At 39.7% G+C, this 72,089-nt stretch overlaps 1 protein-coding gene across 2 annotated transcripts; it reads left to right on the forward strand.

The window, feature by feature from the left end:
• Window positions 1-626: 626 nt before the first annotated feature.
• On the forward strand, window positions 627-53,203 carry SLC12A4 (solute carrier family 12 member 4). Of its 2 annotated transcripts, none has more exons than XM_005152228.3 (24): window positions 627-849; window positions 22,650-22,744; window positions 24,971-25,102; window positions 31,549-31,695; window positions 32,238-32,292; window positions 32,619-32,749; window positions 33,287-33,528; window positions 35,476-35,690; window positions 36,638-36,802; window positions 36,886-36,984; window positions 39,021-39,078; window positions 39,533-39,707; window positions 40,108-40,226; window positions 40,670-40,768; window positions 41,129-41,248; window positions 41,946-42,050; window positions 43,677-43,845; window positions 44,886-45,081; window positions 45,789-45,958; window positions 46,126-46,257; window positions 46,353-46,460; window positions 47,188-47,372; window positions 49,975-50,108; window positions 51,208-53,203. In XM_005152228.3, exons 1-24 carry the CDS (start codon window positions 708-710, stop codon window positions 51,297-51,299), a joined length of 3,285 nt encoding a protein of 1,094 aa, XP_005152285.1. In that variant the 5' UTR covers window positions 627-707; the 3' UTR covers window positions 51,300-53,203. The 2 variants fall into 2 exon arrangements, with proteins under 2 accessions (XP_005152285.1, XP_005152284.1); XM_005152227.3 differs by lacking the exon at window positions 627-849 and adding an exon at window positions 18,470-18,729.
• Window positions 53,204-72,089: the final 18,886 nt, after the last annotated feature.

Below are 72,089 nucleotides of genomic sequence, written 5' to 3' on the forward strand. Positions count from 1 at the left end.
CCCGCTCCCTCTCGACCCCGCGGGAGGGTTCCTCTTGCCCATGCTCTCCTCACACCACCCCTCCAAGGGCTCCATGACCACCCGGCCGCTGACAGGAAGCGCACAGGGTACCCTCCAGCAGCAAACGCCAGCAGAAACGACTTCACCCGACGCAGCCTCTCTCGGCCTCCCTGGGGATTACCCCCACTCAGCTCCCAGGGCCATAGCTCTCTCCGCACCTCTCCGGCTCAGCAAATGGCCGTGTCTCGGCGAAGGGAAATTTCCGCCCTAAGGCGGCAAGGCAGTGCCGGCAAGGGAGCCCACCCCTCCGCTTCCCGCCCTGCTCCCGCCGCCCCCGGGCCCGGTTCCTGTCACGATGACTGTGGGAGTAATGCTCGCCCTTCGCCGCACCGCCTCCGGCCCCTCCTCTGCGCCCCCCCTGCTGAGCGCGCCCGCCCGCAGAAGCGACCCCCTTCCCCCCCTTTTCCCTGTGCCCAGCCCTCGCTGTGGGGCGGCTCCGGTCCTGGCCTGCCCGCCCGCCGGCCCTGGGGGCGGCCGCCGTTGCAGCGCCTCGCCGCCGCGCCGCTCGGAGGGAAATGGGTGGAGTTGAGGAGCGCGGTTTCCTGAGAGGAAGTGACCGCACGGGGCAGGAATGCGCTGCCGGCTCCGCGACGCATCCAGCCTGCCTCGCTGCGGTGCCGCGGGGAGCCTTCGCCGCCCCTCCAGCCATGCCGCACTTCACCGTAGTGCCGGTGGAGGACAAGCACCGCGCTGAATACGACAGCGTAGAAGGGCTCAGCTGGGTGGACTACCGGGAGCCGGCCGCGGCTCCCGCCCCTGGGGACTCCTACGACACTGTCAGCTCTGACGGTGAGCGAGCACGGCCGGGGCTGGGGGCGGCGGTACCCGCCCTCGGGGAGGGGAGCCCAGGACGAGCCCGGCTGCTCCGTGCTGCTCCGCTCCCGCTGGCCGCGGCAGACAAAGGCGGGGGCTCTCGTAGCGGCTCTCGGGGACCGTAACTGTCGGCCCGGCCCGAGCGGCGGCGGCGCAGCCCTCGGGATGCAGAGGAGCCGAATCCGGCCCGCTCGAGACGCGCCCTGGGATTCCCTCTGCCCCGCAGCACTTGTTGATGATAGCTCGGGGTGCGGCGGGCAGCGGAGCCGGGAGGGGAGTGGACGGGCGTTATCGTTGCTCCTACAAACTGCAGCCTGTGGAGCTGATAAGAGAGCAGGGAGATACGCTCTAATAGTTCCAGGGCTCCGCTACAAAAATAAACTGGTGATAGAGAATTCTGTTAAATTAGACGAATCGCAGGTGGCTGATTTTCTTTCTTATGTCATCTTAAAAAACGCCTGCGTAGCTAGGGCTCTACCTCAGACCGTGCCCTCCAATTTTACAGCATGCCTCTTGTGTCTGTGTGTCTCTCACAACCGCTCCTGCTAGGCAGAGCTGCTTTTTGTTAGCGGTTAATTTATTCCAACTACAGAAGAGGATCACGTAAGTAGGAGGGGATTGGGATGGTGAGAAGTGCGTTCTTTAATTAGGCAGCTAATATCAATGCAGTGCTCAGACTGTCTTAGTGTTTTGCTGTGTCTTTTAAGTATAAATCAGTTTAAATACAGCAACTGTTTCTAGAGAGAAAATGAAGGACACATAGATTTGGAAGGCAGAGTAGCTCTGATAAAGGGTTGTTTTAGTTCTTCATGGGGATCTGTGTCTCTTTTCTGCCTTGGTTGTGTCTAGTTCTGTAACCTTTAGGAAGAAGATCTTCCCATGGGCTCAGTTGATGAATCTAGGTTGCCCTCTGTGAATCATGTGTGACTCTAGGCAACAAAAGAAAAAGCAGTAAACACCTGACCTGTTCTTCCTTGCCTGTGCAGTCAAACTTTTCTGACTGCAAATAATCCCTGCACAGTAATCCCTGAAGGCAGCCTGCGTTGCTCAGGCCTGCCTTAAGGAAGACAGCAGTGTTATTTTTCTGAGTAATACTCAACTGTCATGAGATCAAGGTCCAGTTCCTGCCTTCCCATCCTGTTCAGTTCTCTGTTAATCTGTGCTTCAATCTCCAATATACCACTTCCCCCCAACCCCCCTTCCTTTGCATAGTTTTCAAAGGAATTTTAGATTTCATATACCAAACGGCTTACATAAGCCTAATGCTCATTATGACAATTCATTCCAGTTCTAGCATGGGCATTTTGGAATGATGAGAGGTAGGTGCTTTCCCCAATTGGTCTGTCATCACAGACAATTTGAGGTTCTAGCCCTGAAGTCTGTGCAGGACCTTGATTTTAGGAAAGGTTCTACTCTCAGGTTACTTAAGGCATAGTTCATGTGTATGAAAGTAACCAGGTGTTTTTCACCCATCTAAGCAGATTGAGGTGGAGACCTCGTGGAGTACTTTTCCATTAACTAGCTTTGGCAGTGGGTTGGTACTTAGGGTTCAAGATACTCTGCTCCCTGTCACAGTTTGCCAGTAGCTGGCAAGCTGTGGTCCCTAAGTACTGCTGAATAGCATAGAAACCTGCTGCTGGAAGTTAACGTAGTCTCTTTATTTTTGAACTGATATATATCTAGTAACTTCTCTATTAATATATGGTAGTTCTGTTTCTGTTTGAACTATAACTGCCTTCTATTTTTTAATTTACTTTCACAGTAATTAAGTAGTGTTTCATATCCTCAGGGTGTACCTATAAAGGTAGGGTGTCTTGCCTACCTGTACTGACAAGCATGTTCTTCCTCATGACCCATTTTTGCCTCTCCCTAGGTTTCTTGGGTTTTATGGCTCTGTAGAGGGGAATTTGAACTCCAGTGTGTTAAGCCTTTTGTTTTTGGTGCTTTTTTTCTACATCCTGTGCAGAGTACCATAACCTCTCATGCTGAGGAATGTTGATAACATGACATGGTGGAGATGGAAGCTTCTTCTGAAAACAGTATCTGGCAGCTGTTTAACACTGGCTGGAGCCTTCAGACTGGAGGAAGAAGTGATCCTCCAGAGTCTTCTGTGGCAGCTAATTACGGGGCTCATGGAGAAATTTGTTGGTGTTGGTGATCCCCTGGTTGCAGATAATGTGAGCTTTGTTTGACTTGAGTGCACAGTTCTAGAGTTCTAGGCTGTGGCTCTGTCAAAGTAGATACAATTCTTATTGGCAGTACATGAATGCACCCAGAGCTGCCTGAGCAGTGCCATTTGTGCAGGCTTTCTGTTCAATCGAGTGGTACCTCCATAGTCAGGATAAGGGATTGGTTGCAGTTGTTCTGGTCAGTCTTCTCCAGGGAAGATTTTATTGTATCAGCTTGCCATTCAGAATCTTATTTAAAGACCTCTTCAGTTAAACCAGTTTGATTTGAGATTGTTTAAAGTGACTCAGTAATGGTCTCTAGAGTATGGTCTGTCATGCTAGGGTAATTGTTTGTAGCTGCTCTGTAAAAGTGTACATAGTAGTGGATTTGTTGTCCAGTGCTCCTTGCGCAGTCTCTTAGATTGTTGCTTATGATTCTGACAGATTCTTATTTCACTGACCTTTTCTCTCCAAACTTTGTCTTAGCCTGTTTTTTTAATGTTTTCCTCTTAATTTTGCTTTATTTAAGGTGTCAGATGTCAGGTGATATGGTGTCTTATAAACACTACAGACATAAAACCATTCTGTAGTAGAATTTGGCAACCATTTCCATAAAACATTACTGAGTGTGCAATAATTTAGCCTTCCCAGATAGCTCCAGTGCTTGTTTGTGAAAAAATCAGCCTTATTTTCTAAGCAGGTTCCACTGACTGCCACTGCTTGTAATAGATTTTGACATCTTCCATTTACAAAAAGAAGTACAAAGAATTATCCTGTGATCCTATGATAAACATGTGAGCCCTGCTTTGTGGATCAGCAGGGATGAGAAATGTGAATTTGGCATCACTTCAGTCTTTGCAATAATGCCAGCATGTTAGGTTGGGTACACAGGGTAAGAAGAGGGACAGTGGGGCCTGAATAGAGCTTAAGAAAACTGAGCTTTGCTTTAATAGGAATCTCAGCTCCACAGTGATGGTGCACTCTGTTAACCAAAGTATGGTGATGTCATGTGTCCTGTGGGAAGTTATCTTCCTTTGACTGTTGTTTGTGGAAATGAGACTCTAATCAGCTTGGTGTCACTAACCAGCTTTGGTCAGCAGCTGCCCTTGGTTTTTGCCAAGGAATTGCTTTGTTTGTGTTCCAGTTGTCATATGGCTTCCTTTCAGCCCAGAGTTTTCTAACTAGACATGAAGACCTTTTCCTCATGCTTACAGTTTGTGTCAGCACCTTCAGAGCCCTTGTGCAGCAACAGATTATGCTGGTCATTTAAAGTAAGCTATTTAGAAGAAGATGTAATGGCATCTGGTGTGATGGCAGTGTACTTTAATCATCTTCCTGGTTCACTGCTTTTTAATTTGTAGTAACTTACCAGTAGAGGTTTTAAGTCTTTTGCAAGACTTGAAATAAAGGTCACATAAAACTTGTCTGATGATATGTTCAATGGGGATAAATAAATAACACAAAAATGCATTTTTAAAGCACTTAATTGTTACATGTAGGTGTTTTGGCAAAGTCCAGAGATAAAACAAAATGAGTTACATATTTGAATTAGGTACTCCAGCTAAATAGGGGTGACAGAAACATGTGTGCAGATATATTTTAGACTATCTTAAGGACTTCTAGCAGCAGTGTGCGTAAATGATGCTGTTACAGTAGTCATAGCAGGATATTTTTGCATAACATCTGTAGCATCTACGTCTTTCTGCATTTTTCATGTTGCCTCAAAACTGCAGAAGGAAGTCCTGGAAGAGTGAGCCTGGGAAGAAAGAAAGTAACCTGAGAATAGAAACCAGCTGATGTTAGTGAACTGTCTTTTGTGGTGGTTTGTTTATTATTGTCTTGTTGAAAATGGTGTGGAGACTGCACCTTCTTCAGTTTAGTTGAATTTTGAATGAGGAAAGGGTTTTTTTTTTTCCCTGTTCTGTTAAGCTTGGCATCTGTTTTTCCTCTCTGTAAAGCTTAATATGTAGATTTGGAGATATTAAAGGTATCCTGTCAGTACTAAATATGTCAATATCTGTTCCTGTTCCATAAAGGATACTTGTGAGATACTTGTAGGATACACAGCAATGGTTATAACTCAAAATGAAAGGGGCCTCAACAGCAGAGATATCCTTGGGAAGTCCTGTATTTTTTTTTCCCCCCATTTGTGCACTTGGCAATTGATAACTTGGCTTCGCGAGCGAAGATTTTGGGAAGGGCTTTAACCACACTTACTTCAATCAAGCACAATGACCAAGGGCAAGTGGGATATGCAAATCTGGTTTGAAAAGGGTGCTTAGGCAATCAGGGAGTGTTCGACCAGGACTGTCATCTCCTGAGTAATCTTGAGCTACCCATGCACTGGTCCACCTGCATGCAAGGACGGATCTGCAGCTACCCATGCACCTTGTCACCTACTGATTCGACCATCACCTGTCCATACCGACAAGTGAGAGCAAGCTATTCCAGCCTGCGCAGTGGATTTTTTAGGTGAGGCGCAGCTTGCGCAGAGCTGGCCCCACCCTTTACACCTGAGGTTTAACTGCCACAGCCTAGCTAAACTCCAGAATGCTTTTTCAATACTACAGGTGCATAGATAAGTGCACCCTAGCTGAAGATAAGGAGAGGTAAGAGTCTGGTATGTGAAAATGAGAGTGGAGAAGTGTTTTGTGACATAACTTGGTGTTTGTGACTCTTGAGAAGAGGTGATGCATACTTTGTAGCCTGTAAGCAAAGTAATTCTCCGAGAAGGTCATTTTAGTGGAGCCCATGGTGGATACCTGAAGTTTCTTTTTAGCAGCATGCAGTGTTACAAGGTTCAGTCCTTCTATTAAAATGCTTGTCTAGGAAAATAAATAAGTTCATGTTACTGCATAAACTTACTTTTGCTAAGCATGTCTCTCATACCTCTTCTAAGTTGTGCAGTGATTAAGACAGAGCTGGAGAGGCTGCAGCTGTCTGGTACCAAGATAGTGGTGCCAGCTGCTGGCAGCCAGGAGACTCAACTAAATACAGAACACAGGGCTTTTTGTGGATTCTGTGGTAATTCAGTTTACTTGGGAGAGCTCTGGGAAGAAACTTTGTGATATGTGTAAGTGATCTGAAAGCAATTCCTGTAACTATGTATCTGTGGGTTTTTGTTTTGTAAAAAAACTAAGATAAGATAAAAAACAGCCATGCAAACAGCCCTCTGCTGGTGGTTTGTGTTTCAGAGAGCACCTGTATAGAAGGCTAAGGTATTGCACATGAAAAGAAGGGGATTTTCCTTCTAATTCTACCTGTAAATGCTTGTTCATTTTGCTAAGTGCAATTTCAAACTTTTGTTGAGACTAAGTTTGGGATTTTTTTTACATGCTGAAGTTTTATCTTTTAGTCAATCTCTGCATTTTTCCTAAAGAAATTAAAATAAATTCTGGGGCTTCTTATACCGTGTTTGAAATGTATGTGGCTGTCACATATAAAATTGTGTGTTATTCAATATTCCTTTACAAATTTCTTCAGTGTTTCACTTCCTTGAATAAAATAATGACATTTCATTTTCCCCACTGCAACAAAAATCGAAGAATACGTTTTGAATGCTCTTCAATGTAAAGTTTAAATTTGGCTTTTGCTCTGAAGTACTCTGTAGAATGGAGATTAAGGTACTTTGCAGCCTCATTGACTAGGAAATGTAGCCAAACATAATAAATGTGGTTCACTGAAGTTAAAGGACAACAGCCACCTTGAGGAACATCAGAGTTAGGGACCACTGCTTTCTTCTTAAGTGCATATAACAGAATGGGGAGGGACACCCAGTACTACAGGAAGGTAAAAGCTGTGTATGGTGAGTTTCCCCTTCCAAGACCAAGTTATGCATTTATACTAATTCTTGACTGTGATGTAACAAAGAATTTGTTGTGCAGACTGATGTATATTACAGAAAAATTGCTATTGGCACCAGTATATGGGAGCAGGAGTTTTTTGATCAAAACGTTGTGTCTTCAGCCTGGTGGTTGAGGGTTTTCCTTTAAATATTTTGATCTGAACTATGAAGAAAAAAATGCATAATTTTAAAACATAGTCTGAAGCCCATTGGAATTACATTTTAGGGGTGGTTCATTGTCTTCAGTAACCTTTGAATCAGAAATTTTTAATCTCTTAGTTGCACTGACTTTTGTTCTCTCAGATAAGAGAGTTCAGTATTTTTTATTTAGTAAGACCTCTTTAATTATTAGTTTTCAATAGGCGTCTGTTTAAATGATGCCAAGTGATCCTTTAGCAATGAGTAGTGCTGTTCTGCTTTCATTTGAGCTTCTTTTCAGTATACTTGCATTTTGTTGTGCATAGAGAATTGTGGATCTTTCACAGTGGGTGCTGTAGTAAATGCTAAGCAAACAATACCTTCTTTTTAAGCAAGCAAAATAAAAAAATACCATACATAAAAAAACATTAGTTTTCTAGCAAAATCAAATACTTGACAAACATTTAATATCTTCTGTTGCTGACTATAAAAAGTCTATGTGACCAAGAAAAATACAGCTCTTATAATGTATGTAGGGTTAAAGTTCTCTGGATTTTGGATGTGATAGAATTTTGTATACTGCTGTGTGATAGAGGTCTACTTCTGCCAGCCTTTGCACACCTACCCAGGGGTTATTTGTAGGCTCTCTACTGCCTATTTGTCCTCATGGCTCTTATTTCAAGCATTGTTTTCTGAGGCAAACTTCTGAACCATAAAAAGAAGTTACTGGAGTTAAAGGAGTAGTATGTTTTCCTCACAGGTCATGTGATAGGACTGTAGATTTTGTGGTAGGTATTTGGTTTGGCCTGGAAAAGAAGACAAGATGACTTTTTTACTTACCAGCAGTGTTAAATTCATGTCTAAGCAACAGAGGTATCAGTTAAAATGGTTCTGTTTTTTTGGAGTTTTTTGTTTTGTTTTTTTTTTTAACACTTTCATTGCTATTAAATGAACTTGCTGGATATTTTTTTACTCATCTTTTGAGCTTCATTCTGCTATGTAGGACATAGTGGCGCAGTTCGATGTGCAGAATAAAGTGGTAATTGCTCAGAAAGAGCTTGGACTCAGTTAGCTTATGGATGACTGTGGAAGGTTGATAACTTGGATGTATTGCCAAGTTAGCTATCCTTTGCTGGCTGGAGGCAGCCTAAGACCTGTTGGAAATGTAAATTAAATGGCATTTGTTGAGAAGAGGATGAGAAGCCAGGGCCAGGCTGGGGTGGGCAGCTGGAGGCCAGGGGCAAAGAATTACAGAATCACAGAATCCCAAGTCTTGGAAGGGACCTCGAAAGATCATCTAGTCCAACCCCCCTGCAAGAGCAGGGTAACCTAGAGTACATCACACAGGAACTTGTCCAGGTGGGGCTTGAATATCTCCAATGTAGGAGACTCCACAACCCCCCTGGGCAACCTGTTCCAGTGCTCTGTCACTCTTACAGTAAAGAAGTTCTTCCTGATGTTCACATGGAACCTCCGATGCTCCAGTTTACACCCATTGCCCCTTGTCCTACCACTGGATATCACTGAAAAAAGCCTAGCTCCATCATCCTGACACCCACCCTTTACACATTTGTAAATACTGATGAGGTCACCCCTCAGTCTTCTCCAAGCTAAAGAGACCCAGCTCCCTCAACCTCTCCTCACAAGGGAGATGTTCCACTCCCTTCATCATCTTTGTGGCTCTGTGCTGGACTCTTTCAAGCAATTCCCTGTCCTTCTTGAACTGAGGGGCCCAGAACTGGACGCAATATTCCAGATGCGGCCTCACCAAGGCAGAGTAGAGGGGGAGGAGAACCTCTCTTGCCCTACTAACCACACCCTTTCTAATGCACCCTAGGATGCCATTGGTGTTCTTGGCCACAAGGGCACATTGCTGGCTCATGGTCATCCTCCTATCTAGCAGGACCCCCAGGTCCCTTTCCCCTTCACTACTTTCCAGCAGGTCAACCCCCAACCTGTACTGGTACATGGGGTTATTCTTCCCCAGATACAAGACTCTACACTTGCCCTTGTTGAATTTCATCAAGTTTCTCCCTGCCCAACTCTCCAGCCTGTCCAGGTCTCGCTGAATGGCAACGCAGCCTTCTGGTGTGTCAGCCACTCCTCCCAGTTTAGTGTCATCAGTGAACTTGGTGAGGGTACACTCGGTTCCCTCATCCAGGTCATTGATGAAAATATTAAACAGCACTGGTCCCAGCACCAACCCCTGAGGGACTCCACTAGTCACAGACCTCCAGCTAGATTCTGCCCCATTGACCACAACTCTCTGCCTTCTTCCTTTCAACCAGTTCTTGATCCACCTCACCACCTGATCGTCAAGCCCACACTTCCTTAGCTTATCTATGAGAATGCTGTGAGAGACAGTATCAAATGCCTTACTGAAATCAAGAAAAACCACATCTACCGCTCTACCATCATCCCTCCACCTAGTCACTTCCTCATAGAAGGCTATAAGGTTTGTCAAACATGACTTCCCCCTGGTAAAACCGTGTTGCCTGTTCTTAATGACTCCCTCATCCTTGATATGCCTAGAGATAGAGTCAAGAATAAGTTGTTCCATCACCTTTCCAGGGACGGAGGTAAGGCTGACCGGTCTATAATTACCCGGGTCCTCCTTCTTGCCTTTCTTATAGACTGGTGTGACATTTGCCATCCTCCAAACCTCAAGCACCTCTCCCGTTTCCCACGACTTACCAAAGATGATGGAGAGTTGCCTAGCATTGACCTCCACCAGCTCCCTCAGCACCCGTGGGTGTTGCTGGTACTGGTGAGGGGATGGTCATCATTCCACCCTTTTATTGGTGATCACAGTGCTCTGACAGGCAACCAGAAAGCTCATTTGCAAGGCTTTCCAAAGGTATTCAGATTCTGGGTTTGCTTCATGTCCCCTGCAAGCTTCAAGGTGCATCCCCTTGAATCCAGAGTGCTGAATTTGCCTCCTTCTCACCGTTCCACCTAAGTGACCTGCATTGTCTTAGAAGCCCAACTCTTCCATTGATTGGCACATGGTCTATAATATTATTAGAATGTAATTCATCAGTTACTTTGAAAATGAGAATCAAAGCTGGAAGCTGGTGTTGGAAGCTGTTTTTCAGGGAACTGTAGCAGAGATTGTATAACAAGATCCTGGGAGAGGAGAGATGATGCAGAGCTGTGTTTAGGCAGAGGCATGCTGTACTATGTATAGGTTCAAGCTAATTATGCCTGAACAAAACTGTATGTGTAGTTGTTTTTTTTTTCTACAGTCTAACTGCCAGCCTTGATTTTCATCTCTGACCAGTAGCCACCAATTCCTTGAGTTTCTCGTCTAAGGGATTCAGAACACTGTTCAATGATTAGAGATACCTCCTGATCATGAAATAGGTTAGACATCCAAACTTTTGCCTCTCACTTGTATGTCAAAGGGGAAAAAAAGATTTTTATGGTATGCCATTAGAAGCTGCCCATTTGCTGAGTTAGAGTAACTCCTAAGGGGGGGCAAACTTGTTTAAGCTTGCACTTGCATACTTTAAATTGCTGATTGCTGCAGTAAAACATAATTTTAATGCCCTGGAGTATAATTACTTTTCATAAAATTATCTGTAGCAATACTACTTTGTGTTATGACCCTGTCTCTGCTTGCAAGCTGAACAGCCCTGAACTTAGTTACTGTGTGCAAAGTCCACTTCTGGATTTCCATGTAGCAGGTCAGACCTGAGTCAGGACTTTGAGTAATTCAAGAAGACGCTGTAGCTGCTACTATCTCTGATGGATGACAGCATCTCTGTTTCTTGTATGCCTTCTATCATTGCATTCAGTAGCTTTGCCTTCCTGATCCACTTCTATGTAATATAACTGACATAATTTTTGCTGCTACTTGCTATTGTATATATCTGTATTCAGAACTGATGCAAAGGGCAGAGGTAGAAGTACTTTAGTGGTTGCAGATCTGATTTAAAAACCTACTACTCTTGAGTATTTTCATCTGTCTTCTGCTAAGGTTTTCACTGTCTAGTCTGTGATTTTACAATATGAAGTGTTCAGCAGCAGTACCACTTTTCTGTTTGTCCTCCAGCAGGATCCCCTCTCCCTCGGTTCATATTGATAGGACAAAGGCAAATGACAAAAGTCATTTCCTGAAAGAGGGGAGATTTAGATTAGATATTAGGAATAAATTCTTCCCTTTGAGGCACTGGCACAGGTTGCCCAGAGAAGCTATGGCTGTCCCATCACTGGCAGTGCTCAAGAGCAGCTTGGTCAGGGCTTGCAGCAACCTGGTCTAGTGGAAGATAACCCTGCTCATGGCAGGTGGTTGGAACTGGATGAGCTTTAAGGTCCCTTCCAACCCAGATCAGTCTGTGATTCTATGATATTTGTGTTCTGCACCCTGTGCTGGGGCATAATCTCCAGGGTGTATCTGGTTTGAGAGCATCACAAGCCAACCCTTGCCAAGTTTATCCAAACTCAGTTCCCCCATGGGTATAACATATCTTGGCTGCTTTGTGTAAGCAAACACAAACCAATCACTTTTTGATGTTCCAGAGAATGTGATGGAAATGCCAGGGGTTTATTTCAGGAATATTGCAGCAGGTCCCTGAAATTAACATGAAGGCATGTATAGCTGAGCCATGTTTGATAAATCCCAATACTGAGTAACTAGACAGTGGGATGATTATCTGCGTTGTGTCAAGATGTCTTCTAGCATACATGCAGGGAGCTTTAAAGCTGTAACTCAAGGAAACGCACAGAGAATAATTTAATTGCAATATTTTTCCTTTGCCATTTTAAGAGACTGTATTCTGGCCTTTGTGGTAGAAGCATATGTTAATCAGGAGTAAACTCATTGTTATATGTCACTGAGTTTCTTCTGACTTAGATTCTGTTTCATGGGCTTGATTTAACTCCTAACTGGTGGAGCAGAAGACAAGGGATCTAATGTTGCCCATTGCTCCTCAAAGAATTTGTGTAAGCTAATGTGCTGTATTAATTTTGCTCTCATGCTCTTGCAAACTGCTGATCTTTTTTCAAAATTATGATAAAAGCTACTGTGGCTTCTCCAGATGTCTGACTCTTCTGGTCTGTGCCATGTATTGCACAGGGTTAAATATTTTGTGCTGTTTTCGAGAGTTCTTTATAACTGTGTGTTTGAATAAATGTATTTTACAAGTAATGTGGTTTGTTGCTTATCGTGCAATGTCAGAGTGCTCTCCACCCTCTCAGATGTTCAGTGAGATGGACTTACTTCCTTTGCTTGGAGAAGTCTCATGCTGAGAATTGTACTTTCTTTAAGTGTTATGACCAAAGTTACAGTGAGTTTTGGCTGTTTGAGCACTTCACACTGGAAGATCAGTTTTTCATCCTTGGAGCATATGCAAGCCTAGCTCTTTTTTGTCTTTCTCTTTTTATTTTCTTCCCCCTTTTCCACTAGTTCAATAAAAAGTCTCACACACTTTGTTTTCACATGGATCAAAATACTTCTCAAATGTAAGAAAAACCTAATATTCAGCATTTTCTGTATGAGTTAACTGAAAACTGAGAAAACATTCAGGGCTTCACAGTAAGCTGTAACTGATTGCAAGTGTCTTTCCACTGTCTTCCAGGACTGGATAATTGATGTCCGTTAATGTCCATTGTATAGTATGTAATGCATAGAATGTACACACATTGACATTTTCAAAGTAATTAACCTCTGTTTTTTTTTCTTCTTTGTAATTTTATATATGTTTGGAGATATTTAGCACCCTGGCTCGTATCTCCTCTATTTCCACTTGTTCCCTATAGGAAGTGTTTTGAGCTGGTGATAATATTAACTTAATGGTCATAGTTCCCATCTGCTTTTTCTCACTTCATGGTTTGAACATATAGAATTGTTTCTTTAGCATGTGTTGAGTTGGAGAAGGGACCAGATATGTCTCAAATTGTGGTGTGTGTTGTGGGTTTTTTTTTTAATTTGGATTTTTTGTTGCTGTTCTCTCATTTTAATTATTGTGCAGCCATGGTCAGCTGAACAGGTAGGGAGATGAAAACAAGGTTCAATATTTGGTACTGGGGGAAAAGATGAATGAATACTGTGTGGAATCTGCATGCTGGCCTCACAGATGTATCTTGCTGTCTCAGAGCAAGTGAGAACATTTTACAGCAAGGTAAGAGGGCTTTCCTGAGGTAGGGAAAATGCTGGAATGCTTCTCCCTATATTTTGATACACGGTGTACTGTATCTGAGGTGCTTTCGTGCGTGTGAAAGGACAGAGTTTCAGGGAGGATAGTCATGAGAAATGATTTGTAGGCGTTCCACATGAAAGAACCTCTGAAGTGGGTTATGGTGAAGTACAAAAGTTGTTTTCATACTGCTTTTTTTCAGCTGGCAGTGACAAGCTGTATTATGGAAGATCCTAAGTGATGTACATTCCTAAATCAAATTTCTCCGTAGTGACTTGGCATCTTTGATTACATAGACATTCTTGATCATGGCATCTACTGTATGATATAGGTAAATCCTAATATGGTGTGTGCTGGTATTCAGAGGAGCTCCTTGTGACTGAGCAGAGTGGAGGGGTGCTTAGAATCTGTAAGTTAGTATTTACTTATGTATCTTTTATAAACCCCCATTTCATCATGCTGATGCTTTTTTTTTCAATGATCTCGCATATGATTCGTCCATTAACAGATAATCATATCAGTATTGAAGATGGAAAGAAATACATCACTATTTTAACTGTAAAGCTGAAATGCCTGGAGGGCTAAAGGCACAGAGCCATACTTTTCATGGCATTAGCAGGTTTAAAGCACTCAGCAAGCAGCAGATTTGTGGCACACACTTTTTTGAATAAGTGTGCAAAGAACTGGCAGTGTGCCTCATAAATGTGGCTGGTTTGAATTTTACAAAGAGCATTTTCAGTAAGATCCTGACATTTGTGTATTTTCTTCATGTTGAGGATCCATTGATAATTATAATGCCAAGATTATAGCAGTGGTGGCTTAGCTTTCTGTAAGAAACCCTTTTGCTTCCTGAAAGAGATGGGTCACATTCATTATTGAAGACAGTTTATCAGAGGACATAAAAAAAGTTCTTTTGGGAAGACAGTATTATTAAACTTGTCCGATTCTCAGGATTTCACGGAGAAGGCATTTGCTAGAGCATGTACTAAGAGCAGAAAGAAGAATAATGGTAAACCAAATTACTGAAAATGGCAAAGAGCTGTTGCTACAGGGTAAGTACTTCATGTTGATATTAATATCTGCAAAGGATTATAGTGTTCTGAGTCAGTTTATCTTAAGTGAAGAATAAATCATTGCGCTTCCTGAAACACAATATTGTTAAATTGCTAAATCCTTTGAGTTGTGTAGTGTCAGTCAACTTAATTGGTAAAGCTGTTCTCTAATCTACTTCTGCAAAATGCAGTAAAAGTCTGATAGTATCTTCATACATGTTTATGTAGGGATAAATCAAAGATCGTGCTTAATTGTACACTTAGGCTGTACCAGAGTACAGAATTAACTGTTGCATAGGTTGTTGTCTGAGAAAGTTTTGACTGGGATTTTTCATGCAGAGCACAAACAAATGTGGTCTTTAGAACTCAGAAGAACTGTTTCAGAGGAATTAATATATTGCCAACTATGCAGCTTTTTAATTTAGTTTTTGGTAAAACTGTGTCTTGCATCACTTTTGTAGATACCAAAGCTGTTGGTGATGATAAATATGTACATGGTATCTGCAGTGTAGTGTGTAGTGAATTTTAAGAAGCACTCCTTTACTTGTTGGATAAAATTCAGTAAGCGCAAAACATTAATGACAGTCTCAACAGTGAAGTAAATAATGCTATGTGTTAGTTTTAAAATATTATATCATGTACACTGTATTTAAGAATATAATGTGAATGAGCACATTATATTCTTAAAGTACCCATGAATGTCTGTAGTTTTGCCTTTAAGCTGCAGTTTCTGATAGAAGCAGGTGTCTTGTTCTTGCGTGTGAGAGTTTGGTATCCTTAGTGTAATTAATAGCTTGAGCCTGTACTTAAAGTACAGAGGATCTCTTTGCTACCTAAAAGCTGTCAAGGTAAAGATCTGTTTTTTCATTTTGCCGTTTTTTCCTCTCATACAGTCTTATTGTTGCATGAATTGTTATCTGGTGCAGCTTTGGCCTTTATTTTCATAAAATACTGGGTCAGCCTGGGATTCACAGCTCATGCTTTCTGCCACTTTCAGTGAAAACAAACTTGGTAGCCTAAGGGCTTAAGTGGATGGGCAATAACAGATTTCAGTTAGTTCCATTACTGCTTCCTAGTTTGTAGTGTGGATGAGCTTTAGCTAAGTAGATGCAGTGCTATCTATTTCCTGCTTCTCCTATTTCTGATGTAAACATAATACTCCTAATAAGAAACAAAACAAATCAAAATAACACCAGAAAAAAAACAAATTCCAAAAAACCCTAACACATAGAACACCCCAACCCCAGGAACTTAATAAAGTTTTCAAAATATTTGAGAACTGATGTTCATACAGCTTGGAATGTCACTATCAATCTTTTGCTACTGCAGAATAACAAAATTATCATTTTTGATTCTGAAAAACCTGAAAGTTAAGTTTTAAATTGTGATTTTCTGGTTTTGCATGAGAAGTATTTTGGATAATATTAACTAATTTGTAGCTAAAGTGAAAATAAATGTTCTTCATTATCAGCTGGCTGCTCTGCTGCCATAAGTGAGTTTGTAGTCAGAATTTTTATTTTACAAATGCTCTTGTTTCTGGCTAGCTGTGTGTTGTCCATGGAGAAAAAAAAATTTAATAGGTGGTGGTGGTTGTTGTTATTTTTATTTCTGCTTTGGACTGTTACTGCCATTGGATTACGATTTTTTTCTGTGCAGGTGGAAGTGAGTAATTTAACAAAAGAGACAATACTCTATTTCTGTTTATGAAACTTATAGTTAATGTAAATAAATATAATAATACATTTAATAATTTGTTATAGTCTCCCAAATGAACCAAAAAGGAGGTTTCATAACAATTCTGAGAGTGAGTAAGAGCCCAGCCACCTGTGATGAAACACATAAATAAAGTATACAAGCAGATTTAGGATGTATTTGAATCAAATTGACATCTACGTATGTCTTCGGTCATCTTAATATATCAGTCTTTTAATATACTGCAGCAATACCCTTGGATGCTGCTGAAATGTGAAGATATTTAGGGTCTTGAGCTATTAGCAAAGGCCAAGAAGCTTGATTTCTGTTCTTTAGTAATACTCAGTTCTGCAAAACTTTACTGCTGGTGAGTAATGAGAAGAACGCTGTCTGAGCATAGAACTTTGGACAACCTTTTGGAGGGAACCAAGTTTTATCTTGCAATGCAAGTGCCTGGGAAAGTAGTATCATGGTTAACATCCGGAAAGTATGTTCTCAAGAACTGTGTTAAAACAGTTTCTTTTGTAGAAACAAACAAACCAAAACCCCCTATTGTAATAAAACTTTTTCAATATTAAAACTTTATCCTTAAAGCTGTGAACAGATTTTTAAAAAAAATAATGTTGTGGATTATAAAATTACCTGATTATGTAAGGAAGAAATGTTCTTCCTGCCTATTTTGGGTGTATTCATTTGCTCCTAGCTCTTGAGAGAACAGTTAAGTATAGTAAACCTGGTTTGGTTTTGTAGTCAAAACATCAAACTGAATTCTGGTTTAATTACCAGTTTTGTAGAAATTTGCAGAAGGTCTTGGCACATGAACATCTAGAAAAGCAGAAATAAAGTGGAACAGAACTAACATGCATTCCAAAATGGGATAAATTTTGCATACCTTAAGCTATCTCTTTTTATTTACATTAGGCTCTCTTTAGAGGTAATTTGCAGCATGCCAAGATTAGGTACTGGAAAGGTACTCCAGGGTCAGCTAATTGAGCCATCGCTTTCTGGGGAAAAAGTAAGCCTATATTATTAGTTGTATATAACTGCCTGCTGTTTAGATAAGTGCAATTAGGTTAAAGGAAGCCCACACCAACTGCTTGGGTATCAACTCTTAATTTCTAATCTTAGATTCCAGTGTTACTTGTAAATGGAATAATAAAAGACAAGTGATTTCTGTCCCACCCACCAAAGAGGATGAAGTTTGGATAATGTACCCTGTCCATGAAAATGGCTTAGTTTGTGTCCCTGTGCAGTCTATTTAATTTTATTTATTTATTTATTTATTTATTCATTTACTGTTGTATGCACAAAGGTGTCTGTACCTGCTTTGGAACATTTTTTTTAAGCTTCACTGCAGCTCAGTTAGCATTGCTCTCTTTTTTACCTTTTCTGCTATCTATGTTGGCTACACTAAAGCTAGGCAGACTGTGTGCCTTCAGCATGCCTTGTCAGGTGGATAGAGCTGCCATAAGAATTAGGTGGGTTTATCATGGCCAGATAGAAGGATCTGAAGTTGGTATAAGATATACTAATTTCTACTTATTTAACTGAACATAATGAATTAAGGGAGTGTTTTTTTTCTTTAAGGGAGTTCATAAACTGACAGTAGAGAAGAATAAAACCTTGGCAGTTTTGTCATGCAACCATTCCTGCCACCAGCTCACAAGGATGATTGTTCTTTTAGTAGTCTGACTGAGTAGACTTATTACTGTGAAGCTTCCTGTCTTTGTGATAGTCTGATTGTGCCTAATTGCTCAGCTTTCATTTATTCTCACTAATCTTTCTCTTAGTTAATTTCATGTGTGTTTTGTCTGTAATTCTCTCTAAATTGTGATTCTGAATCCCTCAGTTACTGAAGAAAACACAATGGCTTGCATGAAAGACTTGTGTTTGGCATGCTCAGGCACTTAAATTGTCTCTTGCTGGTCTAATTGCCTTCCAGAGGACATAAATACTGTCCTCTGTGTTCTTGATATTTTATTTTATTTTTAAGTAAAGACAATAGAAGTCTTCTGGAGAAGAACAAAGTAAAACCACTCAGTAGAATACCTGCTGCAGTTATGCTGCAGTGTTTTCTCATGGCAATGAGACAAAAGCTTGAACATCCATTTATTGATTTTATTCTCTCCTGAGCTTGTGTGTTTGCATGTATGGCAGTATGCATGTTTAGGACTTGTAGGTTTTGTTCCATGGGCCATCTTTGATGTTTTATGGAAGCCAGGTGATGTACACAATGATGAACCTTGGTATAGGTTCAGTCCTGTGTCCATACCCAAGTAGGGGAGCTCTAAAAAGTTCAGGGACCTAGGGTGGAGATGTTTAGATAAACTGTATAATTGTAGTGGTGGTTGCAAATAGAATTACTTGGTTTGGAAGAGAACAGTAGGCATTCGAAAATAAAATGTGTAAATTATTGAAAGATAACAAAGAGTGAAAAGCAATGAAACAAGTGAAGAGGAAATATCCACTGACTTGAAATATAGTTTGCCTGTCTCAAATATTGATATTAATTAGAGACTAAGGCAAATAAATTATTTTTTGTTGCAGAAGATATAGATCCCTCTTTAAGAAATGTTCCTTCCAAAACAATCTTGCATGATGAAAACTAACACCACATAGCTATTGTCCAGGACCAAAGACTTGATAACTGAAAATGAGGAAAACTGTACGCATAGCACAAGATGGTGCTTGCCCAGGAGACTTCATGCTTCAGAATGTAAGCTGTCCTCATGTGATGCTGGGGCAAGAATTCCCCCGAGTAGCTTTCCGAGGTCACCTCCACTCTCTTCCAAAACTGATGGAGAAAGCAAGTTCTTCCCATGCAAGTAAGTCTCTTTGAAGCCGCTGGTATTGCTCATTGGCAGATGGAATGTACTAAGTAAATTTTTTATTGCAGTGCTTATTATATACTGTGCTCCAGTCCCTTCTGTTTTGTCAAAGTACATTTGTGATTCTTGTTGAGGGAATGGTCATCTGCCGTAGGTTTTACTCATGAAATTGGAAACAGAATATGGAACAGAATATGGAATTAACACTTTGATGTGATGTAGGACATGTCTGAAAAATACAGGTTGCACCAAGCATGCATATGTGGTGAGGGTGATTTTGACTATCGTTCAGTTAGCTCTATTTAACTTAGCAGTGTAGCACTGTTCTTTAATAAGCACACATCTCTGTAGCACCCAGTTCTACATATTGGTGAAATTAGAATAGGATGTCATTGTAAAGAACTTGAATATAAACCTTGCTTCCTGTTGAAAGTGTTCACTGTTAGAGAGGAGTTTAATGTAGCACTTAATCAGATCAGTAGACTCATGCAGTTTGAAAGTTCCCTTTTGTTTTTGCATTGTTCGCAGTAATCCATAATCTGTATATATTTCCAGGATAATGGAGCTAGTGCTGTGAATGGGATAAAAAGCCAGTTGTATTTCTCTATCATGTGAACTTTTCCATCGAGAGAAAAATGTGCCTTAGCAATTGCAAAAACAATACTCTTATTTCCAGTCACTAGTTCTACTGATTGCTCTATTGCAATTTGCTTTATTTGAACTTCCTGTGTGCAGGAAGATATATAAAGCAAGCAACCAAGGAGTCAGATTCAGAGGGAAAGTCTAATGGGAAGGAATTGGGTGATGCTTGAAAATGCAAATGGAGAATGAGAGGAGCTGGGAGCTCTTTTTGAGAGAGTGAACTTCTGAAGAAACAAATTGTGAAAAAACTTGCTAGTGGTAAAAATGAAGATGCATCCAAAAAATAATGCCAGTTAACTTGAAGATGCATCTTAGGTCACTGGACTTTGTCAGGCCCAGAGAGATGGTGTAGAGTAATCTTTCTTAACTGAGGGGATATTATAGTGATGATGGTAATGAGATGCCTGGCATTTTGAAGGACCAAAACAACTGTCATCTTATATAAAGTCTGAGATCCAGTATATGCATTATCTTGACAAGGGTGGGATTTTATACATAAAAAGGCAGAGAGTTTTTGTAAGCATTACAAGAATATCCATCATACTTTTTTGTGACAGTGGTAAGCTGCATCTCTATGATAAGATTGCTGATGAGAGAGCAAGAAAAACTAAAAGCAAAGAACTGATCTATAAATCATGCAGTGATTAAAAAAAAATCAGTTTAATTTTTTAAACATTCAGTCACCAAAGCTAGTATATAGGGAATGAGAAACTAAAACCAAGTTACTCCTGGCCTTGCTGTGTTTGGTGTGAGGATGAGAAGATATAGCACAGACCAAAGCTTTGAAGAATCCCGTAGACAGTGTTACTGTTGAAGCCATAATTTGCCCCAGTGTCCTGTTTAATGAGTAGCACCTATGTGGCAGATAACTCCATTTCCTCAGCAAAAATCACAAATATACTTCAACCACAATAGGACAGAACAGGCTGCATCACAGCTTACAATATGTACTGGAACAAAATTGATCTTGTATAGGCCTTCTGCCAATATAGATGTAACACATATAGTAAGCAATTAGGTTTGGCTGCTTTTTAGTAAATACTTGATTTGCTGAAGTTGATAAAACATATTTTAATGCTGTGTTGCTAAGCTTACGGGTATTTTTGTAGTAGCACAAAAAATTGCTATGTACAGCAATATGAACGTCTCTTACATGTAGGTCTTATATGTAACAGGGCAGCTGCTAAGTAATGTTTGCGTGTTGGTTGTCAGAGCTGTGAGAAAAGCAATAGGCAGCGAAACACAGCAGTCTGCTATTTATAGATATTTTTGGTCAGCTAAGTGTTTACTTCCAGAAGCCTAAAAAGACGTCTGTTATTTATGAATATTGATTTTCCAAGTTCTGTTCAAAACACCTCTTGGCAGTTTCCAGCAAATTGTGTTTCTTTCCATGCACCCTTTCCCCTCAGAACAGCACTGAACTTTCTCATATGTTTTTTTCATTATAGCAGTTGTTTTTGTAACTGTGGCATATGCTGATCCATGTGTGTGGAGGAATGTTTGCCTGCTAGCTTAATTTTTTAAGTTGATTCAGATTTCAAAATGCAGAGATACTTTCACTTATAATTTAGTGTAGCCTTGTTGAACTGGTTACCTTAATCATTGAAAATATGTACCCAAAAATTGAGCTTTTTAATCTCTTGCTTTTTATGTATTCACTGTACAATACTGTGTTAACTTGACATTTTAATTTGAAATAATATTTTTTTCTTTCATTTTTGTTTTTTTTTGTGGTTACTTTTTTTTTGTAAATAGAAAAAAGTATTCCTTGGATTGATCTTTTCTCAAAGAGATACTCTTGGAGATGTCTTTAGTTTGTATTGGCTGAAAGAGCAGGGAGTGAAGAGTTACAAGCAAATTAAAGGATTTTTTTGTTTGTCAAGCAGGGTAATGTGAACCACAGGTTGGAGAACTTCTGAATACTAGAATCTATTTAATATATTACACCCCTGCTCTGAGCTCATTTTATACTATAGTGCCTTTTTTTTTTTTAAGTTGGTATTTTTTTAAAAAAGCTCTACTGGTAATAGAGTCATCATAGAATGGTCTGAGTTGTAAGGGACCTTAAAGCTCTTCCAGCTCCCTGCCACAGCAAGAACACCTTCCACTACACCAGGCTGCTCCAAGCACTGTCCAACCTGGCTCTTAGCACTGCCAGGGATGGGGCAGCCACAGCTTCTCTGGGCAACCTGTGCTGGGGCCTCACCACCCTCAGAGGGAAGAATTTCTTCCTAACGTTTAACCTAAATCTCCCTTCTGTCAGCTTAAAGCTATTCACCCTTGTCCTGTCACTACATTCTCTACATTCTGTTGTAAAAAGTCCCTCTTCTGGTTTCTGGTTGGTTCCTTTAGGTATTGGAATACTGTTAAAGGGTCTTTCTGGAGCCTTCTCTTCTCCCGGGTGAACAAGCCCAGCTCTCTCAGCCTGTTTCCATAGCAGAGGAGCTCCAGCTTTTGGAGCATCTTCGTGGTCCCCTCTGTACTTGCTCTGCTGATCTTCCATTATATATATATTTTTTTTTAATTTTTTTTTTTTTATATTCATTGCATAAGTGAGTGCTGTACTTTTACTGTTCCTGATATTAGGCTTCTAACTTAAAAGCATGAGAGGAGTCTGAAGAATGCACAGTCTAAATGTTCAAAATACAGTAAGGGTAAAGGCATCATGAAGTGAGCATGTTTGATGTCTAGCATTGTTGGGCATAGTAAGAAAACAAACAACAACAACAACAAAACCCACAACCCAACAAACAAACAAAAAAAACAACAAAAAAATAAAAGGAGGTGCTTTGGCCTATTGTAATAATAGAATATATATATACTTTGATTTGTTTAGTCTTACTAAATCTGCCTAATCTGTTTGAATGTAGTGCTCAAACATTCCTACTTAGCTTTAAAATGCTACTTAGGATTAGCAATTTTTTCTGAGTGCACAAGAACTGTCTTTTTACTTATTACTAATCTGTATAAGAAATAGTTATTAGGTGGAACATTAGAGAATAAATGCACAGATAATGGTATAGCTGTGATCCTACATGTAAATTTTGCTTTGAAGTGATTTTTTTAATTCTATTTTTATGAAAATGGAGGAGTAGAAATAAAAATAACTCTACCTTGAGAGTAACACCCCTGATACTGGTAACGTTGCTTAACTTCAGATACTAAAAAGAAACAGATTCAATTGACCAAACAAGTTTATTCCCTGTGGATTTTGTCAAGGTTACACAGTCTGTCTTTCTGTGCTTATAAAAACCTGATTCTCTTTTAATTTGCAGGTCATGGCAACCATAAAGAAAACAGTCCTTTCCTGAACAGTTCAGAAGCTGGCAAGGGAGGTGATTACTATGACAGAAATCTGGCCTTGTTTGAGGTATCTTCAAACTGATTTTTATACTTCCACTGTGACTTGTGATCTTCCAGTATGGGAGGGATTGAGCACATTAAGTGCATTGCAAAGTTCCAGCCAGTGGGTTGGTTCCGAGCTCTCACTGCATGACCAGTCTTAAAGCCATTGGTGTATTTAGGGATATCTCTACAAAGGAGCAAAACATAATGGTACCAGAGGCGACCTGAATAATTGAAGTATTGAAGCTGTGGCACTGTGGGCTAATGATAGTGCAAAATGAGCATGGGCTGATTTATTGTGCTAAGAAGGACTGTGTTACTCTGTATTCAGGCAGTCAAATTAGTCTGGATAGCCTGTATTACTACCACAGAATTTCAGTAACCTGGATTTCTCCTCCACGTGCTTTTCTTGGGTGCATGTCTGTTGTCCAAGGTACCAATGGGCAGAGATACCCTGTGTGATGAAAAAGCTCAGATACTGTGACCACTCAGGACTGTGAGGAAGAGAGGTATGACTGCTTCAGGAGGAAGTGAGGAGGACCAGACTGTTATGTGGGAAGCCAGTTGAAGCCACACCAAGTCCAGCAGAATCCTCTTCCACTTCCTCACCTCACTTGCCCTGACTGCATTACATACAGCTATATTATGGTTGCTAAAAAATGTTTCCAGAAGCTCTGGTGCTGGGGAGTGCTGCAGAATCTTTGTGTGGCTCTGCAACAGCTTTCCAGCTGGGCGTTTTGAGTTACAGTTTCACAGCAGTACATGGAATCCTAGAATGGTTTTGAGCTAAAGCTCATCCAATTCCAACTCCTTGCCATGGGAATGATACCTTCTGATAGATCAGGTTTCTTGAAGCCCCATCCAGCCTGGCCTTGAACATTGCCAGGGATGGAATGTGTTTCCCACTATGGGAACTCAGTTTGGGGCAGCCAGAACTGGCTCTGCACCTTGCTAGGTTAACACCTGCATAGTTCAGCTGCTTGGCATAGAGCCTGGACAAGTGTAAACCTACCTGCCGCAAGATAGGCACTCACTGTGGAAAGGCTACAGTCGTGCTTGGAAGCAGCATGCTTGAGCTAAAAGACTTGGAAGCATGCTCTCAGGCCTCCTCCCTTCAAGGCATGGTAAATCTGTGACCAGGATAACCTCACTTTTAGGTCATACAGAGTGGCCACCTGTGGCGTGGCTGCTATCATTTACATGCCTGCATTTTTCAGAAGCAGTAATGTGGTACCACACCGGCTCTGCAGGCTCCTCATGTGCTACTGCAGAGGGGGAAGAGCATCCCAAAGGCCATGCTGCTCAACTGAACAGGAAGCATGTGTTGCCCCTTTCTGGAAGGAGCTGCAGTCAGGTTTTTAAAGATGTAAACTGTAGATCAGAGCAGAGGAAGCAGTCAGAAAAGGGATGCTTGGCTTGTGGCATCTGCTTAGCCATTTGGGGTCAGTTTCAATCAGGTGCATAGCATGTAACTCTGCTGATCCTACTCGGAACTTTGTGGTAATACAGGGAAATATGATAAAACTCCAGACAGTGAAATCTTTCTTAATATTTTTGTATTTTCTGTATAGAAAGTTGTTTCTCTTTACCATGTGTTACTTACTGTGCAGTTAGATGTGTCAATTTAGTCTCATAAAGAGGGAGAGAATGATCTTGTTCTTATTTTTTCCCTCCTTTTTCTTTTTTCCCCTTGACCTTAGTTTCAGAAACAGAAGTTGGATGGGATAAATGTAATGATGTGAAGCCTCTCTGCATGTGTCTTTTGGGGTTTTTACCTAGATCCACGAGTTAGATGACATACTTTGAATAATGTACTAAAATAATCAGAGTGCATGCATGCCTACAATGACCAGAGTTTAATCACTAAATCTACAATTTGTTAGGCAACTTGATGCTTTAAAAAGTATATATGTTGATACAAGCTGACATGAGGGACACAGGCAAGGTACATATTAATTTTCTTACTGTCCCAAGGCTCAGACATCTTTGTTGCTGTAATTCATGCTTTTCAGCACCTAAGGAGAAGGATGCATTTGGTGCAGACCTGTGGGCATAGCCTTTTCTCATGAGAGTTGCACTCCTTTCAGTAAATAAAATCCTTTCATCAGTGGTTCCAGCTCAATGAAATATTCTGTTAGTCCCTGGACAATTTTCTTGGTGTATTCCCTGGCAGCCTCAGGCACACCAGGAAGGTGTGACCCTTCATAAGTGCTGTGAATTGCAGAAGTTGACTAGTTGCCTTCTTCCACAGGAAGAACTTGATATACGACCAAAAGTGTCATCTCTGCTTGGCAAGTTGGTCAACTACACAAATCTTACCCAAGGTGTTAAGGAACATGAAGAAGCAGAAAGCAGTGATGGCTCGAAGAAGAAAGTGTCAAAAGTAAGTAAAAATTCTCTGCATGGCCAGCTGATAAATGGAATAATTTTCTACATATTTTTTTAGGAGCTAGGATCCTTTCTGTTTTATCTTATCCGCTGTCAGAAGCCATGCCGCTGTTGCAAAGGAATAATTTAGAACTCTGTAGTTAACCAGATGTTAAAAAAGAATTGTGGCAGATGTCATGCGTAAGCACTGTGCACTACAGTGCAGTTAGGTACGCTTGTTATGTATTAAGATAAGGAGGCTAGGCTTTTAGCGGTGAATAGAATAAACAATAAAACAACCTTCAGAGCTTTTTCCTAGTGGTGCTTTAGCTGCCCAGCAGCATCTTACACATCTCTCCAAGCCTGGTAGGTATGACACAGGACTTGCAGGAGACAACAGCCTTCTAGAACAGTGGCTGGAGCTCAGACTGGACACCCTGGGGCAGCTCAGGTGTCATTCTGATATTAGGCACTTAGGCAGTGGAATTCTGCCCCAAGGGATCAGCATTTAGATGGTTAGGCCATTTGGGTTGGCCTTATAATAGCTAGGTACAAAGTGGGGTTTGGCTGTTGGTAGATTTTTATCAGGAGGGCTGTTCGAACTGCTGCTCTTAGTGATCTAGCAGTCCAGCAGGTTGTTTCAGTTAGTGCTAAATCCTCAAGTGGTGTGGTTGCATTTTATGACACTTGCAGGCCTGTCAGTCTGCTTGCAAATTTTGTCAAAAGAAAGTTTTCCAAAAAGCTAAGATAGCACTTGAATTCTACAGATTTTAGAGTACAAAGTTTGAGCCGTTTCAGAAAGAGATGGTTGTGATAATGTTGAAAACCAGCACGTTGTTCTCAGAGAATGCATGTTGCCTCATGCCGAACACCAGATTCCAGCTTCCTTACTCACACTCCAGTTGCTTACTCTTCAGGGCTTTATGCTGGGGTTAAGAAAGTTGTTTAGTCAACACTGAAGCTTAAGAGTCAATTTTATCTAAGACCATGGGCACTGAAGTGCTGTAATATTGTGGTTAATATGACATCATTGCAAGGCTGAGTGAAGGTCATCTGGGTGTAGTCGCTGCTTTCTGGTACTATAAGCTTACGTTAAAAAAGTAACTTAAACCTTTTAATTGTGAATTTCTTTTGTGTGGCACTTGGTGTTACACTAATTGCTGAGTCTGTCTAGAGTTTCTACCTTCAAAATGTCAGCTGCATCTCTGTTCTAGCAAATTTTTGGTGGAGTAATGACAGGCATCAGCTGCTTATATGGTGTTATTGCATAATCTAAAATAATTTCAGCCTGCTATCAAAAGCAGATTGATTATTACCTAACAAAGATAGAATGGAGTGTGATGCAATATGTGTACTGTCTTTACTATTTTGAGGAAGTTCTGACTGCCTTTGCAGTTTGTTTCCTTATTAATTGCATGACCAGAATACCAGGATAAGATGCAGTCTAATCTGAAAGCTAGTCACTTACTTCCCTGTTGGAAAAAGAAAAGGGAGAATTTGGTGGTGGATCTGTAGTGTAAAGCTGATTAAAGCAAATGCATTTTACCTTCATAAGGTAAAATGGAGCAAATAACAGGAAACTGAAAAGTTGTTTTAAAACCCTGGTAGAGTAACATGGAAGATTTGGTATTAATTTTTTTACATTTAGGAATGATTTATGTTAACACTTGCATATTCTCAAACTGTTTACTGCCATAAAAAAGGACTGTTGTCCTTGTTAAAGCTATGCTTCTATGGCAAAGCAGGGTTTGGGCTTAATACCTGGATTGTTCTGAACTATGCTTTCCCACGTCCCAGAAATGTGTGTTTGCAGATTCTCAGATGTTTTTTATATCATGGGTTGAGTAACCATTCCAGAAGTGACAATGTCATCCTTTGTTAATATCTCAGTGTTTTCTGTGTAAACACTGCAGTTTCCTTAAGCGGCTCCTTGCCTAGCATGTCTGTCTCTGGGATAAATAACGTCAGCTGTAATACTATAACTGTAGTCTGCATTTCTTCTCTCTCTCTCTTGCTATGAGCTATATGAAATTTTTCTAATGAAATATGAAAAATTTTCCTTTTTTCATATTGAAATGTGAAACATCTTGTAGAATATAAGAAGATGGAATATTAACTTTGCTAATAATTATAACTATTAAACTGAGAAATTCAAAAGCAGTAGCTATACAGTGCTATGGATTGAAAGTATCCAGAAACTGTGCAAATGGGATTCTTCCTCACATTTGTTTTTAATCGTCTTTGAAGTATAAATCAATATCCTGCTGATACCTTATCCTTCCCATTTAAGCATTATTAGCATAGAAGCGTTAATATCCACCCCAGTCCCGTAAAAACAGAACCTGCTAACTGCCAGCATTGTTAACTGATTTGTTGCTGAATGTTGTCCTGGGTACACAAGGATGTACTATACACAAGGTATGTACTGGCAAGTACATGCCCAGCCAGCATGACAAAGTGTGAAGAAGTAAGCTGTCTCTCCTGATGTGTTTCTCACTCGAACTGGCATCTCATAGGCAAGAACTGGAACAAGGGGGTGAGCAGACTCTAGATCTGTTATTCAAAAACTGAATGAAGAAAGCAGTACTTGCAGTAAGTGAATATGTCATTCTCTCTCTGAGTAGGTAAGACAGGTCTCTCTGAATACCTTTCTGTGACGTAGCACACTCCTGCACACTGAATCACGTCCACTCAAATGATAGAGAAACCCCCAAAACCAACAACCCTCCCCACCCCCCCGACACAAAAAAGAGACAAGGCGACTCTGTGCACATAAAGTGTCTGAATCTCTGAGGGGCAGGTATCAAAAAAGAGATCCCTCTCCCAAAGTTTAACCTTACTTTAAAGCTTAAAGGTCTGGAGAATAGTGTGGTTCACCTCGTGGAGCTAGCTGTTTTCAGCATCTGCTTCCTACAGTGACTATACCAAATGAGACCTGAATATTTACGCAGGATTTGGAAAATGCATTACATTACTGTCCCCCTTCTAATCTCTTGGAATAATGGCTGCAGAGTTTGTGGAAAATTTGAGGGAAGATCAGGACAGTTTCAGTGCAAGATGGCTGAATATGAACATACTACCCTGTTTCAACATTCCCAGTAAATATTTTTCGATATTCTGTTAGCTACACATCAGATAAAATCAACACTGTTCCATGTAAAAGGGTAGAAATTGGGTTGCTTTTTATCTTTTCTAAATACAATATTGTATTAAAGCACTTAATAGTTGCAGTACTATAAAAAATCCCCTTCTCATCTCATGTTGAAAAATGAGATTAACTCACTGTTTCATTTCTGTGCTGCTGTTTGTCCCCATGGCACATAACACCCATAAGAGCTGTCATTACTGATCAATGTCCTTCAAGCCCTGCAGCCAAATGCTTTGATAACCCGTCATGCTGGCACAATGGAAATAGTGTCCTTCAGACTCAGATCAATATTTGTATCAATTTTGTGTCTGTAGCTGGCTAGAGTGAATGGAAACATGATCTGCATCACTGAAACTGTTTTCGAGATTTTTCTGTCTCTTCCTGGTTGATCTAACCAGCGTTCTTCAAAATGTTTATTTCCTTTATGCTGTGTGGGGTGGTTCTTTTTTTTCATTTGGTGGCTGTTTGGTGAAGATAATACCCTTCTTATTTCAGATTGCATTCTGTTGAGACTTCAGCACTAGTTTAGTATCACTTCCTGATTCTAAGATGCTATAAAAAGGGTCGTCACTGCAGATTACTAGTGTTAAATATTTCTGTGAACAAGCTGCTTCAAGTGCTATTTGTGGATCATGATTCTTTTATACCAGTGTTTTTGACTACACAGGATAAGAAAATCCAGACTAAACTCTTATGCCTGAGGTACATTTAGTAATAGGTGGTTTGGGTTTTGCCTGTGGGCAGACACTTGTGTGTGACTATACAACTAATGGACCATTTGTCTTTCTCTGTGGCTGAAGCTAGCTTGTAACTTGATAGCATAAGAGGCCACTTAAGAGTGAAGGGAAGAAGATGGTAAAGGGTAGAGCAGAGCTGCAGGGACCACATAGAGCAGAAGAAAGGGAAGAGCTGAGCTGAGGTAAATCCTTACACAAAGGAAACAGGAGTTGAGAGGTGTGTAAAGCAGGTTGAACACTCACCTGCTTTAACAGTGTTTGTAAGACTGCACATAGGATATACAATAAGTGTGCTCTGCTTGTGTAGGCACAATAGGTTGGGCTTCTTTTTCCAAGTGCCAGTTTTGACGAGCTCTTAGGAGCTCCTTTTCCTCTGAGATACCCACACCTCTGATAAATTCACTTGCTGCGGGGTTGAGAGATGTTGGTTGTGAGGGGGAGTGCCTGATGGATGAATAGTCAGATAGATGATAAAATTATGTGGAATGTGTCTTTGAGAGGCAAAGAGTACTTTAAGGTGACAATGGAAGCCCTTGTACAAGGCAAAATCTGCCTAGTGCCTGGCAACATCGTGTAGGACTCAGTGAATATTTATGCAGCTGAAGACACAATGTGAATCAGATGAAGGTGTTTGAATCAAAAGTACCTGAACTTCCCCTTCTTAAGGAGATGGGTTCACTATAATGAACTCCCTGAGAAGATCCTCCTCCACTGTACCACTGGAGCAACTCATTTGAAAATTCTTACCCTGAGCAGGGTACTCCTATACAAGTGTCATTTCTGTTTGTATCAGAAGCCAACAATTCCTTTTGTCCTTACACATAATCTCAGCAAAGCTGCTCAGGTTAGTTCTGTAGGATGGCAATTTTTGTACAAATGGCTAGTGATGTTTTGCGTATTATTTCTTTGTAGTGTGGCATTGCAAGAGCAGAGTAACAGCTCTGGTCCCATGCTGGTAGAACTCACAGGGCAAGTCTGTTGCAAAACATTACGATGTGGGTCTGTTGTGCACTGCAGCAGGTTCACCCAAGTCAGAGTATCTATGGGGAAAGTCTGGTTGATTAGATTTAGCTGTAGTCACATAGGGAATTCAAAACTGATTTCAAAACACTCAGTCATCAATTCCTGGCTTTTGTAACACAGAACTGTTCAGATTGTGTTCTTGGGCATAGAACGTCTCTGGCAAAGCAGTTTTCTAATGTAGAAGAGGAGATTTCAAGTTGTAACATGTAGTTCCATGTTGAAGCACTACATTCCTAGGTTGTTTATTTTAACCTGGTGATCTTGCAACCATTTGATGCTTCTATGGTTTTGTTTTATATAATAAAATATCATCTTGACATACCTAAGGTAACTAATTTTTTCCATGGTGAAGACAAGGCAAGAACAATGTTTTTTGACAACCATTTAAAGAATAACATGCTTGTCTTAAGCACTATTGCTTTTGATTCATGACTAATTTCTCTATAATGGTGCATGTGACCTGTATTTTTTTGCACTTAGTTAATGCTATGTGAAGTCAAATTTGAACAAGTGTTGTCACCTGCCTTTAATGCCTTTCCTATTTGGATAATTTTTTCATGGGTTTCTTTAAATGCTGTCTATCTGTAATAGGGTTTGGAATTCAGGTTTATTTATAGAAAGAAGTATGAAGAGGGATGAGCCTTTGAGAAGTTACGCTCCCTATTCCCCCTATGTTTCAGTGTTCTGTATGATTTTAAATGCAAAACAAGGCCTCAGAGCAGGAGCAATGAAATGTCTTGGCAGGAAGCCACAGAGGTTTCAGTCCCTGAAACTCTGCTAGTGCTAGGTGTGCCAGTGCACATGGAATGCTTTTGTATTCCATGAAATAAATCCCATATCAATGGTGTTTTGGTATTGTTTTGGATCTGACTGTCTTCTGACAGTAACTATTTGGGCAAAGGAGAATTCTACAAGATACTGTGTTGAATGCCAGTCACGTGCAGTTCCTGTGAAGTCACACAACTAACTTGTATTTTCTCAGTCACTATCAAAACCAATTCAGAGTTTGATACTAAAATTAAACATGAGAAAGGTTGGAATCATTAGTTTTGCATGAAATATATAAAATGGAAGCAAATGCATTATGTATGTCTCTAGATTGCTTCCAGATCTTTTCTAGTTGTAACTTCACAGAAGTATGTTTTCCAGGGAACTAGTCTGTAAGCTCTGGCGATTAGGGTAAGGTCTGTTTTACTTGTGTCTGGAGCACTCAGCTGGTTTCATACTACAAACTCTGTAATTCTACAGTAAACTAAATACATGTATGTTCTGTTGTTAGTCATTTGTCTTATACGCTGAGTATAATTACTTCAAATGTGAAGATATGTTAGGATCAGCATTTTGTTTCAGGAATTTGTGGTTTTGGAGTTTGCTTCGTGTTTTGTGTCCAGGACAGTTATACATGTGTGGGTCTACCTCGTGTTTCCCAGATTTCTACCACTTGATAAAAACAGAAGTTGCGTTTTGTTTTTTTTGTTTGTTTGTTTGTTTGTTTTGTTGTTGTTATGCTTTAAATAATAGCAGTTAATAAATGGCAATGAACTTGTTTTTCAGTCACCCAGCATGGGCACCCTGATGGGGGTGTATTTACCATGCATGCAGAATATCTTCGGGGTTATTCTCTTCCTTCGGCTGACCTGGATGGTGGGAATGGCTGGAGTTCTTCAGTCCTTCCTGATAGTATTACTTTGCTGCTGTTGTGTAAGTATATAGGTAAAATAATGCATGTGACGTAACCTCTGTGAAACTATTGAGAAATTTGGAGAGGTTGCATTGTAGATACATGTGTAAAGAAAAGCTAGAGTTATGCTAAACACTTACGCTATGTTTGTAGCCATGTGTTTCCCCTAGTATTTCTGAACTGGCAAACTGTGTCTAGTGCAGGTGCAATCTCAAAGCTGGTGTTCGTTCATCAGACATCTGTGCCTGTCCCAGGTTATGGCTGCCTACTTTGCTGGAATCTCAGATCTGCATATGGAGGGACACCTGCACTCTTTTGTCTTCCTGTGTCTGCAGACACATGTTACTTGACCTGATAAAGCAGTGGTCATCTGTCAGGCAAAAATCTCAACAGCTTGATTAAATTCCTGCTGCCCTTATTTGCTTTCAGACAATGACCTGACAAGGCAGAATAAATAGAAATATTGTATCCTATGTGCAGTGGCAGCTTTAATCTATCAAGAAATCAGTTGGTTTTAAAAATGTTGTTGACACAGTTGTTTCCTTTTCCTTGTTTCCCCCAGACTATGCTGACTACCATATCAATGAGTGCTATTGCCACAAATGGTGTTGTTCCAGGTAAGTATAGTTAGCAAACCTCTCATTTGTGTTTAAAAAATAAAAAGTTCCTATAAGCTGTTAGCATGGTTTTATTCCAGAGAAATTTGCTAAAGCCAGGATAAAAAGCCTGAATTCATATCTAGTATTTCTTCTTCTTATCAATAAGGCTAAAGATTAATTTATTTGGTCTTTAGTTACCCCTGTGCTAAGAGACAGATATTTGAGTTGACCCCCCCTCCCCAAAGCAGATACACAGTGTATGATTTTGTTGTATTCTTGTAACTATTTTACAATTTATGCAATAAATCAGTGATAATTTTACTCTCACTTTTCTTGTTTCATAGCTGGTGGCTCCTACTTCATGATATCTAGGTCATTGGGCCCAGAGTTTGGTGGAGCTGTAGGGCTGTGCTTTTATCTTGGAACAACCTTTGCAGGAGCCATGTATATCCTTGGTGCCATTGAGATTTTATTGGTGAGTAGTACTGGAGAAGTCCCGCTTTTAAGACAAATAGCATATAGAAAATGCCCCAGTATTCTTGTCCCATGTTTGTATACACATTTCTGGGTAGAGCCCAGAAGAGTTTTGGTTTCTTGGTGTCTAATTCTGTACTGCTACTGCTTCTCTTTGGATGGTGTGTGTTCTGTGGGTATCCAGAATGGAAGCTCTTTTGAAAATATAGATGGAAGTAGGAATGAATCAGACACATGTGCATCACTAATAAAGTTGGCTCAGTTGTACAATGGAAATAGAATGGGCCATTATCCCTTGATAATATAGTTTAATATAGTTTTCCTATAAACTATGTTAATATAATATAAAATATAAAACTATATTATATAATATAATACCAGTTTTAATATAGTTTTCCTATAAACTGAAGGTTTCTGGTGAAGAGCACGTTGCAAATCGGGAAGAAGTGATTTATGTTTACAATATAGGTACAAGATCACTACAGTAATATAGAGGTCTGTTCCCATGTTCCTTCAGCTTGCTTTCTTCTTCTTTCAGACATATATTGTACCACAAGCAGCAATTTTTCATCCATCTGGTGCCCATGATGCATCCAGTGCTATGCTGAACAACATGAGGGTGTATGGCACTGTATTCCTCATCCTGATGGCAGTGGTGGTCTTTGTGGGTGTGAAATATGTAAACAAGTTTGCTTCCCTCTTCTTGGCCTGTGTAGTAATATCTATACTGTCCATTTATGCTGGAGCTATCAAGTCCATCTTTGATCCACCTGAATTTCCGTGAGTAGTATTTGTGGATGGGGGTATAAGTTTGTCTACAGGTCTGGAATGTGGGGTTCAGTGGAAGTTACTTAAGACTTGTGCCTCATACCTTTTTTGTGAATTACTTCTGATTTTTTTAGCTGTATATAGCGACAGTTGTCATCTTCTTCATGCAGAGCTCATGGAATAGATGTTTTGTAGGCTAAAATGAATGCGTGATTACATTCTTTAACTGTTTTGGTCGAAAGAAGTCTCGTGGTCAGTAATCAGATTGATGGGGGCTGACATTTTCTCTGCTTCCTGTGAAGACAATCCAGTACCTTAGTCTGTGGCTGTTGAGTTACATTTTAGAAAGAATTTTGCATGGTTATTTATGGCAGGCAGTAGGAAGCAGTTTGGCAGGTCTGTTTTCCGCAGGCCAGTCAGACATGATGTGCTGCCTTCGTGGTTGGAAACTCTGGTGGTGTGATGTGGCTGCTTACTGAGAAATAGGGTATTTCTTAGGGAGGTGTGATGGTGGGGCTGTGCTGAGGCTCCAGCAAAACTTCCTCTTGGTCTGGAAAAAGATTATTCTGCTGTGTGAACATTCCTGCTCTGAACACAACACGTGCTTCTTGGCATGTTGGCAGTTAAACATGTAATACGATTTCTTAAACTTAGAGCAGTAATGTGGATACATGTGTTTTACCAGAAATGCAAATAGTATTTTCCTGGTACTGCTGACAAGAGATTAATGGAATGGAAATAGAGGAGTTGAGTTTGTGTAATTATTCACATCTTAAAATGTTGTGACCATAACTAGGTATTGTATCCCTCAAGGGCTCCCTTTAGGTATTATGTGCCTGGTTGATTATAATGTTTTACAGCATTGGCAAGTTTACAGCAATAAAAATAAAACAATGTCTCTACCTCCCCCTTATTATCTCTTGGATTGTTCTTGAGTGTCCTCCCTATCTTTCTTTCTTTGACTATATTCTTTCTCTGGAGAAACCAGTACAATTTCTAGTTACTCACTGAAGTAACTAGACATTGTACTTATATTTAATTCTGGAGGGGAAAGCTTCTTTGAAGTTATAGTTCAGAATCCTGCTAACTCTACAGAAATGGCTCCGTCTCTTCCATTTTCCTGGCTTTATTGATTGATAAGATCTGTGAAACAATTAAATTTATTAAAATGGAAGAAACTATTATTATTATTTTTTTTCCTGTGGGTGTTTCCTGGCACTGGGAAGAGAAGTTGAATGAACTTTGAGTGGTAGCAAGCTGTTAAGTTATATCACCCAAGCTGTTAGGTTTTATCACCATGTCTTGTGGAACCATCTTTGGAGAACTGGATTAAAATTTTTCAGTGCTGGAACAAACTATGTTTGTGGTGAGGTGAAGCATAACAGGCACTGGAGGATTTTAGGAATTATAAACAATATCTTCCAACAAGAAGAACCTGTGCTTATTGTGATTGAAATGTACGTTCCTATGTCTGAAGCTAAAATGTCAGGTCATTTGAATGTTAATCTACAGAAACTAGGAAAATGTGATTTCTACTGTCTTTAGATTTTCTATATACCTAGGAATTTGAATCCTACTATTCACAGCTTTTCCACTCCAGTAGTTCTGTTTAATGGTGTGGGGGAGGGATTGGGAAGGGAAGTATGTGTGTGGGGTGTGGAGGGGAGGGTAAGTGACCTAATCTTTCCCTTTCATTGTTTAAAGTAAATTTACCAAATTCAATAAATCACGCTGATGTAGCTTTTTATACCTCTCTCAGAATAGTTGGGTAAGTGGCTTTATACTTCTGACCCTTAAAGGAAACAGTTACACAGTTTTTGTCCTGCTACCACCATCTTTTTGAAGCTACTGTACTTAGCAGACTTGAGGTTTCCACAGTATGAATAAAGAATTAGGTGAAGAGTGGATTTCATTTTCCTAGTACATGTAGTAATGCTGGTTTCCATGCTTTCCTTCCAGTATTTGCATGCTGGGCAACAGGACATTGTCAAGAGACCAGTTTGACGTCTGTGCCAAAACCATAGTGAAGGATAACATTACTGTGGCCTCTAAGCTCTGGGAGCTGTTCTGCCATAGCACAAACTTAACCACTGAGAACTGTGATGAGTATTTCCTAATGAACAATGTATCAGAGATAACAGGAATTCCAGGAGCTGCTAGTGGCATTTTGAAAGGTATGTTAGAGTGTTTCTTTACCCTCTTAAGGAGGAGGCATGCTGAGTGGTTGAAATGAGTTGAACTCTGTTCCCTGCTGTTTAAGTAAGAGATAGAAGAAATGTGATTATAGTGAAGAAAATTATCTTCGATAAAGAAAACTAGTCTTATTATCTTTAAAAAGAGTACATGGCACTTTTGTCCAGTTACAGTACTTGTCTGCTGTGAAATTGATTCAATTTGCCTTCTGTCTCTCATAATTTCAGCAGAAAGCTGTGATTATGAGCTAGACTAACATGTGTAAGTTGGTAAAGTTTTTCCGAACTCTGTGTAGCTGTGACTCTCAGTTTTAGACAGGTTAAGATTAAATCCTGAAAGATGAGACTACTTGTACACCAGTAATGTAATTCCTGCTCCTGAATTTATCATTTGAAAGTGTTCATTATTGACATGAACTTCAGAGAACAGTTGCTTTGTGCAGGTGCTGAATGCCTACGGTTCCCCTTTCACAGGAACCACTAGTCTAGTTTCTAAAGCACACTTGGTGAGTTTTCAAGGGCCAGCCATGTAATTCTGTAATTCTTCTACTGTCTAAGGAGTAAATCTGTTTATATCTAGAAAGCTGGTCACTATTGCTTTGGATTCTCTGATCTATGGTGGGTATGGTTCATTAAAAATATTCAGTGTATTTCTTGGGATTAAAATAGGTATGAAGCTAAAAGAATGTGACATCTAGTAATATTAAAGGATAAAAAGTGCTTATGCTTTTCTAGGCTAGTCATACATATTTATTGGTTTTGTTACAGATTCCCTTGAAAGCATGCAAAATAAATTTTCTTTGATGTATCTTTTCTTTGTGTTGATCACTGAATTGCATTTGTAATGCTCAGCTGTAGACCATTATAATGAGAACAGGTTCGAACTGAACCATGCTTTTCTTTTCTGTGGTGTGGTGATAACACTGAAGACAACTTATGGAGCAATTACTTGGAGAAAGGAGAGATACTAGAGAAAGCGCATCACCCGTCTGTAGATGTGGCAGGTCAGAAGAACAACCTCCATCTGTACGTGCTTTCAGACATAGCTACTTCGTTCATGGTGCTGGTTGGCATCTTCTTCCCTTCAGTGACTGGTGAGAATGCTGGGATGAGAGGGCATCACAGGGCTGTGGGCTTTCTTCTCTCCCATGATCTTATGTTCAAAATGTATTTTCAGGTATCATGGCTGGTTCAAACAGGTCAGGGGACCTCAAAGATGCACAGAAATCCATTCCTGTTGGAACAATTCTTGCGATTGTCACCACATCATTAGTCTGTATCCTTTTAAAATTGGAGTCCTGGCACGTTGTGAGTGACTCAGATGAACAACTGTGTATCCCATTTGTCAACTGCCTTCAGGTGGCTAAATTATCAGATTGGACACTGGGGAGAAAAAAACAACAGTCCTTGAGCTGAAAGCATTAGAATTATTATCCTGCTGTTCTCCATTCCCACAGTTTCCATTGGTGTAATTGTTTTCTTCTTTTGCCTTTGTATTGGTTTTCTTTGCTATGCAGTGATCTATGGCTTTCCAGGCTGATGGAATACAGGTATATATTTTGTTAGGATGCAGTGGACCATTAAGACGAGGAATGTAAGACATATAAATTTCAGGTCCTTTAAAAAACAAACAAAAGCCTTTCAGTTTGAGTGATGTTAAGGAGTATAGGCTTTTTTGAACATTTTAGGGCAAGATAAACTGCAGTTAAGAGATTAGACTAGATGTTTCCCAAGTGGGTTGGAGGGGAGGGTCAGGAGGAAGATTCATGAATATCTGCATTTATTTTGAAGTTGGTGAAACAAGATCATCTTAGATCAGTTTATAAGACTGTATTACCTCTCCCCACCTCAATTTTTAACACATTGATTTGATTTAATGCTATTCCATGATTCTTAGATACATCCCAGCTGGCATGCCTGGAGGTGTTACGAGTGGTGTGCTCAGTAGTGAGTTCCATGAAGCAATGAATGACTCATTGTTTCCTGCCTGTTGTCACTGAGGCTAGAACACCTAATCTGCAGAATATGAAGATATTCTTCATACCAGATTTCTAGGTGCTGAGCATGTGTTCGGAGGAACAGCCTTTGTCCCACTTGAAGTTCAGGGTTTAGGACTGCAGGAGCTTTGCTCAGGAAAGACTATCTTAATCTCTTCTCTCCTGCTAGAGAAAAGATGAAGCCAACATCTTTCATCTTCATCTAGCTGTTGGTGTCATGGTAAACCAGATATAATTTATCATATTACAATTTATTAACATAGGAGAATAAAAAAAAAGCGGGGTGGGGGGCACAAAAGGCAGTTATTATGAGCAAGGACTTCAGAACGTCTTTGTATGAGCTTTCTGAATAAATCCCACCCAAAGGACAACTCACCAAGATGGGGAGTCCTGAAAATTCTGCTGTTTCAAACCAGTTTTTCACAAGAATTTAACAAGCTATAACTTGGGATCCCAGCTTGCTTGTCCCAGGTTCTTTGGAGCACAGCCTTTTCCAGATGTTCCTTTGGGAACTGACCTTATACCAGGAAGTCTGCGTTTCCCATGACTGTAATCAGTATTAAGACAAATCACAGATGAAACCCCCAGTTTTAGGGTTGAAATGCTTGTAGTTCAAAGTTTCTTTCTTGTTGGTAACTCTATATGTAGGTGTTAATACGCCACCCAGTGGAAGGCATACATGGTAAATTTTAAGTGTGATCAATGTTTACCTTTTATATTTTACAATTGCATTTCAGGGATAGAGTTTACAAATTAACCATTCATGTAAACTAGAATTGCAAGATGAAAAGCTTTACTGTGATGCCAGATCTAAAACCTGAGGTATTGTGTACTCACCAATGCAGCAGTAGTGCAGATTAATAACACAATATTCAAAGACTATTGGTGATGTGAAAGCCCTCAGAGACCACAAAATGAGAAAGTGCAAAGTAGTGGTTTTCTGTGTGTCCAAAATCTTTTCAAACACAGGAGAAGGATGGAGAAAAGAACGACACTTTAATAAGTTTCTGTTTTATACTAACAGATTAAATTGATGTTTATGTATCAAAATATTTATTCCGGAGTTATAATTCTTATCGTAACATTTAACACTTTTAAAAAAAATAAATTTAGAATAACAACTTTATCACTTTAACATAGAAAGTATATATATGAGCAATGAGACATTAATTTACTCACCACTTTTATGTTCAGGTGATCCAGGAGATGTTGCAGTGCAAATTCACATTTTGAGCTTTTCACAATACTTCCTACAGCTGCTTTTATCTGCCATGTCTAAATAAATCCTATTTCCTTAACACAATCTCTACTCAAGACTTCAGTTGTGTATTATTGTTTGGAGCCTGCATAGAAGGAGTAGTCCTGAGAGATAAGTAAGTTTTACTGCTTTTCTGCTCTCCTTTCTTCTTTTTTTGCAGAGAAGGTGTCTTCTTCCCCATTTTAGGCCCCTCCTACTTCTAGGTGCCTTCTAGACCATATTTCCACGTAAATTGTAAACAGTGTTTTGGGCATCTGCTTGTATTTGATTTGATATTTTCCAGCATGGCTCCTTCAGATTTTCTGTCTTATGTCTTAATTCCTGCATTTTTTTAAGTGAAAGTGGGAAATTATGTGATCAGAGTTTTATGACACATAATAAAAAAAAGTTTTCAGATTGTTGAAATCAAACTGCAGACACTTCCTATCTGTGTATCAAAAGTAACTAATATTGTATACTACTTTCTATATTTCTTAATCAAGAATATATATAATGTTTAAATGACATCTTAAAACAGATCTCCAAAGATGAATGCAAGTGTCAAAATGCATTGCTGTTTCTCTCTGCAGGTATGGTGATGCGGTGAACAGGAACCTGGTGGTGGGCACCCTTTCATGGCCCTCACCATGGGTCATTGTGATAGGATCCTTCTTCTCTACCTGTGGAGCAGGTTTGCAGAGCCTCACTGGAGCTCCTCGGCTGCTGCAAGCCATAGCAAAGGACAACATCATTCCTTTCCTCTGGGTTTGTACAGTTTAAAAATCATTGCCGTCACCAGAGCTATTCTGTACCTAGTAACTAATCAGCTATTTGACTTCATGCTCTTGGAAGTCAGATTTATTTCCCTAGTTTGCCCAGCACTGAAATGAAGGTCAATATTTTTTGTTTTAATACTTTGTTTTCTTTTGTTAAAAACTAGGAATGTTTTTAAAGGAGTTTGAATAGACATATATAATAATTTTATGAACAAAATTAGCATCTAATTCAGCAAAGCTCAGGAAGTCTTTAGAATAATGTGACTTGTTGCTCTAGAATCAGAAGGATGTGGGAAAATTACTACTGTTTTCTAAAATGTAATTTTCTTTTTTTCATTATAACCATATGCAGTACTTGGAAGATACATTTAATGTTTCTGTTTCATCAGGTTTTTGGTCATGGAAAAGCAAATGGTGAACCGACATGGGCTCTTTTGTTAACAGCACTGATTGCAGAGCTAGGAATCCTTATTGCTTCACTTGACATGGTGGCTCCAATTCTCTCAATGTAAGAAACAGGCAGGTTGCTGCTTAAGGGGGGAAGAGTGGAACTCATGAGTTTTGCTAATTTGATTGTCCTTCAGAACCATATTCTGGAACCTGAGTTCCACTTTTATTATTTCTGTGAATTCTCTGACTTAAGGCCTTATATATAAATCTGCTTGTTTCTGCTCTGGAGTATTATGTGAATAAACACATTTTAGCATATTGTTACTTTGTTCGTGAAAATGTAATTTTTATAGCAGAACAAAAATAGCATTAATGTTGTGGATAGATCTAACTTGTTTTCCCTACTGTATACTGATAATTCAGGTTAGTAAAAATCAGAGGGATAGGCACACATAACAGGGCAGCTGTATTTTGACTGTAAATCATTCATATGATTATAATAATGTGGCAGAATCTGTAAATGTACGTGCTAAAAAGTTTTGTCATTTTTTGCTCCTGCAGGTTTTTCTTGATGTGTTACCTCTTTGTTAATCTAGCATGTGCAGTACAAACACTTCTTCGAACTCCAAACTGGCGGCCTCGATTTAAGTACTACCACTGGTAAGCAAAAAGTTGGCACAGCACACTCAGTGCCTGGTCGGTAAGCTGGAGTGGAGTTTTCAGAAGAACCTTCTTCATGAGGGTTGTGGGCATCTTTTATTGTTTTAGATATCAGCTCTAGAAAAGAGTAGATGTACTCTAGATTCATTTGTAGTGGACCAGACCAAGGTATTTAATGGCATAAGAGTTTAGTTTCAACAAGACACTTAAAACTATTGGGGACTAGGGAGACTCATTAGAAGCTTTACTTCCACTGCTGATTCAGAACAGACAATTTAAAATAAAAAGCAAGGGAATAATTGACTTGTTCTTAAGCTTTTCTACACTGCTTCTTACTGGCATCTTTGTCTTTTGTTTTAGGGCACTCTCATTTTTAGGCATGAGTATTTGCCTAGCACTGATGTTCATTTCCTCTTGGTATTACGCTTTGGTAGCTATGCTTATTGCAGGCATGATTTACAAGTACATTGAATACCAAGGGTAAGTATTGACTGGATAGAAAAGGGCAAGAAGGAGTCTGGGTCAACTTTTTAATGAATTATCTCTGGCTTTTACATTTGGAGGAGGATTTCTCCAGAGATACAACTTTCAGGGGTTTTTTTTTTCTTTTCTTTTTTTTTTCATTGTTTTACTATGTCAGCTAAAAAAAAGCCCTTAAAGATGTTTGGTGACACTTGAGAGTCACAGGAAGCAGAAGCTTGGTTGGGATCTATCCTTCTTCTGTCTGTCACATGTAAACCAGGCCCAGAACAGCTGAAGGCAGCCATCTTACTCCAGTTGATCTGGTGCAAAGATCTGTCTACAACAGTCCTAGAAAAGCTGAATCTGCAGATTATTTTGCCTGAGGTAGTTAATATCTGATGGACTCAGGCTCTAGTGTATGGCTGTGTAATGTAACTTTAGCAGTCAGGTATTGACATGCCTAATGTATATATATGCTTGGAAAGCCTTATCTGTAGTGGAGTGTTGCTTCCAAATAAAGCACATTTGACTTAAAGATTTGAATTTTTTCAGGTGATATGTTGTATCATGGACATACATGTACAAATGATAAATATGTGTGTGATGCATGCTTTTAATCTTATTAGAAGGTAATGATTTCTCTGTGCTATGACTGTAATTGTGTACTTAACCACTCATGAAACTGTATGTTGGCTAAACTGTGTGTTCTTCCCAGGGCAGAGAAGGAATGGGGTGATGGGATCCGGGGTCTTTCACTCAGTGCAGCAAGATACGCCTTACTCAGACTAGAGGAGGGCCCTCCACACACAAAGAACTGGAGGTACTTGTTTTGGTTTACTAACATCCACTGTCATGATTACTCACGTACACTTTGGGAATTAAACGGGACTCCAACCAAGATGCTTTTGGTCTGTGTGAATGAATTGAAATGCTCAGAATATTTGAAAACAAAAAGTCGAGCCTGCGGTAGGCTGCTCTGTCACTGCCCAGGCTCAACTGTGCAGCCCCTGTGTTGGCAGACCTTTCGTTTCTTTAATTGGACTCTGAACTAGTGACATCAGAAGTGGAACTTGGGGAAACTCTGACGGTCTCAGGGTACAGAGGTCCAGATGCCCATGGTAATTCACACTGTGGACACAGAGAAGTCACTGCTATAAATCTACGATTAAAAGTCAGAACAGTGGTCAACATTTTTCCCTGTGGCTTTGCGTGTAGATCAGAGGGCCAAACACCTTCCTCTTGGTTATACATCATACAACTCTTAGGCTCTGAGCAAGAGACTAGGAATCTACCAAAGAGAGTTTTATAAATATTTTTATAGTTGCTCAACCTTAGCTTAAGACGGACAATAACTTAATTGATGTGTAGCGGCACCTTAATGGACAGAAGGCAAGTGAGTTCTATATTTAAATGAAAATACTCATGATTCCCAGTTGGTTGGCACAAGGGTCCATATAGCTGTGGAAGCACAGGCCTGCAATGTATGCTCCAGTAGTACTTAAAAGAGCCTTGAAAATCAGCCACTTAAATAAAACACTAATGTAAGCCTCTTAACTACATGAATGAGTTTTATGATAGCACAAGGGGTAACAGGTTGAAACTTAAACAGCAGAGGTTTAGATTGGATATAAGGAAGAAATTCTTTACTGTTAGGGTGGTGAGGTACTGGAATGGATTGCCCAGGGAAGTTGTGAATGCTCCATCCCCGGCAGTGTTCAAGGCCAGGTTGGATGAAGCCTTGGGTGATATGGTTTAGTGTGAGGTGCCCCTGCCCACCAGGGAGGGGGGTTGGAACTAGATGATCTTAAGGTCCTTTCCAACCCTAACTATTCTATGATTCTATGACTGTCAAAACAATGCAGCAAAAGAATTCCCTCAATGCTCCTGATCTGCTTTGGATCAAGAGAAATAAAATACTAAATAAAACCCCTCTGGTGTGTGATATATAGGAAGAATGTGCTGTTTCAGAGTTAATACTTAAGTACAGTTAAAGGGTAAAGGCATGAAGAAGAGAAGGCTGCATGGAGACCTTGTAGCAGCCTTCCAGTATCTGAAGAAGGGCCATAGGGATGCTGGGGATGGACTTTCCATTAGGGACTGTAGTAACAGGACAAGGGGTAATGGGTTAGAGCTTAAACAGGGGAAGTTTAGATTGGATATAAGGAAGAAATTCTTTACCATTAGGGTGGTGAGGCACTGGAATAGGTTGCCCAGGGAGGTTGTGAATGCTCCATCCCTGGCAGTGTTCAAGGCCAGGTTGGACAAAGCCTTGGGTGATATGGTTTAGTGTGAGGTGTCCCTGCCCATGGCAGGGGGGTTGGAACTAGATGATCTTAAAGTAATTTTCAACCCTAACTATTCTATGACTATGAGAGAGGGAGTTGTTTTAGAAGGTTTTGTTAAAGACTTAGTGAAAAATAAATTCCTTTTTTTTTTTTTTCTCCAGGCCTCAGCTGCTGGTGCTTCTGAAACTTGATGAAGATTTGCATGTAAAATACCCTAGATTGTTAACATTTGCATCCCAGCTGAAAGCTGGTAAAGGTTTGACTATCATAGGGTCGGTGATCCAAGGGAATTTCTTGGAAACTTACGGAGAAGCTCAAGCTGCTGAACAGGTCAGTGTCTTAAATTCTTAAAGCAAAAAGGGGTGAGTGGGCAGATAACTTAAAGGTTTCAATGTAATCGTACATGGAAAAAAGTGTATCTCAGGCAATACAGGACTAGTGGAGTAGTACAATGGCAGTTCAGGAATGGGCTAGCTAACGTGCTTTGGCTGCTGGTTGTGACTTTGGGAATATAAATGATCAATTTTTACAACTTGTATAAACAGCCTTACTGCATAAAATTTTATTCATTGATAAGAAATACTGAGTGTGGACATTTAGGTATGCTGATCAGTGGGGGGAGAGGGACTGATTAGGTTTCCGAACATACCAAAAAACATTTCAGTAACTGTCAGTTATTACACACTTAGCAAATGTGCTGTGTCTCTTCCAGCATGGTAATAAATTTCTTAAAGAAAGCATTAGGGGATGGTCCTGGAAATATATTAATAAATAGTTTAATATTCCTTGCTGTGCAAATGTGATATCATAGCCCTGTTTATGTAGTATCAGCACATTGCTGTTCCCTAAAGGCTTTTTATACAGGAAAACTGTTATAAGGGGAAAACTAATTCATAAGCCTATGTGTTGACCAAGTTTGTGTAAACTAGAGGGTGTGGTAATCCTGATAGGTTTGGCACTTATATTTGTAAATTGAATATAATAACAGCATGTGACATAGGAATCTGAAACTGGAAATCCAAATGAAGTTAGTTAACCTTGGGTTTAAAAGGTGTTTTAGGATTAGAAAATGGAAAGTGAGATAGTAACACAGATATCACTAACTACTACTATGAATAAGAGAACGAAGAAACCTGTATCTTAATCTGTTAGAAATAATTATGTTTGGAAGGGAGCTGTGTGTGTTTTAAGCAAGTATTATACACAATTAGTGGGTATTTTCTCTTCTATTAAGGAGAGGACTTGAGCAGAACTTTGCTTTGAAATGTGTTTTACCGGTGGATGTGTGAACCAGGAATTTACACTGTAATCACATGGCAGAGAAACACAAAATGTTCCTTTTGATTGTGAGGCTTTTCCTTGTCTTTCAGACTATTAAGAATATGATGGACATTGAGAAGGTGAAAGGTTTTTGTCAGGTAGTTGTAGCAAATAAAGTTCGGGAAGGAATTGCTCACTTGATCCAGTCCTGTGGACTAGGTGGCATGAAACATAACACTGTTGTTTTGGGATGGCCATATGGCTGGAGACAAAGTGAAGATCCAAGGTCATGGAAGACATTTATAGGTGAGCTTTGCAGGTTCTGTGTGATCGAATAGTGTGAAGAGAGATGTTTATTACACACCTGACACACAAAGAGGGTTTTAACAGAATCCGTGTGAAATTGGTTTTGTTTTTCTTGTGTTTTTTTTTTCAGTATTGATTGTGAAGTAATAATTTCTCACAAAACTGTTCTGTTTGGAATACCACTTCTTGGGTATAAAAGACTTATGAAAAATCCTCAAAGATTAATCTAGCAGCTAAAATTCATCTGCCTAATGAACGGTTAAAAAGTTAAAGACTTTAGAGATGCCGTTTTAATGGCAAACTATAATTTCTTTCTCAGATAATCCATCTTTTCCCTGGTCGTAACTTGTCCATCTCTCTTCACTACTGCAGCCAACACTTTCCTTGCCTGTACCTCTCTCCTTCCTTTGTGGTCCAGTTCCTTAACACAGATTAGAAAAGAGCAGATGCTTTCTCCTCATCCTTAGCTTTGGAGATTGCTGCTTTTCTTTCAAACAGGAAACAGGGCTTGGTTCCTGTAAGTCTGCTTTATCTGGGCTTTGTCCTTTGGTCTGACCTGTCTCTGTAAGCCTTGCTGTACATACTTTATGTAAGCAATGACTTTTAAGGTTTGATGACATTTACTTAGTAACTGGTTTGTTTGTTTAGGACCATAGATCACTGTTGCAGAATTTGAAGTAACTGTCTGTCCTTCCTCTGTTGGGCAGGTACTGTTCGCTGCACGACTGCAGCTCATCTGGCTCTGTTAGTTCCCAAAAATGTGTCTTTCTACCCCAGCAACCATGAGCGTTACAATGAAGGCAACATTGATGTGTGGTGGATTGTGCACGATGGAGGCATGTTGATGTTGCTTCCTTTTCTTCTCAAACAGCACAAAGTAAGGAGCTAGCCAAAGAATGTCACCCAGCTATTTCTCTGAGTGTTAAAGGAACCAGGTCCAGTGGTAGAGACTGTATTGATAAATGAGAGTGGATGTATTGGTGAGTTTCTGTCTCTTAGAGCAAAATACTGGTTCAAATACAAGAGTTTGTGTTCCCTCACCAGGTTTGGAGAAAATGCAAAATGAGGATTTTTACTGTAGCTCAGATGGATGATAACAGCATCCAGATGAAGAAGGACTTGGCTACTTTCCTCTACCAACTCCGAATAGAGGCAGAGGTAGAGGTGGTAGAAATGGTAAGGAATTTGAGCCTGGTTTTCCCTTAATGATGCAAATAGTGGTACTTGGTTCTGACTTGTTTACAAGCACTGTTTTTTTCTTATTTCTGCAGCACAATAGTGATATCTCAGCATACACTTATGAGAGAACTCTTATGATGGAACAGAGATCTCAGATGCTGAGGCAAATGAGGCTGACAAAAACAGAGAGGGAAAGGGAGGTATGTCATTTGTAGTTTATCGCTATGAACTGATGAGGTGGATGACACAAAGTGCCTTCCTAGTAGTGTTTTATATAGCTGCTGCTTAATTTTAACTCCTATGTTCTAAAGGTATAAGGAAATACTTTTACTGTAGCTTTTTTTTTCCCTTAAATTGCTTATAGTTGTTGAATAGTCTGGCTGGACTTGCAAAACTGTGATAAAAATTATTTGTTTGGAGGCAAAACAGTGGCAGCATATACACTACAGAAAGAATATGTGTTCCCCTTTGCAATGTAAATGACACTTGATGACTTGAAGATGCAAGTCTCAACTGCTTCTTGACCCTGTTGCTTTATATGCGATGTCTGGGGTTTGTCTCAATTTATAGCATATCCTGTTTTCCTATGGAAGATTTTATTCTAGTTTGGACTGACAGGACACGTGGAGATGACAGGTTCAGGTGATCTTATATTTCTGCATGTGTTTGTCCAACTTTTTTGTTATAGGTCTTGAGTCAGACTTCTCTGTTGTATTAGACCATGTCATGATGTGAGCTAGACTGTTTCTCTTTCTTGCATAGCTACAGGCCTCTGTTGGTCCCAATTCTGCATGGCTCATACCCATCAAAACTGCCAAAAGTCAGTTTGGTGTGCAAGATCACTGGCTAGAGCAGATGCCTGGTATCAGAACTAGGGAAAGTAAAATAAAGTCTCTCAGTTTCTGCTGACATTCATGTGTCCTCTAGGCTCAGCTGGTAAAGGACAGACATTTAGTGGCGCGTCTGGAAAGCCTCTACTCAGATGAAGAAGATGAGACAGAGCCAGTTCCTGAGAACATTCAGATGACCTGGACAAAAGAGAAGTGTGACGCTGAGAAGCGGAACCGAGGCAGTGCTGTGGGAAGCTTTCGAGATCTCATCAGTATTAAGCCGTGAGTCTTGTCTAAGTCAACAGCTTGTATCTCCTGAAACTCCTGCTGTGCCGTGCTTTTACTATCTTTGTCTCCCAGTCCTTGGTTTAGACTTGCACAATAAACATTGACACCCAGCTACTGAAGACAGCCTCCTGAGAAGTCTCTAACCAATTAAATGTGTTACACATCCCTCAATATTTTGCTTGGTATACTCAAATTCTATTGTAACTTTCCTACTGTCTCCCACATACCTCAGCAAAACACACATTTTAATACCAGACTGCTACTTTCACTGATCTAATCAGAATTAAAAAATTAGACTGATAATTTCAGTATCTAATGCATAGTGCAGGTGTTTAACAGAGCAGGGAAGCAGCTGTGGAGATGGTGATGAATGACTATGAACAGAGTATGTATGTGGCACAACCCTCCAAGACAGACTTGCTGTTTGAAGGATTACTGACATGTAACAACAGCTGTAGCTGTGTATGTCCTATGAAGAGCTGGAAGGAAAGGTGTGTTTTGGCTCTGCATAAAAATGTGTGAAACTCCTTGACCTCTTCAGTGTACCACATCTTACAGGAAGAGTTCACACAGTCAGTTTTGCAATCTCAGTAAAGTTCCAGATTTTTCTTCCTGATAATCAGTGAGAATTCTAGTCTGTTTTAGGCTGAATCATACTGTAGAAATTCTGCTGAATTTGGTGTTAACTACCTGTACTTTTTCCTCTTCCATGCTTTCAGAGAGTGGGAAAACTTGTAAGTTTGTTATTTAACTTAGAAATACATTAAGATGGTTGAGAGGGAAGACTTCATTTTCTCAACTAAAAGTAGGAAAACTATATGGAAGGAAAGAAAAGGAGTTAGAGCTGAGCAGTCTTACCAGTGTTTTAAAGAGAGCAGAATTAGTCACTTAAGCCGAGTATCATAAATAGCACATAACTGCAGGAGCTGTCCTGACAGGAACTAAGTCAGGGTACAAAACAATTACAAGTCTCAACCTGTTTTGTTAAGCAGAGTATTGACACAAGAGGTGGGAAACATTACTCATTTAGAGAAGCTCATGTTTCACAATATTGCTGTGATGTTATTTCTGACAGTTTCTGGGCACTAAGAAAACCCTTTCATATAGCCTACACTTTCAAATTGCTGGGGGGATTGGAGATAACAATTATAAATGTCACTTTAGGGAATACCAAACCTTTAGTTTTCAATTCCTTTTCCAAAACTATAGGTAGTAAATGACAGCACATTGCTTTTGGTGCTGGTTTCTTCCTCACTTCCTGTAAACATAATCCATCCTCTGTGTTGTCCCTTGCTTTCTGAAGCTGATGTAAAGACAGAGAATGTCCATGCCCTAAATTAAATAAGAACATGAAATAATGGAGAAGCAATTAACAGTGGGTAAATTGTGCTGTTAGGGTTATTCTTACCATTGCATCTTCTATTTTCTGTCTGTATAAATACTTGTTTGCAAACCTAAATGTTCAGAAAAATAGCTAAAATCTTTCATAAAGCTGCATTAACAAAGCCTATAGATTTATATTTGATTAGTTTCTACTAATATTGTTTTTAATATATTAAGAAAAACAAACCCGAACAAACAAGTATATTCTCCCTTTGATGAATCTATTTCTGTATAGTTTTTCCTTTTACCTTACCAAAATAATGGTTGATTTCCTGGAGGAAGGAAACATTCCCTGGCTCAAAATCTCTGAAAGATACTTTCCACTTCTGTTCCTGCATGAATGGGTGTTATTTTGTGATAATATCTTCTGAATAAATCCTGTTGCCTCTCCTAGCCTGGATTCTTAAGGAGCTTTTGAGGTCATGCTGCACCTATTCCCTTCTCTCCTATAACTTTTGAACCAAGTGGCTACTCAAATTTGAAAGCATGATTGAGATTTTAAAGCTACTCAGGTCATCAGTGTTTGTTGTAAATAGCCAGGCAGAGAGGCTGATTAGTGTCCAGCTGGAGGAAAGGTTAAAACCATTACTAGACACCAAGAGGGCCCTGCCAGGAGGCATACACCCAGCTCTTTGTAGGTTGTGTTCAATTCTGTGGATCTGTAGGAAATCAAGTTTTCTCTGGAGTTGTCACCTGCTGTTCAACACAAAAAAACTAGTGCCCATGTGGGAAATGTGGGCTGAGCACAGTGGTGTTGGTCTGCTTGGTTCTGATGGATCTCTTGAGTGTTTTGGTACTGAGTCCAGAGAGGTGCATGGTCTGTGCTGCTGGGGGAGTTGAGGGATCAGGGGAGGGATGCCTGAAGGGAAGGCTCTGGAATCACAAGTGTCCATGGTCAAAGAGCATGTCCCTGTGTGCAAATGTGTTTTAACTTCTTACGCAGGACTTACATCACCTTTGTAAGTTATGCTTCTTGAAGGGCAATAAACTGGAGACTTGATCCAGAGACCTTACAATCTATTGACCACCTGTACCTGAAGAATGCTGTAAAATCTCTTTTGTACATTAATAATTAAATTTGAAAATATTTAATGTGTGTCAACATATAATGGGGTATTTAAGAGATTGTAGGTATGCTTGTAGGGGCCTCTTTAATATTTCTGTTTTCAGAGGCACATTTCTAACAGTAAGTCTGAATGTGCTTCTTCCACAGGAACCAGTCTAATGTCCGAAGAATGCACACAGCAGTGAAGCTGAATGAAGTTATTGTTAATAGATCCCACGATGCCAGACTTGTTCTTCTCAACATGCCTGGTCCTCCAAAGAATACTGATGGTGATGAAAACTGTATCCTTTCAGGCAACAACAGATCCTGGGCCACAACAGATCTTTCTTTGAATTCATTTTGCCACACATGCTGTCAGCTGTAATGTGTAACAAAGTGTCCATTCAGCAAAGGGTACTGGCTTCTTGACAGAGTTATGTAGTAACTGCTAAAGTAAAAGTTGCTACTGGTTGCTCTGGAAGCCTCATCCCTTTAAATTCATTCTTGTCTATACTCTTACTTAATTTATTTATTAAATTAAATCTGTTTAATTTAGTTTTCAGTAGCAGATGTAGCAGATGTCTAAGGTGCATTCACAGCAGCTAGCACTTTGGGCAGTGATGTCTGAATCCAAGCGAACAGAAGTCCTGAAGGACAGGGTGCATTGCAGGCACATCTCATGCATCAGAATTTGGGAGCTTAGCTCCAAGTGCAATGCTCTGGTAAGATTAAAATTCAAACCTAGAGTGTTTCAGCATATAGAGGGATACTTGCACTATGCCCTGAGAGCTGAGGGTTGTGATCTAGTGAGCTGGCTGGCATTGCAGTTCTCTGTCCACAGCTCTTTTTCAGCCTTGGTTTGCACTGTTAAATTAGTGAGGCTTTCACTGGCCTGTGCCAAAAATATGTGTCACGAATCACAGGCTAAGTGATTGGTTTCTCCTAAACCTAGGTTGAAGTAGTAATGCTCTTTCACAACAGTGTGCTGGCTAAAGTAAAGGTAAAAATACTCCTTTTAGCATAAGGGAGGTTTAACTGGAGATGCTGTAGTGCAGGAGAGATTTCTACCTTAAGATTATGGGTGAGGATGTTTATTGCTTCACACTTCCCTGTGGAGGCTGAGCCACTGTGACTGAAGAACGCTCCATGTTCATGGAATGTGGCTGGGAGGGAGTGTGGCAGCCCAAGTTGCTGCTTGCTGCAGTTTTGGGCGGTGGCAGGTTTTTTTTGGAGATATTTGAAACTGGCTTTGTGCAACGTGAGGCAGCCCCTGGTCTTGTCTTCCAGAGGATGCCCCTGCAGCCTACCTGCTGCCGAGACCTTCCCACAGAAACCCAATAGACTAACAACTCTGTGTTTTGGGGTTTGATATTCCTGTTGTCCTTGACTTCCCTGAAACAGACATGGAGTTCCTTGAAGTCTTGACAGAGGGTCTTGAGAGAGTACTGCTTGTGAGAGGTGGTGGCAGAGAAGTCATCACAATTTACTCCTGATTTAGTAGAAGCTTCTGATGTTGGTCTACATTTACCATTTTGGTGATAACGGACATTCCAGTTTAAAATGGAGAAGAAAAAAAAGGTCTTTTCACCTAAGTTTCTCCTCATCCAGTCCTGTCCATTGTCTTTCCATTTGCAACATATCTTTGGGGATTGCAGTCGTCTTGTTATACCATCCAATTAGCAACTTAAGTTAATTGTGAAGCTGCCACATTATTAAGTTTCTGCTTTGGTACTCCAGCATTTGTGCATGTAGTTTTAACACTAAACCTATTTTTATTTTTAATCAGCACTGCTAAGTGCAGTATTTTTAGTAACTGTATGTAAAGTTAGGACTTGAAAGCCAGTTACTGTAAAAAGATTTTAAAAGCTTTTTATATTAGGTTTGGGAGCTAGAATTACATTACGTAGCAGCTAGTTTCTGCTGAAGTCCAGCTATAAAGCATTTTCTAAGAGCACAGTAAATTGTAAGAGGGGACTGAAAAAGCTTTGTTTTTCTGGGTTTATTTCCAGAACTAAACTCTCAGTATTGGATAAGAATTTATACTTTTATTACATTTATTGATAGAGATTTAAATAAATTATGTTGATATAGTTGGAATTATGTATGTAGCTTGCTACAAACTGTTGCTTCTGAGACTTGAGGTTCTGTGAAGCCAGAGCCCTAATTTATTTTTGTATTTATTTGTCAGAAATATTGGATAAGCAGATGCAGACTGTTTAGAATAGCAGAGATCTCACAATAGATTTTGAATTGGTAGTGGATTGAAGGACCAGTCCTGTGCACTTCTTCCATGCTTTAAATTTCTTGCAGACCATCCATCAAAGTACATTGAGCATGCTGGAGTCCCATGTTTAGAGCCAGGCTCTTTGCTGCACGCACAGTAGGAGGATTGTGCTTGCACTTGCACAAGCACAGGGGATCTGCAGCTTCATCATTTGTTTTATGCCCTTAGATGAAAAAGAAGAAAAGAAGACCTGTATTAACTAGTAAGTCTCCAAAGAGTTTATTGAGCCCATTAAGTTGTACTTTATGTACAGAACATTGGTATTTTTTCAATAAAATGTTGCATACACTTTGACCCTATCTTCCATTGCGCATGCTGTGCCAGCTCCCTGGGAGAATACTGTCTGTTCTTCCTTGCACTGCGGCACTGCGCTGATCTGCCTGCAGTGGGTCCTCTTGTGAGGGGAGGGTGGTGGAGCCCTGTTGGTGTTCACCAAATGGTGCAGTGACTGCACAGTGGAGGCACCAGCTTAGGCTTCCAAGCAGGTTGGTGCTGTGCACAACTGTGGGAAGGCTCCTGGCTCTAGAGGTACTGCCATATGCCAGGTGGAAGTCTGTGCCTGTAGACTATGAAATGCTTGCAAGGTGGAACACCTCAAGATCTTGGGCTGTCTGCGAAATCTGTAATCTCATACAAGGGGCAGGGGTGAGCTAAGCTCCACGGGATGTGTTAATAGCAAGGAAAGAAAGGCAGAGATTCACACATTTCTCTGACTTGTGTGCTCTTGTTAGTTGGTGTATACTAGTTGTGTCAATCTTCTTGTAGTATTAGTTGTTTCCCTGATAAAAGCATGAGTTATTTGTCTACGAGACAGAAATCCGGGAAGCTATCCAGGCATCTTTCTTGAATAACATAATAAAAAAATGCTTTTTATCAGTTTTATAGTTAAAGAGTAAGCTTGTTCTCTTTGAAACGGGACCTTCCTGATGGGAGTGAGATGGCATTAGTGCCTGCAGGATCCCTGTAAGACACCAGCCAGAAAGCAACTCTAGGGTGCGCTCTTGGCTGCATATTTTGCATTACATTTTTGTAACACGGGCTTTGCTTTGTTGTTTTTGAAACCCAGAATTCTTTTCACTCACGCTTTAAAACCAATAAAAAGAATAAAGCTTGTTTATTTGTAAGTAATGTGCTATTTGTAGAGGGATCATTTTCACATCTTCAGAGGGCTGAGTAGTAGTGGTACACAAGTGAACAGCAACCATGATAGTTACGTATTTGCAAGCATTTGTCTACAGGTGTAATAAAGTTTATAAAAAATTTTATACCTCAGACTTTTGTAGGTATGACTCTGTAATATTAACTTTCTTTTACCAATTGTAAACCTCTAATATACACATGCTGAGAAATGCATAGTTATTTAGGAAATGTTATACATAAGGTTGACCTAACTGCACCTCACAAAAGCATTTCAGTGCCATCAGTTACTTGACCCAAGTAACCTGTTAGTGGTTTTATTGTGTTTTAGACATCTAACGAAGTGTCTGTCCTTACACACCTTAGATTAGGTTTTCAAAGGTGATTCTATGCAGTGTGGATTAAAAAACCCAAGCCTTAATTCAGCACTGTGTGAACCCTAAGGGTTTAATAGTCTCCAGTTATGTAAGACCGTCTCTCTATATAGAAGGTTCAGAATAAGTTCCTCTGAGACTTCACTCACACCAATGTGTGGAGTATAAGGGTACATGTTGGTGAAAACTGGAAGGACCATGGGAAAGGTTGTGTAAGAACATCATCAATGGAAAAGGTAATTTCTACTTGATTCAGCTTTTGTGAGAGTACCTAAATGGTGACCTCCCATTCGTGTCCCTATGCTAGAACTCTTTTTGATAAGGAGATGAAACCATCTCAGTTAAAACACAAGACAAAGTTGATTGATACCCATTTTTGTATATGAGTATGGAGAATTCCTCTTGAAACTTCCACTGTATTGTTTTAATAATTAGTTATTAGAAAAACCCTACGGTAGCACAAAGATGTCACTTTGCTTTATCTTTCACCTCCGGAAAACCTGCAAGCAAAGAGCTAGTTTACTCTGAGCAAACGTTCACGGCACTGAGATGGCCGCCTTAGCCACGGAGCAACACGAGAGGGCACCAGGCTGCCTCCGTGGGGTCCCCATGCCTGAGGAAACTCCGCTGCAGTTACCAGCTTATTTGTGAAGACATGTTGAGTGGTGATTTTTCACGATATTAATCAAATCAGGAGTTTGAATTCTAGATGCACTGATAGGAAATGACACGGGATAAAACATTTCCATTTAAACAATACATCCTCCTCCCCTGTCCTCATTTCTCATTTTCTCATCTGCAACATCCATAATAATGTTTGCTTCTTCAGTAGTTCTCTTGGGAAGGGAAAAACTGCCTCATGCTGTGCTCTGGAGATCAAATATTCTCATTCCATGCTGGAGCTGTTATCCCCCTGCACAGTCATTGGCCCTGGTATGCAGGCAGAAGCTGAGTAAAAAGCGCTGCTTTCCCACTGGGAGAGGCACCCCATCACTCTGGATCTGCTGCGTCAACCAGCAGTGCTCAGAGCACTGGTGCAGGGCAGCAGGTGATGGGGTTTCGAAGAACAGTTCCCATCATCATCACACTATTCTAAGCTCAGACAGCTCTTTGAACAAATGCACCCTGCCAGTGGACAGTCAACTAAAATAGAGTCTGTGGTCGGCATCGTCTGTCCAAAATTCTCCACTCCTAAAATAGCTCAGGCAGGCTTCCTGCTGTTGGGAGAAGTGTCATGAGGGCATGTCTCCTCCTCTAGCTGGGAAAGACACACACCAGCCGGGCAGACACTGCTGCCTCCTGGCAGGCCTGATGTTCATAGCTCCTGTCAGCTCCCAAAGCAAGCCTGTCCAGTGCCTCGAGAAGTGCTAGGCAGCCACTGCATTGACTATGTGTGATGGGCTAAATCTGAACTGGAAAATGGGTGAAAGGCTGAGCAAGTGGGACAACTTCAAAAGTAAAGGGGTACCAGGGTAGTCCTGTGCAGTACTGGGAGATGTCCTTGACCTGCCCCTGCACAGGGCTTTGGCTGAGATTCTCTTTCATTTCCCAGCACCTCTTGTGGGACTCCCAAGACAACTGTCAGTACCTGATATCATGAGGTCTGGGGCTTTCCAGCTTGCAGTGATTTTTGCTATTCCCTGGCAATGTCAGTTACAATGACATCACTACTAAAAGTGACAAGATGTGCCGACATGCCCCACAGATAGCACTGCAAATGGGTTAGTAACAAAGCTAGAGACTTCAGAGGTCTGAGACTTTTAAAGGCTTGTGCTGTATAAGAGTGCTGGTGATTCTATGACACAAAAAGGAATACAAGTGGGACTGTATACTGCATAAATCTCGTCCATTATTAAATATGTAAAAAAAAAATTTATCTGACCAAAGAAAGCATTTTTACAGAATTTCTAGAAGAAGAGAATACCAGTGGGTTCACTAATCTAAGCAAAGGCAGTTGAGATCCATGACTGGGTATTCTGGGTTAGCTCCAACAGGGAGATGAAAGCAGCAAGATACTATTTTGATGCATAGTTCTCCAACGCTTGGATATTATTCACCTGTTTTCTTCCAACCCAACCCCAACACTGAAGTTTCAAAAAGTGCTGAAGAGAAGGGTTTTACAAAGATCAAACTGAAACAAGACCTGAGGTGAGCCTCTCTAAACAAGTGCTGTTTCCCATGTGACTTAACACAGGAGTGTCTGAATCTACTGGACAGGCTGTGATTTACACTGAACATTTATGTATGATGTCTATGGTGTTGTTAATGCTAAAGATGTGTGGGCCTTCTAACAACTTAGTCCTCTTGTTGTCACACAGTGTCAATGAGAAGCAAAACCAGAAGCCAGCAGGACATGTGAACGGAAAAAATAGTTTGTAGGAACAGAAAAAGTCAAGAAGCATATGAACTGATCTTTATCATAAGCTGTTTGCAGGAGTTCATTTCTGACTGTGTTTTACAGCTGTCAGGCTGTTATTATTTCTACTTGCCTGATTTATATTGCCAAATAAATAGGATTTTCATGTAATATATCTGAAACAATTTCCTAAGTGTAATAACCTCATTCTGCTTTTAAATTTAGAGCTACTGTTAAATACCTTGATTTGCTTTCTGTTAGCTCAAAAAACTCCATATAGTTAATAGGGAATCAATTGCTGAGGCTTAAAAATAAAAAAAAAAAAAAAGAAAAAGAAAAAAGAAAAAAGAAATCCACTAAAGAAACATTAGAGAATCAAAGGAATATGTACATAGTCCCCATCTAAATAAGCTGCCTACAATTAGGACTGAATGCATTTTTAGTTGGCTCCTTTCATGTCATTTACCAAGGTTCACACAAGCTGTTCCCACTATATAACCCTTTGTGGTTATCTGCTCTTTTCTCTTCTAAGGACAAGTACAATTAGCTTCTCCAGAGGCCAGCTGTGCTAGGGGTAAAGCCTGGCCCTGCTGATTGTTTGTGGACTTTAATTTAGCATAACTCTCCTCTTGTCAGAGTGGCTTCAGCTCTTTCTTTTTTTTTTTTTTTTTTTGTAAAAGTGAAAATGTTTGGTTGGTCTCTGTTGAAATAGCCATTTTCAACAACTTGCTTGAGTTTATAGAGATATTTCTCATCTCACAGGAGCTCATTGAAATGGTCAGCCAGGCCAGCCAACTGAAATGAGCATGCTGACAATAAAAAGCAGATGAGCTTCACTTCAGTGAGTCTCCTAGGTGCATTCAATTTAACTCCTATGCCTTGTTTTTCACACACTAAACCTAAAGCTGTGAAAGATTCTGCTGTGAGCAAAGCTTAGCAGATACACTGTCCCCAGAGTGGCTCACCATTTCTACGGTGTATTTTTTTCTCTCAGATTTGGGAACGTGCTTCTTTAAACAGGCAGGATTTACTCTGTGTTTGGGGACAAAACACTCCATCTACTGTTTCCTTTCTGCCGCCTCTTATGTCAGTAACTAATGGAAACTGGTGAAAAGTCCAGCTCATGTGGTTAAACCGTGTTTCACCTTAGCTTCTGTACAGCCAGGCCATACACCTGGAGAATGCACACTGAGTACAAAACACTGCCTGGAAATTCATTGTGGCTCTATCCTAATATGACTAAATCCGACTCTGATGTTTGCATCTTCTACTGTCTCATACACAGAATTCCTTCTGGTTTCCTGCTCAGACTGCACCTGGGGGTACAATGGTAGCCCAGAATGGCTTTCTATCTTTGGAAAAAGTAGGTTATTCTTTCTGTAACAGTTAAAGATCTTTCACTCTGAAGGCCTCCAAAGGGTCCTTGACCGCTGCGGATGTAAACTAATACGGAAAATCATATTAACCTTCCATCTAAACCACATGCCAATTTTTAATATACATAACTAAATGCTGTTGTTGTTGAAAACTGTGTAAGACAGATCTAGTTAGTTGAAATGTGTCTCATGGCTGTAAGGATTAGCACTTACTGGAAAGGAGGTTTGGGGAGGATAAGTATGCAAGATGAAAATGCCAAGTCATAAGTTTTAGACCACAAATTAGGATATTAAACCACCTCTGAGGTGTGGGATTTACATTTCCAGACTTTTCCCTTCTCTTTTGCTTTCCTCTAATACCAGGAGTGATACTAATTTTCCTGAAAACCTCATTTTGCATGAAGTTAGAACAAAAATGACAGTAGAAGAGGAAGAGATACTGTTTACTATTATTTCTGACTTACACAGAAGTAGCAAATCAAATAAAACTTACTGAAAGACTGAATTTAGAGGTAGTTTTATTTCTGTGTTAATTCACCTCTGCCAGTGAAGACTGCAAAGAGAACAAATCCTGTTAGAATTCACAGTGCTGGTTTAATAGGACATTTGTGATTATGCCAAGAGTTTATTCTAACAGGAGCATGTGTGGAGTGGCCTTCCTCATACTGCACTTTAGTGCTGTGTGGTTACAAAATGATGAATTTGTGTGCATGATTTTATAGCTAATACAGCAATGTGCAAACATTTATCAATTACATTTACTGTCCCAATTTAGTTAAAGAGAGTCAGCTCTCAGTGCAGAGTCTGTGAGGAGGAAAAAGCCACTTCTGTAATCTCTTCAAAGTCTAACACGATTAAGAGACTGACCCTTCTCACACCAGGCTCAAGTACTAAAATCTAATTAGAATCTTGTTACTAACCATATGTCCACAATCACATCCTGGGTACTACAACTTGCCTGTCAGTATTTTAAGGAAACTCAATAATGTCTTTAAATTGGGCATGCAGTGGCAAATTTTCTAAGAAGCAGAGAAATCAACTTAGAAAAAAACCCAAACTAGAAGTCGATAGTCCTAACGATAAAATGGTTAGAGGAAAAAGTACGTATTTTAGCAAAGCTGACCTCCTCTTGATGCTAATATTTATTTTTCTTTGAGGTGTATCTCATGGGTACCAGAATTGGACAAGAAATCAATCTCAACTTTGTAACTGAAGAATTAAATATGCTTCAACCCCAGATACACAGGTCATTTTGTATACCAGCATCATCAAAGAAACCGTCAGCCGAAGTCAAACACTCATAAAGAGATTCCAAACCTTCTGCATTAGAGTGCCAAGCCTGCTAGAGCATGTATTTTCAAGAGAGGAAGTCAGCAAGACATGGACAGTAATTGTTACTCTGGAAAAGTTCATCTGGAACAACTTCTTTGTTTAGCCGCCTTCTTTTTTGTGCCTTTCAAATATGAACTATTGCAGCAGTTCTTTATGTGTCTAGAATTAAACAGCAAGGGTTACAAATGCACTCAGAAAGGCTCCTTCCCAGCTCTTTTATCCTGATGGAGTATGGAAAATCCCTCTTTCTCCCCCATCAGTGCATCATAATTATCTGAGAGCTGTACTCCTGTCCTGCAATGCAGGAAAAGGTACATAGAGACAAATGATTTATAGGTAGAGCTTATAGTATCTTTGGTTGGCCTGCATAAAAGATGTGTCAGACAAACAGCTAACTGGTTGTTATGGCTTAAAGGAGTAGTTCTTCTGCTGGCTATACACATTAGTTGTAATAAAGCTGGGTCAGAGGTGTATGATGGCTGTCACAGAGCTGTGAGCAATCAGCAGTTGTGTCTCCTGCTGTCACTGCTTCTGCTCACAGGTGTACTTAAATTCCAAAACCATCTGAGTATCTTTAGCATAGACTTCCTTTTGAAATATTTTCTCAGGCTACTTTAAGTATATGTTTTTTTTAGATGGACAGCTGCAGTGAAGTGGTAAGTATGATTAAGTATACCTAGATTGTTTCCTGCAATTAAATCAATAGGAAAAAAGATAATCTTATAGCTGAACAGTAAGGACAATGAATTTGGAGTGGAGCTGGGATAGCTCAAACCAGCAAGATTCTGTCTTCTTCGTACTTGGAAGATGGTAATTTCACACCTGCCAGAATACAAGTTTATGATATATTTTGTGTGAGGACCATAATCAGAGCAGACTGAGACACAATTTTCACTTTATGTAAAAAACTTTAATTTATAAAAATATCTCCCAGATGGAGACAAAATAAAAAATAAGACCTTTTGGAAGATAAAACTTAATGATTAACAACCTGGAATGAAGTAAATTTGCCAGCATCCCAGTCTGATTTGTGTTGCACTGAACCTGATATGTACATGATACATACACGAGTTGTCACAGAACAACACAGATCTTTGACAGAAGATTCTATGAGGAGGTTTGTTCCACAAAAACCATCCATTTGACAGCCATTGTATCAGAAGAAATTATTTTATTGTTATCTTTCCTTCAAAAAAGACGTCAAAACTCTTGCTGGAGCTCTACGAACAAAGTACAGCCCTGTTTCTGGAATGCTGGTATTCACATGGCACCAACTGATGGCACCAATCTCTGCTCCTGTTGCACTAAAAGTTTAACTCTCCCCATTTAGACAACAGCGACTAACTCTTTCTTGAAAGCTGCAAAGAAAATGCATAGATGTGAAATGATCAGTATTAAAGGTGTCCTGTGAGATGGTAGTAAGTCTGATTTGGGAAGAATGTACTGCTGACAAGCTGTATGGTTGAAAAAAATTGAGAGACAACTGCTGTAATCTGATTGAAATTAAAGATATTGAATCTAAAAGAGCAACAAGAAAGATGAAGGAGGCAAATTCTGTCTTCCTCTTTACTCAGCCAGCCTATCTTTTATTTAATTCTCTTAGCCCAGTTATTGAGATATGGAGTCTGCAATCCGTGGACTGCAGTCAGAATATGGCTGGTAGGAGTGTGCTCCTACTGTTGGGAACAACTGTCAAGTTATGGTGGATGCTTACAATGACCAGAATTAAAGGTTGTGTAGGGTGGGGAAGTGAAAGGAAGGCTGTGCTTCTATACAGTTTTTGTACAGTGTTCTCTCATTAAATCTCTGTAGGGTATTTATCCAACTAGGGGATGAGATGTAAATTTCTGTGCTAATCACAAGCCTGTTGTGAACTTGGGTTTATAAACTAATATCTATCATCTACAGAGAATAGATGATACAGCTGTTGACTGTATTAAGATATGAAGGTTTAAGTTAGATGTTCTAAAATTAGACATATTTTTGATAGAGAAGGAGAGAGCACTAACAAACTCTGGTTTTGCTTCACTACTAAGTTGGCTCCAGGGCTCTTGTGGCTTTTTGTTTTGAGTGGCCATATTACAGTTCCCAGTTCTTCCTGTAACTCAGTTTAGACAGGAAATTAGAGTTTTCAGATTCAAAAGGGACAGGATCTGCTCAAGGATACTGCCAGCAATGAAAACAAGGTAAACTCTGCAGTAGTGTTGCTTCCTGAACAATACAGAACTCAATAGAGCAGTGAGCTGACCTACCGCAGAGATCTCATCCTGGATACCTAGCAGAGCTGGTAATACTTCTTTAATGATGTCCACAGGGAGAACAATTACGTTAAATTCTGATTGGGTTTTTTTTTTTTTTTTTTTTTTTTTTTACTTTTTCACTTGTAGCAAAGACCGGATCTTGCAGTAAATAATAAACTATTATGCCTCATTTGACAGCATCATTAATGTGAGATTCCCTCAGCTGCAGGAGGAAAGAATGTATGAGGAAGTTGTGAAAAGTCAAGTAACATTTATATAAGGCTAATAGGGTTTTTGCAATAGTGCTTTGTAGTGAAGAAAGGAGCTAAGTGTGATGCAAGGAAGGAGGAGTCTGTTATGAGAGTAAAAAAGGGTGAAATCTGACATGCAGTAAAGAGCATTCTCTAACTTTGTGTCAGCTGTTGTGACATTTGCTCATGCTTAGCCTGTCTGTGATGGACAGTTAATAGCACTATTACCTAACCAAGACACGGTTACATTAACATTAGTACTAATAAGATTATTGAAGAAAAGGTAAGAGAAATAGGTGCTCCGGTCCCCTGCCATTAGGAACTTTCTACCACAAAGAATAATGGAGAATTCTCGGAGGAATGTTTGCAGGACAAAATCTAGAAGAGTCACTGTAGGCTGAAGAGAACATTGTGGAATAAGACCTTATATTCAGTGCATACATATGATTGCACTGATAATTTGTTTTGTTCTATTTTTTTCACTACTAGCAAAATACCCTATTCTCCTAACAGGAGTCTTTACATTCCACCTGGAAGCTGTCTCAGTGCGTGAAGAGAAATGGTCAGAGGTACAATTTCTGATAGCTTAGACTTGCAATGACCATGATCTTCTTTAGCCAGGGAATGCATTGTGAATATCCTCAGTTCTCAGAACAGCAGAGATAAAATAACTGGTTAACGTATTGAATTTAGGGCAGCATATTGGCTTGCCCAAAAGTTAGAAAGCTGTAAATTATTATATGACTGAACTAAATCTAATTATTCTGTGAATGTGGGAATATAGGATGCATTCTTTTTAACCTGAGTTCTACATTTGAAATAGCTGGAGGGTTTCTTGCCTAGCTAATAGGAGATGAGACCTAGTTCAAGAGCTCCTTTCAAGCCTTCTAATTTCTAACCTAGATTTATTCCCAGTTTATAGTCACTTGCTCTCATAAAAAACTGCTCTTTAGCTTAAATAACTTTTCACCCTCACTAGAACTTTTGTTCTTGGTACTTTTTATAAAGGACAACAGAGTCTCATTGTTTAGCTTTAATTCAGCTGTTTTTCCTAGGCTGGCAAGGTCTGTAGAGGATAGTTTATGGTCTGTACTGACTTCAGAAGAATTAAAAAAAAAACGAAAATAAAAATGGGAATACTGACTTTACTGAGCTCCTAACAACAATTCATTAGTTTTCCTGGTGTTTGGTAATGCCATCTGACATAACACTGCAGTACAGAAAAGCAGTGAACAATATTCATCTGACTATGCTGCTTCTGAGCTTTCTCAGTATCATACATTTTCCATTTTTCCTGTTATTCTATCTTGGACTTAGTCCTTGCTGCTGCTATTCTCTTGGGACTCCTGAAAGAGATCTGATGATCCATGGGGGGATTGAAAAGAATTTCAAGGCAAAGCTTTTGGAATTTCATGTTCCTCCTGATTCTCAGAATTTATAGGAACAATGAAGGTGTCTATTGCTAAGAATGGTCCATATGCAGAGAACTAGAAGGAGGTAAATGAAGACAGCAACCCTTTACCTCCTCATGGAATAAAAGAGTTCAGACTTAGCTTTGAGTCATCAGGTCAGTCTGCTGAAAGGGTAGAGGGATAAATGTTTACTCGTTGTAATGAGTTAGAGCACTTCACCTTTGTCATTCTCACAAGGGATAATGTAGCATGAATGGCAATACAGAAACTGCTACATCATAGGTCTTTACTTAAGTCCAGTTTTCTATGAATGCAAGGTAACAATGTATGCTCAGTGCACTTTGTCACACAGCAATTGTGATAATAGGAGGGTGGTATATCTTCCACAAAGAAGAGTAGAGACTCTGTGATGACAACATTTCCTGGACTTTTCAGAAGTCAGGTCTGTATGCAGTGTAGCATATCCTTTGTGTAGCATTATCCTTCCCCTTCCAAAGATGCATGCTTGTTCTTGCTCCTCTGAAGTAAAATGGAAGAGTCCTGGCACTACACAGGCCTTCTAAAAGTATAGAGCCTGCTGGTTACCTTTCTGCCTAACTGATAGAGTTGGAGAGCAGTCTGCCTTAATTGCTAAGGGTGTCTTTAGCTGAGAGCTGCTGCTTGGAGATGTGCTACCTCTTTTATCTTGCTCACTTTCATGACTTCTTGTGTGGCCAGGATCACAAGGAAGAGCTGCTGAGTTAAAGATTTAATTTATGTAGCAACTCTGGAGGGAAACTAATGTAGGCCAGGAAATTGCTTCTTTTGTTTCCTACAACAGACCCTATCATTTGAATAATGTAGCAGCCAGCAGTCCTTTGCTTGACTAACTTCCAAACATTTATTTCATAATCTATTCCCATGTTAGACCATGTGCAACACTAAGGAAGCAAAAGGTGGCAACTTCTGGCTAAATACTTAAGTTCTATCTTGTCTTAAAAAAAACTACTACAACAACAAACAAGCCTCAATAGCTTTTCCAAGAGTAAGCAAACTGTGTAAACAGTCTTGTTTTTCCATTGTGCATGTGATCAGAAGAAAACACTAACTGCTTTGACTTAGTTCCTTCAGCTGAAAAGCACAGGGCGAAACCCAATTCAGGAGTAGAAGACTCAAGCTTTTTAATGTGCTTCACAGTGTGCATGAACAGGAGAAACTGCATAATGTATCTGCTATAACTTGGTATTTTCTCTTACAATATCTTATTCTCTATCCATGCCGTGGTGAGCTAAAGGACACAGTAGATTTCATCAACTGAATGTAAATTCTAAGGGGCTCCAGTGTAACAACTACACTTACTGTAGGAAACTGCAACTGGAAGACTTGACAATATCAAGATTAATAGAAATGGTAAGCCATGTACTCTTGAATGAGGGTGCTTGAGTACAGACCATGCCCGAAATCCTCACCTTGTTTATGCTCCTTACTGTATTGATAAAACGTTTCATGCTGTGAAAACAAAGCTGTTTCATAGTTTGAAAATGGAGCAACAAATTGTTAAAGTGGAAGCTACTGGCAGAAAGTAACCTCAGCAAATGAGGCTTTATTCTGCTTTAGTTTGCTCATGTCTTACTTGAGCAAGTGATACTTCAGTATATATACCCTCGTGACACTCTTAAAAGGGCTTTCCTTCTGTAGATGTTAAATGATGCTCTTAGAGCACTGAACTAGGGCTGTGTTCTTTACTCAGTTGAAATGGTCTGTATGTAGCTGCAGCTCTGGCGGCTGCAGACTTTGTCCAAAAGCTTGTCTGAAGAATAACCATACCAGGAGGTACCTTCTGTAGAAATAAATATAACCTTAATTTCTCTTGCAGTTTGTGATATTTTAGCACAAAATATACTATGAGATTAGACACAAAGCAAAAAGCAAGTGCAAAAGTTCTAATTGCTTACATAGAAGGATATAGCAGGTAATTTCAAGATGTGCTGCACTTACTGCTTATAAGTTATGATTTGTAAAAGTATTTTCCTGAAAAAATAGTATCAGTAGCATTTACCACCATGAAACTAGTCCATAAGTCTGGTTTGTAAGGGGAAACAGTAATTTTAATTTTGCCAATAACAGTTGTGCTAATGTTACTGATGAGTTTGCAGTAGTACATGGCTATTTCTCATCTTCCCTCAACTCTGAATGCTACAGTTGATACCTAGGCAGGCCTGTAGGTATTAAAAGAAAGTGTGGAGGAGACCCCTTCTACTTTTCAGTTTTCTTTTGCACTGATAAATCTCATCTGCTGTAGGCATGTTACCTGTGAACCTAGCTCCCTGCTGAACAAAGCACTTGAGCTCTGTGGCTGCCTGGGAGGTTGATAGCAGGAGAGAGAGAAGATGTTGGGATACCTCACCCAGCGCTTCTGGCCAACAGTGCCTCAGGGTGAAGGGGAGAGAGTACTGCTAAAGGTGTGAAACCTCATTGTGTACTTTGTACAGAACGGATCACCTGGAGAAGAACCAAAAACTACACTCTGAGCTTTAAAAGATGGTAAATCAATTGCAGCTTCAGGTAATGAGTTGTGATCACAGGTGTAATGTTATGTCATGCTAGAGAAAATATAATTGATACATGACTGATGCATCATGGAGTTCCCATCTTTTTCCTCATTTAGAATGTATAACTTCAGCTACATCAGATACAGGTTTTAATTGAAATCCGCAGTTGTCTTGTAAGGTTAAGCTGCCAAATCATGTCTGTGGTGGTACTGCTTGTCTGTTTCATTGGAACACTCTTTAAACACTGAGCAGAACATGGCAGGTGCACTGGTGCAATAGAAAGGCTTGAGAAACAGTTTTAGATGATAGCTGAGCCAAACATTTCGTCTGCCTACTTGTTTTAATCTATTCTGGAGCAGGCACTGTGAGGGGTTAGTTTCAAATGATGGCAAGCACAAAGATTTGGTGCCATAATAGAAGATATTTTATATTTTGTTATTAACAAAGAGCAGACTTGTACATGCAGTGGCAATTTTGATAGCTGGAACTCTGAAGAAGAACATCAGATAATATAATTCAAATAATATGTCTAAATCCAGGGCCTAGGTTATTTTGGATGTGTAAAAGTAGCGATGGCTTATTACTGAAAGACAGAATCTAAAAGGTAGCTCCAGGTAAGGACCTATTTGATCATAAACTAGAACTGGAATTTCCTACAACAAGCTTGTCAGAAAGGTAGGACTAAACCATATGCTTGTGTAAAACACCTACAACTGATACTGCAGAAACAAAAGTCTTAAGGGTGGCATGGATGTATGGATGTTAATGGTTTATTGTTTTGTTTTGTTTTAAATATTTACTGCTTGCAATTATAAACCCTGCTTGGATTGTCTGGCTTGTATTACTAGTATAATAACACTAAGCTATCAGGCATGCTACTTATTACAACATGGTAGCCTTTCTAAAAAAATTCTGTTGGATTTTTTTCTGGCATTTAAGCATTTCTGCTGAAGTAGCTAGCTGTCTATGAAGCTGTTGGCTAGTAAGTCTTTTTGAGTTTGTTTTAAAGCATTTGATTTGTTGCCTTGAGAAAATTAGGTATGGAGTTAATGCTGTTAGAAGTCTTAGCTCTTATTTTCTCGATGATTTGAGTTGCTTTCAAATCTGGATCTAAAAACTTTTAAGTATGACATTGTCATTCTGCCAATATTACAGTTTATAGAAAATACAATTGTAATGCCTTTGCTTATCTACAAAACCTTCTAAAAGGGGGCAAAAGTATAAGACAGAGTGAAGCAAGGTACATTTTTCATACTTTTAGTAAATGTAAATATCAGCAGGGAAAGAGATTGTCAGAGCATGCCAAACACAACATATAATTGTTTTCTGTCCCAATGTAAGCATCTGTTCTTAAATAAGACTAGCAAGAATACCACCTTTCTGATAATGGGCAGTTACACTCACCCAAATTGTTAAGAGAATATCAACAGACCACTGTTTCCTGTTATTTTTAGATGTACTCTTGGTTATGTGATACTGTAGCGTTACATGCTTTTAAAGTAATAAAGTGCTGGTTTTACTGCCACCCTGTTCACAGTGCTCTGTGAGACCAAAGCAGTAGTAACTTAGGTTTTGAAGAAATAGAATCCTTTAGAAGGAACAAGGTGTGACTGTGATGCAGAGCCATTATATGTAGTCTGAGAACTTGAGAACTGAGACTCCATCAGGCTTAGTTTCTCAGATGAAGATATTTCATGCTGGTTTATGAGTAAGTTGACTATAGTATTAGGTAAACTGAAAATTCAACAACCAAAAGTGAAAGCACTAAAGTTGTGATACCAGTTATGATCATTCATGGATGAATGATTTAAGCTTGCACAGGTGCCACGTTGAGCTGCAGTCTGCTCCTTCATTTGATGGTTCGGTGGTAATTCTTCCTGTTCTCTTTAGCTGGGAAGAGTGGGATAACCTTCATCCTCCTCTGGAGTTGTTTTTGTGTGGTGTAGCTGGACTGAAGCCTGAGTGAGGAGATAGGCCAGAAAGGGCAGTTAGAAGAAAATACATGGGAAAGCCGGATGTGTGGGAGACAGTGGGACTTCCTGTGTTGATTTTCCTGCTTGCTCAGCAGGGGTGACCATGAGGCTCAAGACCTACTGAAAGAACCTCTTGAGGAAGGCATTTTCTGCTCAGATTGAAAACTTGTTTCATTTGGTGCCCCCGTGTGTTCTGTTTGTTGACAACACACAAGCTTGTCAGTATGCCTTTCTATTGAACTAATATCGGTGTTTGTAACTTTACCCATATTAGCATAGTTAAGAGTGAACCTTCATGTGTCATTTATTATGGCACAAAAATTACTGGTAGCTGTATTTCAAATATTAAAGTTATGTGACTTCACAAGCAAGCTGTGTGGCGTGAGAAGCTTGTATTAAGTAATTATGCTGTGCTATCCTTGGTGCTTTAAAAGTAGTTTCTGGAATGACCAGATTAATCAGAAGTATCTCAGAAGCATCTTGTAGTGGCTTGGATTAGTTTTTGTAAATTCCTGTTGTGTTGATGTGGTAACTTCAACAGTTTAGAAAACTAGCTTGTGAAATTCTGCCATGTCCCCACTGCTGCACAGGCTGCGAATTCCCACCCAGGCATTTCACCATAGCTGTAGTTTTCCACTGAAGCTATTTTTCTGGGAACACCCTTGAAGCCAGATCATAAAAGTCAGTAGAGTTAAACAAAAATGAAATTTCTTAAGGGCTGCAATCTGTGGAGGATGCGTGAGACAATGACCTGCAAGCCTGTTTTACAGAAACAACAAATCCTGGAATGTGGCCTAGATTTCCCACTGTGTACTGACGGAGATGCTTACCGTATAGTTTTCTCGTTTGTTCTAAGGCACTCAATGAAGTTATCCTTATGACTGCCCTATGTAAAAGGGGCATAGCTACAAGCCTCAAAAGGGTGTTACTTGTGTTCTCTATCTAAACAAACAAATATTTTAACTCCCAATATGTGGAACACTATGCAGTAAGGTCTAGAAGTTTGGTTTAGAGGTAAGTGTTCCTCTGAATTGCAGTGTGTGCTCAGGGGCATGTAAATTAGATGGATACAATAAAATACGTATCCTAATCCACCAAAAAGAGACTAATGGATGATAGAGGCTTGTGGGAAGAAAAAAGTCCCATAACTGCCTTTGTGAAGTCTTCTGAGATGTTTGCCATTGATCAGGCTGCTTGGGTACCTTGAATTGGGAGTGCTGCCATGTTCTACAGGGAGGATTTTCAACTAGTATTAGTAGCTTTCTTTTTGTCTGTGACCATTTCAGGCTACTATGCATTGGTCTACTACACTACTTACTGTGTCTGCCACTCTGTCAACATTTCAGTTGAAAGCCAGTTTGTTTTCTATGGGAAGGAATGCATCTCCCATTTCATCTGCTCTGTCTCCTTAAGTGGTATCAATAGTTTTTGTGGCAGTATTAAATGATCTAATATTGATCGTAATCTGTCTTAGGAGCTGATTGTTCTTTAAACATCTCCCAGACATTAAATTCTTTTTTTAAGATTTTGTTTTAAATGTTTGTTTCAAGTTCATATTTGGACACGTAGAAAAGACAGTTACTTAGAAATGACATAACTAAAACCAAGAAATTGGGCAATTATTTACTCTCAACAGGAATGTATTTCAATACTAAACAAAATCAAATGTTTTTGCAAATAGCTGATGGACTTTGGCTGCAGAGTGCATAGTAACTGCTATGGAAAATTCCAGGAAAAGGTGTAAAATGATGAGTGAAAAATGTCAAGGGTGGTATTTGTTTAATGTGATTTCATTCATACGTTTATATCCAAAAATGTCTCTTTAGACCATGTGGGAGTTGTACTGTTGAGTCATGTTAGCCTTTTCCTTTTTCACATTTACTCCATTTTGTTTGTACTTCCCAAAGCTACTTTATTTTTCTGATTTTATTTTACCCTGCTGGTTTGTTCTTTCTTGGCTTTATTTTTAATTAGTTAAACATAAGTGGCCTTTGACATAGCAAAGATTATGAAAACAGTGGGACACTGGTTACTGCTTTGAAGGAGTAAGGCAAATATTTTTGTGTGCTTGTTCTCCTTTGTCTGTTACCTCTCTCCTGGGGTTATATCGTCAGTGAGTGAAGTAAAAGAACCACTTGAAGGGGGAAAAGGGAGTTGATTTAGAATCTTGCTTAGTTTTCTCTGCATTATGACTAGAGACCCCAATAAATCTTAGTTCTGCAAAGCTGTGAATGCATGATGAGACCCTCAAGTTTACAGCATAAAGCATTATGACAGACCAGACCTGGCAGGCAGATGAAATTTTAATTTTAAGCATGCAGATTAACAGCCAAAGATTTGGAGCCAGCATCTAATCATGTTTGGGATCTCTTGAAAATCTGCCCTCCTGTAATGGAAGCTTCTATATGGAAGATAGCCTATGCAGCCTAGTGGAAATCTCTCCTTTTTTAGTCATCTCAGGGTCACAGGGGGATACAGTGACATGAAGCTTGAAAGAGTTTCCCAGCTCTACTGCCAGTCCAGCACTGCAAGCTTGAGAATATACATTTCACTCACTTTAGACCTGTCATATCCAGTACCAGCTGTGGTCAGACTGTGCATGTGTGGTCTCCCTTTGAGATTTGTGTCATATTTCATTTGAAACAGCAGTATTTAATGATAGCCAGAGGTGGCAGCAATTGAGGTGGCTGATTCTGTTGCAAATGGGTAATACAGCTCCCTGAATAACAAACACATGCATACTGTTCACTTGCTTGACTTAAACCAAAAGTTGTTGCTGAGGGTCTGCCAGTTAAGTAAGGCATACACTTTGTTAAAAGGAACACGCAAAATAGTCACAGGATCCTGTGTCTGTACATTTCTCTATAATGGGAACCAGTTAGCCTTAAAGAGGTTCAAGGGTGTTTTCTTAGAGATTTATTAAAAGATAGAAGGTCGATACTTGTGTTGTCTTCTTAGAGAAAGCTCTTTGGGAATTAACCATTGTTAGTTGCCACAGGGGAGAAGTAACAAGCGCCTTGTGACTTGCATAAAGGGATCTTTCCAGGTTGCCAGAGAGATTGCAGCTGGCAACACTCGGGGCCAGGTTGGATGTGGCTCTGAGCAATCTGGACTAGTGGAAGGTGTCCTTGCTCATTGCAGGGCAGAGTGGAGTGGTGGTGGTGCTGGTGGAACCAGAAGACCTATAAAGGTCCTTTCCAACCCAAACCAAACCATTCTACGATCTTTTTAAATTCTGACTGCGGAAAATGAATAGATCTATTTCAGGTGACCACAAAAAGACTAGTTATCTATATCCCAACAGTAGATCCTTCAGCTCTGACAGGTATTACAATTAAATGATAATTGATGGCCTTCCACAGTTTGAATATAATAATAATTTGTAAAAGACTGGAAATGAGCATGTCCCAGAAAATAAGAGGATTCACACCTGTATGTGTGAAAGTGTACAGGAAATGTACAGAAGATTTAAGTGGTTTTCATTCATGGTCATCATTAAATACTAACCTCTTTTGTACTCAATCACGGTAGTCATACATGTTGGCATATGACTAACATGTCATACATTTGAAGCCCCAGAGAGCAGCATCCTACTCTCTGGGGCTTGAAAAATCAAGATTGGGATGAGATTTCTGCTTTCTGGAAGGCCTTCAAGTATCAATGAACCAATAAATCCTCAGTTTCCTGCAGCTAGTCAACACCTTGAATTTGAAAAGCAGCAGTCTGTTGCCCTCCTACTCTAGGTAAAAGCTAAGTGGTGGTAGTGAAGCATTCCATGTTCAGCTCCATGGAAATACTTGCATTCGTATAAAACATCGTCCATGGAAGAAGGCTGATAACAGAAGCACTGATTTGACTGTAACGAATGCACTACAAAGTTTCCCCCATTGCAGGTGCAGTGTTTTTAAGAAATGTCAACCTTTCAGCTGTTTAAATAATCTTAGAATATAAAGTTCCATACTTTGAAGATTACAGAAATAACAAAGGAAATACAGTCAGTAGGAAATTATTATCTTTTTTTTTTTTAGCATTGACCAACTACAATCATTGACACACTCTTTAATGTATTCTAAGGCACATGACAGTGCAGGCTATGGAGACTGTAAACAAGGATTCAGAGATAATGAGCTTCTTTACCAGCTCTGTTTATTCTAGAGTCTTTATCTGATTCACATACCTGGATTTCAGTAGTTGAGCATATGAATACTTTGCTTCTGTTTTACGACTAGTAGCAGAAGAAGAGTTCCAGTTCATCTTACTGAACTGGCAGAGAAGGCCCCCATTTAGTCTCTGTATAGAAATGTGATTAGTTCTTGCCCTAAATCTGTATTGGTTAAGAGAGAAAAGGTGTGTGAAGCTCAGGGTAAGGTAGAGCAAAAAGTCTGTTCATAAGAGCAATGTTTAACATCCAAACTTGGCAAACACAAAGAGACACAGATAAGGAGTTGTAGTACAGAAAAGAAGAATGTATACTATGTGTAACTGTGATCCAAGCTTCAAAATCTGATATTTCTGCTCAATTTTTTTTTTGACTCCTGGAGTAGGTTAATTCTGAAATGATCAGAACATCATTAATTTTCAGTCTAAATGTGGGCCTGGAAACATGGGGTTTCAGCAGTGGAAAAAGATAATTTAAAATAGTATATCAAAAGTTCTGTGCCTTTGGTGTCTGCACTTTCTTTGCATGATGGTTGACATAGGTGGATATTGGTAAGAAAGCTGGAATCCCTTTTTGAGTAACTCAGTGACATATGGAAGTTATTATATTTCTTCTGTACTGAGGGAAGCAGGTTTGTATGGTTTTCTAGTTTTGGATGCCCAAATATGTAGCTAATTGGAATTACAGCAAGCAAATGTACCATATGCATTTTTAACAGTCCACTCTAATGTTTTTGCCTATTGTTACCAGGAAACCCTTCTACAGTTGCATGTAAAACACAATCTGGCCCTTGCTTGTTTTAAACCATACTATTTTCTCCATTATTCATCAGCTTAGTTTTGTTATAATCTGATATAT

This window comes from Melopsittacus undulatus, chromosome Z (genome assembly GCF_012275295.1).
Source record: "Melopsittacus undulatus isolate bMelUnd1 chromosome Z, bMelUnd1.mat.Z, whole genome shotgun sequence".
In the NCBI taxonomy this organism is placed as follows: Eukaryota; Metazoa; Chordata; class Aves; order Psittaciformes; family Psittaculidae; genus Melopsittacus; species Melopsittacus undulatus.

Excerpts from the sequence above, each read along its gene's own strand:
- SLC12A4 (XM_005152227.3), top strand. The coding sequence starts at position 18,558 with ATGAGGAAAACTGTACGCATAGCACAAGATGGTGCTTGCCCAGGAGAC. Across the intron at positions 32,750-33,286 it reads GTGCCATTGAGATTTTATTG|ACATATATTGTACCACAAGC; the intron begins GTGAGTAGTACT and ends TTCTTCTTTCAG. Across the intron at positions 47,373-49,974 it reads GATCTCATCAGTATTAAGCC|GAACCAGTCTAATGTCCGAA; the intron begins GTGAGTCTTGTC and ends CTTCTTCCACAG.